At 26.6% G+C, this 63,289-nt stretch overlaps 3 protein-coding genes and 1 non-coding gene across 6 annotated transcripts; 1 reads left to right on the top strand and 3 right to left on the bottom strand.

The window, feature by feature from the left end:
* Positions 1 to 6,426: 6,426 nt before the first annotated feature.
* LOC135929792 (uncharacterized) lies at positions 6,427 to 19,316 on the bottom strand. 2 transcript variants are annotated; one of them, XM_065466509.1, is made up of 9 exons: positions 19,287 to 19,316; positions 14,143 to 14,217; positions 13,813 to 13,899; positions 13,044 to 13,099; positions 11,207 to 11,274; positions 10,945 to 11,072; positions 9,968 to 10,182; positions 6,698 to 6,865; positions 6,427 to 6,612 (listed from the first exon to the last, which is right to left on the bottom strand). In XM_065466509.1, exons 1-9 carry the CDS (start codon positions 19,311 to 19,313, stop codon positions 6,555 to 6,557), a joined length of 882 nt encoding a protein of 293 aa, XP_065322581.1. In that variant the 5' UTR covers positions 19,314 to 19,316; the 3' UTR covers positions 6,427 to 6,554. The 2 variants fall into 2 exon arrangements, with proteins under 2 accessions (XP_065322581.1, XP_065322582.1); XM_065466510.1 differs by lacking the exon at positions 19,287 to 19,316 and adding an exon at positions 19,048 to 19,200 and having other exon boundaries at positions 6,428 to 6,612.
* Trnar-ucu (transfer RNA arginine (anticodon UCU)) lies at positions 18,333 to 18,405 on the bottom strand. The gene has a single exon. It is a non-coding gene; the product is annotated as a tRNA-Arg (tRNA).
* Positions 19,317 to 27,116: 7,800 nt separating the features above from the next.
* Positions 27,117 to 39,770, bottom strand: LOC135930552 (alpha-L-fucosidase-like). 2 transcript variants are annotated; one of them, XM_065467367.1, is made up of 8 exons: positions 39,378 to 39,770; positions 39,233 to 39,339; positions 30,949 to 31,079; positions 30,758 to 30,888; positions 29,270 to 29,367; positions 28,786 to 28,918; positions 28,261 to 28,428; positions 27,117 to 27,793 (listed from the first exon to the last, which is right to left on the bottom strand). In XM_065467367.1, exons 1-8 carry the CDS (start codon positions 39,722 to 39,724, stop codon positions 27,412 to 27,414), a joined length of 1,497 nt encoding a protein of 498 aa, XP_065323439.1. In that variant the 5' UTR covers positions 39,725 to 39,770; the 3' UTR covers positions 27,117 to 27,411. The 2 variants fall into 2 exon arrangements, with proteins under 2 accessions (XP_065323439.1, XP_065323440.1); XM_065467368.1 differs by having other exon boundaries at positions 39,233 to 39,321.
* A 15,623-nt stretch (positions 39,771 to 55,393) lies between these two features.
* LOC135930137 (delta(3,5)-Delta(2,4)-dienoyl-CoA isomerase, mitochondrial-like) lies at positions 55,394 to 62,902 on the top strand. The gene is made up of 3 exons (XM_065466923.1): positions 55,394 to 55,618; positions 61,703 to 61,816; positions 62,471 to 62,902. The coding sequence occupies exons 1-3, from the start codon at positions 55,394 to 55,396 to the stop codon at positions 62,900 to 62,902; spliced, it is 771 nt and encodes a 256-aa protein (XP_065322995.1).
* Positions 62,903 to 63,289: the final 387 nt, after the last annotated feature.

Genomic DNA, 63,289 nt, shown 5'->3' with positions numbered 1-63,289 from the left:
GGCCAGGCCTGATGAAAATATTTTTTAAAAAAATCCGGGCCGGCCTAGAAAAATCTTTTTTTAAAAACGAGCCGATAAAAAATTTTTTAAAAAAATCCGGGCTGGGCGGTACAAATGGTACCTCTGTAGGCCTCTGATTTTTATGAATGGAAAATCTTTTCATGATAAATTTACAAAAAATAAGACCATCTTCCTATTGTCATTCGGGCTGTATACAAACTAGTGGCTTATAATTTTCTTAAAAATTTAGTTGAACTTTTTTAATTCAAAATAATCCCTGCCTAAAAATGTCTAATACATACCCCACCAAAGCCTGCCCTATCTACACAATTAATTTAATTTAATTTAGGGATATTAAATTACCATAAATATTGTCAATATTTTTATGCATAATAATATTGACTTTATTTTATCACTTATTATTGATATTTGGTCTGAGTAACATTTTATTTGTCAAAATGTAAAAGTTACTTTTGACGTGTTAAAATTTAAATTTGAATTTAAAATTTCTCATGTGCAATTTTTTGGGCATTTTTAGACCTATTTAAGCACTTTATTACAATACATTAAATTTCAAATCTCAACGTTTATTAGTTTTTAAATTATTTGAGAAGAAATTAGGAGCCCCGGGATAAAACTATCCTCGGTCTCCCCTAGTATTAATTAAATAAAGTATAGTCTCTCAAAATTAACATAGAATTTTAAAATTTACTCAATAATATTATTTCCTATCTTTAATAGATGCTCAAATTTTTTAAAAAAATTAAAATATAGTTTTATAAGTTATTTGTGTTTCAAATTAATCAATTTGTTATTTCGGAATAATTTTCGCTGTGTTTGGTAAATTATATAAAAGGGAAATTGAAAAAAGGATTTGTAAAAATATGATTTATTATATTCCAATTGATTAATTTATATTAACGAGTCGCTGGAACTGACAAATTGAAATTTTCAAAAATTTTCTGCTCAGCCTAAAATTATATTTGATTTGACCATAAAGCAAAAGGACATTTGGTATAAGCTTTCGAAAAAAAATTTTCGAGAATCCGGCCTAGCTGTATCAACTTTTATCTTTTAAGTTTATATGTATATATTTAAAAATCGACAAAGCCGTCTTGTTCAGTGTCGGTCTACAGAGTGCAGGCCTCTGATAACGATATATTAATTTTTAAACTTTTTTAAAAATCGATATATTTCTGTCCCTCTACTCGAGTAACAGCTAAGACGACTATTCCCAATCTAAGTGAATATCACGATTAATAAAATGAGTTTAAAAAACAAAGTTGAGTCGATTGACAAGAAATAACCAAATAAAAAGATATGTTATACCGGTGCATTTAGCAGGCCGGAGAATGGGATAAATAATGAAGGAGGAAGGCATCTAATAATTTTTTATAAATTTGCATCAATAATGCGATTATAATCAAAGTTTCTTATTTCTTTTTGATATTAGATATATCATTTGTGATTAATTTATATTATTATTTTTTACGAACCGAAATTTTAACTATTATATTTATCTGAACTAGAGATAGTGGGCGGCTTTTAACCCGAACGCCCACCTGCCCATTTTTAAAAACCCGCCCGCTCACCCGCCCAAGGTTTAAACTAGTTATGCTCACCCGCCCACTCCCGCCAGTAAAACGGAACCTAGACCGATATTTGCTACGGTTCAGATCCTGGATGTTTACTGAATTCGTTATTTAAAAATAATCGATAGCTTTGCTTACTTCCGCTACATTATAAATAGCGATTTTTGATTATTACGTTTTTTTTGCTTGTTATCATGACATATAAATTTTAAACAACGAATATAGAAAAAAAATTAACTAGAAGTGTTGAAAAATATGCATGTTATTTAAAATTGTGATTTATAAATTTGGATGAAATCGTACTTTTTCATGTTATAAATATAAAATCCTTTTTTATTCTTATGATGCTTTTGTAAACTAATTATTATTATAAATTTGATTTGATTTTTTTTTTGCTGATAAGCAAATAATCATATCTTACATTTGTATATTTATAAGAGAAATAAATATAAAAAATCATTAAGAAAAGCTAGAACCTGTGAAATTGTCAATTTGCTATTACTTTCTTATTTTATTTATTCGAACTCCTTTAATTTACATTTAAAATAAAATTTACATGTTTTTTTTATCAAAGAACTAGACCGAAAATATTATTAAAAGTTTCAAAAGTTCTCATATAGTAAGCCGCTTTCAAATAGTTCATGAAATAGGATACAGGTAATGTTTACCTAATATTATTAATTAATATGTAAGTTTTTTTAAAAATCTCTTCCCATTGTGATAACTACAAAAGCAAAACATAAAGGTAGTTAAACTGTTTACTTGTTATCTAACTTTTGACAGTGAGAATCAACATTAAAAAAGGATATTTTTTATCATTTAAATAAATAAAACGGCATTGTTTAAAGCATAAAATATTAGTCTGGATTCAACTTATTTACACTTTTTCGTTGTGAGATAAAAATAAAAAAGATTTAATATAATAAAAAAGAAATTTAATTTTTATAAAACCCAATAAGAATTCCTATAAATCAGCTGCCTCCCTCGGTTGGGCTAAATGATTTTACAAAACAATTATTTTGTATATAAAAAACGTGAAACTTTAATCAATTTATTTTCTTCGGTGTGGTGGGGCTAAATGAGCTCGTAGAAGAAAATTAAATTCTGTTATTTTTATTTTTCCAGCAATATGCTTTATATTTATTTATAATAAATTGCAGTAACGATCCGAACCGACCTGTCAAGAATTGAAAAAGGGTTTCAGCCGTACACATATAATTTTTGGCCCGACTTGGCCCGAAAAAATTTATCAATTAAGATTTTCAGGCAGCTCAGTCAAAGAATTTATTACGCACAAATTGCCCGACCCGAATAAAATTTTTGTGCTATTTTTTGAATCGGTCCAAAATTTTTTGGGCCCGAGCATATCTCTTATTGGTTTATTTTTGCACAACTAAATTTTTTATACATTAATATGTTTATTAGCGTATATAAGAGGGGCAGGGGGAAATTCCACCCCCCTTCAGAAATTTGTTTTTCCTCAAAAATATCATATTAAGTGAACAAAATCTACCCCCCCCCTCCTCTTAACACCTACCCCACTCTTCCCTGCCCCCAAAATATATATAATATACCACTACCAAACGATAATTTAAAGAAAAATAAATAACCGTTAATAATTTTTTAAATTTTTTAGATATAAAAGTTATAACGTGGATCTATCCACCTACAATAAAATTTATGGAGGAAACCCCAATCTAATAGTGCTCCCCGCCTTAGGAAAATCTTAGATACGACTATGAAAGGTTCTAAGTGCAACTAATAAGCGAAATAATTATTCAAGCAAGATTTTTGAAATATGCGATTATAATGAATTATTTTCTGGTAAAATTAATATTAATTTTAAAAAATACCAAAATCGTTACCCTATATTGCTTTCAAAAATAAATGTCTGGTTTAAAAACAATCATCGAATTTTAGTAGATTGATCCCTTCTTTCATCATAAATTTCCACAATGATGGACAAGATATTTAAAAAATAGTAAGATTCCCATCTGCAAAAACAAATTGAGGAACGAAGGTTTAGAATCTTTGGACAATATAATCAAAATCATTTTTCACTGATTTACGTAAAGTAGAAGATTTGTTAGGTTTTATGGAAGATATATTATCATCTGTGCTAGTGTAGCGTTTTAGAAAATTGATGGAAAAATTTAGAGGGACACAAAAATATTTGTACTTCGGACTTTAAAAATATTTTTTATAATTCCCTATATAATAATTTGGTGAAACCACAGAAATAACAATATATCATTTCACTTTCAGACTTATCTACCCGCTGCTTCCCTACTATACATAAAGAAAAAGAGATGGTTGATTAGTTTAACTAAATTATTTGTAAAATGTATAGAAAATAAAAAGGTCAAAAGTACAAGTATAAAAAAGACAAATATTATATGATAACGCAATTTAGCGAAAATCTAATCGTGAAATTATAATTGGAATTGATGGGTATAATTTGAAAGGCAATATGAGTTCAAAAATATTGAATTTGCACTATCAAATATATGGTAGTTTAAATAATTAAATAGAAGAAATGATAGGATTGATGGATAAAATGACAAGATACAGTTAAAAGATATAATAAACATATCAAATTGATAAGCTTGAAGAAACGCAAGTTTCATACTAAACTTTGACTATAAGGAATATAATAGTCTTTAGACAATAGAAGTAAATAAGGATAATAAGGTGGACACCAGTTACATATAAGAAATGAACGTATCCCGAAAAACGAGATAAATATTAAAATTTATATTAATACTTAATTGAGCAAGATAAGATATTGAAATGGTTGCTGAGCTGCTTATGGCATAAGAGATTCGACTATGCTCTAACTTATTTTAAAATATGGATAATAGTCTTTTTTAATCAGTGAGTTACATCTTATTCTACCACTAATAACTATAACTATTTTTGTTTGCTAGAAGGCTAAGCTTTGGCTTAATAGGCTAAACTTATAAGATTTTGCTAATAGATTTTCAAACCTTTTTTGCCATCTATGACTAAAATTTTAAGGCTTTCGTAATATTTCTCTGGAAAAAATATTGAAAAATCGGCTTAAATTGAGCCGTTTATCATAGGAAGTAAATTTTAGAGTATAATGGTAATTCTTTAATTTGGGGTCTTTTTTTCTCACATTCAAGGGAACCCTCTATTATTTTTGAAATCGCTGGTCATCAGAAATAAAATTATTTTACGTTTAACCTTGTTTTTTTTAAAGATTTTAAAATATCTAGCCCATAATCTCTAATATAGTAAGTTTTCATGTTGGCGGCAATCTCGTTGTAAATTATTTAACAATATTATTGAAAGCTTTAAATAAGTCAATATCCCAAGTTAAACCCTGGAATCTATGGATCTTTTTAATAGTAACTTCAATAGATCTACTATCACCCTTTCTGTTTAAATTATCTGCCTTGATTTTGTGACAAAATCAAACTCTGTCCTAAAAATCGCTAAAATATATAAGAAAAACAAATATGGTTTAGCTTAACCAATACATTTTCATACCTAGTTATTGCCATAGGAATGTTTGGAGGTGAAAAACATTCTTAGAAATAAGGAGGAATCAGGTACAGGAGGTATAATCGAAATTATTATTAATTGGAACAAAGAATTTCCTTTTAAATCTATAGTGCAATTTTTTTTTTAAGTTTACCCATCTTTGCTTTGCTTCCTTTTTTCCAAATATATATTATTATTATACACACGGCGCATTGAAATTTTTATATACACCTATTTTTGTAGTAGTTTTTTTTTCTTTGTGATTTCATACCATTTTAAAACAATATATATTCCTTTTTTCAATGCACTTAGAGTATGAGCAATTCAATATTTTAAAATTATTCTATGGGATCGTATTTGCCAATCAAATGTCATGACTGATATTTATGTCTAGTGCATTTTGGACATATCTTGTATTAGATAATGACACTGCTACTACTTATAATAGTAATAATATTACCCATTAGAAATTTGACTAATCAAGGTTTATAATTTTAAAAAATTTAAATAAATCTTTTCTATTAAGATTTTTGATATTTGAAATCTAAATTTATTTAAAAAAATTTGGGTAAAATAATTATATAAAAAAATTCTTTTTTAAAAAATTTCTGCTGAAATAAGGGAACATTTTTAATTTTTAATATAGAGAATATCGACTTAAACTAAATTTATAAACGGAGATCTGCCCTCAACAAGGGAGAACTGACATAATATAATTCGAGCCCAAATCATTTTATTTTTACGAAAGATATTACAATTTTAAATTTTAAGCCTTGTAAAATATTTTTAAAATTATTTAATATAACTAATTATATCATACTATATTTCGACTTATATTAATTCATAATAATATTATGTCAATTAAATTATCCATCTAAAAATATTATTTTTTAATTAATTTTCGTTTAACATTGTTTTGGTTCAAAAAAAAGTAATTTAAATAAGATAAAATTTAAATACTCAATATCTTTATTATCTCTTTTTTTATTGGAATATTTGTTTGGAATCCTGGATACAGAATGAATAAGGTTTATTTACGCTTAATTTGGTTTGAAAAGTTTATAAAATTCCATGTTCGGTTTTTCTTCCGAGACTGCCTGTTTTATTTGGCAGATAAATTTTGGTAAACTTCTTTTTTTAAAAAAAAAGAATGATTGTTTATTTTTACGGCATAGGCTACAAAAAAAAATTTATAAACTTAGCAGATAATGTATATTTTTTTTATTTATTCATCAACTATACTTTAAAAAAAATATTCATTTTCAAGCTTTTCCTATGTACTATATGGATTGGTCTACTTTATTATTATATTATTCAAAAAAAATAGGTGACTATAATTATTATATATATTTCTGAGATAATTTTACAAATAAATTTTGTAATAAAAAAACTATATAAAACAGGTAAAAATTTGGATTACAATTTTCTTCGTTATGAGTTGCAAAATGATGATATTTATATTTCTTTTAAGTGGTTAGGCTCTGATGTTTTTGAATTCGTCTTATTCAGATGGCTAAAAAAATGTATAGGTTTCAAAAATGTAAACAAATGATTGCGGCCAATTTTATATTTAGATAATATTACGCTAGTAAAGTTACCTTTGCGAAAGAAAGGTATTTGTAAAGGTTAGTTCGTAGTCTTCTTCTTCGGATGAAGTGCTAGATATTTCATGCAGCGAATCCTGATGTTCCATTTCATGCGACATTTTATGGTCATTCGACTCTCTGATTTCATCTCGTATTCGATTTTTAATGATTTTCCAACGTCTTATAATGTAAAAATATTCATAATAAACGAAAAAGGTAACAATTTATATTTTTAAAAATAAGAATTTTTTAAAAAACTATAAAAAATGTATTAATTTTTTGATATCGATAGGTAAAAAATATTTTTTTAAATTCCAAAAGTATGAATTGTCGATACAATATTATAATACTTAACCATTCTGCATGCTTCCCTAGCCATATCAAGTATTCGTCCATTTGGGTAATCAGTCACACCTGTCTAACCCTACCTTCCATCTTAAGTTATCTGTTCTTTTATATTCAATACTGATATTCTATTATACTGACTAAACATTAATTCTATACTGATAAAAATTGGAAGACAAAAATTACAATAATAAAAAATTTCTGAAAATCCTCAAGATATAAGAAGTTTAGATTATTCGTCATTATATATGGTTAATATGCAGTATAACAACGTATTTTATTATCCCTATTACTATTTTACAATTAAATTCTATCATATATTATAGAAATACTCCAGATAAACTCATCTAATAAGCTTTAAAAAAATTAATTTCGAAGAAATTTCGGATATGAAGGTCGAAGTAAGTGTGGCAAGATCATATAGGTTATCCCCGGGTTGTTAACCCAAATTAGGGTTCAAAATTTAAAATTGTTTGGTTAGACATCTTGAGACTTGAAACCGAAACCTATCGAACCCATTGTTAATAGGACCCGGGGCGGGTTCTGCCCTTTTTCAGCCTCTTTCAGAAAATTGGTTTTGAAGTTTTTCTTATCAAAATTTCCGCTAAATAGAGTTTATAATTCCTGAGCCCTAATTCGGGTTTCCATTATTGTGGAAAGGTTTACAAAACAAATAATTTTTTTAAGCAGTTTTAGATCCCGATAAAAATAAAGATTTCTGTAAAAAATTTATCCTTAAAAATCTACAGCACAAATTAGAGACCTTCATGGGCCGGGCCGGCCCATGGCCCAAGCCCGGCCCATATAAACTAGCGGGCCTGGGCCGGGCTTGGGTTCGTTGGAAATTTTTGTAATATGGCTTGGGCCGGGTGGGCCTAAATTTTTAAATTCAAATTTAGCTTATTTTAAGGATATTTAATAGGACAAATATAACAAAACATTCTGATTTTATTAGTGTTATTTATCAAATTTCCTATACACCTTGGGAGAGTATATATTTTTTTAAATCGGAAATTGGTATAATTTTACTTAACTTAACACAACGGCCTGGGCACGAAACAGCGAAAATCAGGGAATATTCCCAAAATGTTCCAAAGATGGCCAACATTTTCGATATGACATATATTTTCCCAAGTTAGCGTCAAATTCAAAGGAAAATCCCAACAGTAGCAGAAAATTTAAAAACAATTGTTAGACGTAGACAAATAGATATTCAAGTAAACTTTTTATAATATTTGAAAATAAAATTTTAATTAGAAAACTCAAAAAGGACATAATTTCATAAACTATAAAGGTTATGAATATATACAACATAAAATTTGAAAATATAAATTAAAATTTTGTTTATATCATTTATTAATATTATATATATATTATTACTAAATAAAATATTATATTTCTATTAGTATTACTTCAGCATAAGTTAAGTTTACATAAAATAATTTTATGGGCTTGGGCCGGCTTGGGAAATTTTTTAAATATTATAGCGGGCTTGGGCCGGGCTTGGGAATTTTTTAAATATTAAAAACGGGCCGGGCCTGGGCTTAAAATTTTTTTTACGATGGGCCTGGGCCGGGCTTGGTTCTAAAATCTAGGCCCATGAAGGTCTCTAGCACAAATAACGTGTTTTTTAAAAAAAATTATTATTGATCAACAAATATAATTTATAAATAGCAACTAAGCATTTACCAGAAACCTGGAGGCCCGAAATCTAGATTAACTGACTAAAATGGTGTATTTTGAAATCCTATGCCAGACTGGATTTAAAAATTTTTTAAATCAAGGTCAAGCCGATTTCTAAAAATAAATTAAAATTTTATCGCTAAGTTTGAAAATGAAAACGTTTACCGCTCATATTTTCCGTTAATTTAAAATTTTAAAAATTTCGGGTAAGGTAAGAAACAATCTGGGGTGGGCTTGAAAATGGAAATTTTTTTTCAAAAGGGAGGGGGCCTTAAATTTCGACTTTTACAGGTCTCTGTTATTTATCAACTATTGAGCCGTACAATTCAGCCGTTAATTTATTATCAATTAGGAGAAAGAATGTAAATTTTATTGAGTATACATAATACGATAACAAGCGCAGTTGGCATCATCAAATAGCAATATACAAAAAAGATATCTAAAAATGGCGACTATTATGCTTTTCTATCATATTTATTTATCATAATCTCTAAATAGCAGAAACCCGGAGTGACCGTAACGAACCGTTAAACCATTATAAACCGTTATAAATATATGAACCGTAACCGAACCGATATAATTATTTTTTGAAGGAGTAAAAAGAACCTTTATAAAAAAAGGTTAAACCGGTTTAAACCGGTTCAGTTTTTATATTTTAGAAATAAAAATAATTTGAATATCCAGAATTATATAAACTTGCTCTTTTAGTACTGGCGGTTCCCGCAACACAAATTTCTGTTGAAAGAGCCTTTTCGTGACTAAAATTTGTGTTATCTTATCGTCACAACGAACAAAAAGGAATTCATTTTTATTAGAAAATATATTACTTATTCGTTCAAATAATATATTTAAAAATAAGTTATTTTGAATCTTATATATTTTTTTTATATATAATTCATTAAAAATAAATTTAACCGTAATGAATTTTATAAACCATGATAATTAGCTGAACCGAACCTTTATAAATTTTTGCTTAAGAACCGTAACCAAAATGTAACCATTATAGTTTTTTACATACTGAACCGTAACCAAACTGAACCGTTATAAATAACAATAACGGTTCGGGTCTGCTAAATAGCTCTTATGTAACAAAATTCAAACCGGTTTACAAAACATTTTAGAGGTTTAATGACAAAATTTACGCTCAGGTTCGATAAATAATTACGGTTAATACCAGTTTTAAGATTCAGTTTGACACTTCATCTTTTGTACAATAAAGTTTAATCTTTAATTCAAAACATTCAACTTGGTTACTTGGTATGATCCATATTCATCGAACGATCTTTACTCGTTAGGTTAAGCTTAGAGCCCGTTGCGATGTCTTTACTAGTATTGAATTTCTTTGAGTCGTTATTTTGGTATACTGGGAGCATGAATGACAACGGAGGACACAATCTCGGTATGAAGGTGGATACATTGTAAACGTCATTTTCTTTGGGAATAAGCCTTTCGGCTTGTTGGAAGACAAGCTATAAATAATTTGTTTGACAGTCAAATATATATATTTAAATATTTAAAAGGGATCTCATTAGAAAAATAAACCCCCCCTCTCCCTTCCTAAATTGTAAATAGGAAGCTCAGTAATGTATAGAGTAACGATATATTATGTGGATATCTGCAAGGCTTGCCCTATTAAAAACTTAAGCACAAGCTTATATGCTGGGCATGTAATATTTTTTGCTCGGTTCCGGTCAGTTAAGATATAGAAAAATGAGGCCTTGCCCACTTAAATTTACTAAAAGTTATCCCAGCTAGTTAAATATTTTTGTACTTTCGGCCGTTACATTTTTTAATATCGATATCTAATTTTTTCCTTATATCAATGAAGACTCTTATATCTCATCTCTTTGGTTATCTATTTCTTTCTAGTTTCAAATTAATTGTTTGATATCTGCAATGTATGTTTGTATTTAAATAATATCCATAAATAACTTGTTTAATTTTTTTTTTACTTTAAATCTTATGGATTTAGTTTTTTAATTTAGATAGATTTTAAAATACAAAGAAATAAGCATATTGTAATTTATTTTCAAATAGTTATCAAAATATTAGTTTGCTATTCAAAAAATATCAAAGTTTTAATGCCAGGCCTGTTAAAATTATACGAAAAATCAGAGATTTGCGAGGTCCTGCTAATATTTTATATATTTCGGCCCTGCCCACAATTTTTAATATATGAATTGCCTAGCCCGTCGTTACAGATAAACTATTCAACCTAACAAATAACTTACGTTTCGAAGGGTCACAATTTCCTTCAACAATCGAGAGTTATGAGCGTGTAATTGTTTGTGGAACTTGATATAATTCAATTCGTTCCTTAATTTCAATGAAATTCCATTTTTTGCGGTAAAAAAGCCTCCTTCATATATAAAGAAAGGAAATAAGCATTATGTTATTCTTTATTTTTATAAATGAAATTAAAAGTTTCTTTAATTGTAGTTATATTTTTCGAAAATGGCTTATTTAAATTTTTTAAAAAGAATATTTTCTCACTTATCAATCTATCGTGAAATGTCTCCAATGGATTTTCGAAATCAAATTTTTGGCCATTCAATAGCATCCTGTGTTTTATTATAAGCATATGTTATAATATAAATAATACTTTCATATTTTGTTTAAAGGTGACTATGACAACCCCATGGGAGTCAGCAGCCGGACGCAGGGAAAAAAATTATAAATAAAATATTTTTTGGAAATTTAGGTTATAGAAAATTAATTAAAATGATTTTCATTTATTTAGGCAAATAATTTAAATAATTTTTCGCTATAATAAATATAAAGCTATTAGTTGAAGCGTAATCTTACATACAATTTTCTTTCGAGAAATTTTTCCTACTTACTCACTACTGTTGTTAAACGGCTCAATATTTTAAAAAGGCTAACCCTAATTTTCATCAAAAAAATATTATAAAGCCTAAAGATTCTGCTCGTAGGTGGCAAAAAGGTTTAGACATCTATTTATTAACGAAATATAAAGGCTTGCATGGTATTTTTAGGCTAAAATATTAGGTTAACCGTTTTTTAAAAATCGAGCCGTTTAACAACACTACTACTCACTTTGATTATTAATTCTTTGAAAAAAATCACTTATATATGATAATTCTGAAACTCAAATTGTGGGTAAGAAAATAAAACTTATATTTAAGAATTTAACTTTTATAATTAAAGAACCAACAACAGAATAAGAAATGTAACAAAATTGATCAAAAATAATTATCCTCAAACACAAATTCAGATTTTTTTTAAAAACATATATGATATTATAAATTTCTTTCTCTCAAAATTGTTCTTCATAAACTTTCTGAACAAGAAATAGTAAATCAAGCTAACAAAAAAAATGAATGAAATCAATAAACTTGATCTAATATATAAACAGGAAATAATATTGAAAAATGTCATATTATCTTAAAATTAGTATAAAAATTGTTTCAATTTTGATGAGTAACGCATATTTTGCAAACTTTGTATTTCATTTATAATTATATATTTTTTTTTAATATTTTATGGCGATAATTAATAAAAGGTAAAATTATATAGAGATTTGTATATAAATATATTGTTCTTTTCGATAATCAAATTAAAATGTGTGGAGACCCATTAATTATTGTGTGACAAAAAAAAGTAATGTGATTTGATTTAAATTTATACACTAACATAGATGAAATGATATTATCATATTTTTTTTTATAGCCATTTTCTTTATTAATTGACCAAAGTAGCAAATAATATAGTTTTAAAAAAAGTTATGAAAATAATATAAATGTTGATAAACATGAAGATTCCATATTTCAGCCTCCAAATACTTTTTTCTAAAAATGTCAATAAATATTTTAGTGACAATGAAATGTGTTAGCTGTAAATTTATCTTATTTTGGCTATAGTTATATTATCTTTTTCGAATGACAATGAATAAATTCTTATTACAATATTATTATTGATTAACGTGTATTAACAATATATTTATTACCCCACGATATAATTATAAATATAAAATAAAGCGTAAGAAATTTACAATATTTTTTTATATTTTAAAGATATATTTTTGTACCACCCTGGTGACAACCTCAAGCTCGTATTAATTTGTGTTCTTAATAGAGCATCCTACTGCAAAAAGCAGTTAGAAACTCTTTTGGGGAGTTTTTTTCTAGATGTAAATTTTGATATAAGAGGTGATACGATATCAAATAAAATAAGCTTAATAAAGGTGTACTTATTATTGATTTTTTTTATTAGCATAAAATCATATTTATATTCAGACAGCTAGCAGGAATTCTGAAAAAGAAAAAAAAATACGAACTAGGCGGCGGCATAAGTAGTAGTATAAATAAACCTGAGGGTCTTTTGTTTTTCGATATCATCGTTGTAAGGAAAATTCGGGAGCAATCGCTAAAGATGGAAAATAATATTATGATAATATAAGATATAAAGGGAGTGTAAAGAATAAGCATAGTAAGAGCGTTGGTCATTTATTTTTTATCACATTTGATCTCAAACTTGCTGCAAAATAATAATTTTAAAACAAAACTGTTACTTTTCATAGTTAAGAAAAAAAATTTTATCCAAAATTTATATTGGATAGCCCAATCTCAATTGTATATCCTCGCTTCTCAATTGACTCTTTAATCGCACTATTATGATTAAATGTGGATTGATAAATAAATATAGAGAATTTAAGAGGGAAAATAAATAAATTAAAAATTATTTAAAAAATGGGTTTTTTAAAATAAAAATAGATTTAAAAATTACATAAATTAAAGAGATCACAAAAGTTTGGCAAGAAAAAAGAAAGAAATTTAAATACAGAAAATTGGCATTTCAAAAATTAATTTTTTTAAAAATATGTGATATTAACGATTTTCCTTTTTTGATTGACACTTTTCCAAATTTGAATACCCTTTCTCTTTTTTTGATCGGAAGCCCTCCTAAGTTTTTAGTACTTTTCCTATTTTCTTATCAGATCTCTTCCCTTTTTTGAAATAGGGAAACCCCGTCTGTATATCGAAAGGATGGACTGTTTAAAAAAATATTAAATCTAAGAAGAAGAAAAGGGATATAATAAAAGGAATAATCGTAAACAAAATAATGCCAAAAATATAAACCATGAGCATCAATTTTTGCCAGGGTTGTAAAATATTATCCCATGTGTCTATTGATATTATTTGTTTCAAAGTGGATAGTTTGGATATCTGTTATTAAACAATTAAGATTCATATAGAAATATATTTCTTATATTTCACCACTCCTTAAAATTAGCTAAAATGAGTGATTCACTCAATGATGGGGAGGGGGGGGGTTAAAGGAACGTGGTGAAGGGGAACCTAAAAGATAATATTTTGTTAGTATACAAGTGAAATAGTTACGTTTATTATAATGTCAAAAATTTTAAAAGACACTAAAACTTAAAGATAATTTTTTAATATGAAACGCACATTATCGATATCCTGGTTAGGTAATGAGATCTTATCATTCTTGTATACGAGATCTTGATGGTCCATTCGGGAAAACTAAAATTAAATAAAAATATACTCATTTTTAAATTCATGGTGTAATTATTTATCCGAAAAAGTGATCGACAATCAGGGCCCAATAACATGGGGGTGGAAGCTTACGAAAAGTGCGTTATTAAAATCTCAGAGGATATTTCATGGGGTACCCTCCATTTCTTTCTTTTCAAATGTATCTAGATAAAGATAACTAGTCTACGAAATATCTAGATATATATATATATACATTTTTACGACATACTTAATATACATTTTACAAAAATCATGGAAGGTGTAAATGCCAAAATTGAATATCTAATGTTTAAAACCTGAATTTAAACCCGTATCTTTCCGATTTTTCTAAAATTTTTACTAGTGATTCCATATATTATTATGAAAAAAATAAAATTTTAGCCTCCGACTCTGAATACGGGCCTCATGGTCAAAAAAATAGGGCATTTTGAGCAAAGTGAATTCCCTTTAATTTTAGATATCTTTAAATATAATTAAGCTAGAAGCGTTATTTAAATTTCTTTATAATGGGTTAGCCTTTAAATTTATATAATGTTAAATATTTTAATTAAATGTCAAAAACAGGAAATGATTATAAAATTAAATTAGCATTCATTTCTCTCAATTTTTCCTCATGTATAGCTTATAGGATTAATATATAATGCAAAAAATCAAATTGGGTCGAACGTAAGGCTATAAGGAGATGTGGCATTTAATCATTAATCAATTGTAAAAATTCCTAATAATTATTTGATAAATCATTCATTAGGCTTAACGCTTTCAAATATTATATTATTTGTATTTAAATAAAAATTTAAAAAAAGGGAGAGGGGAGAAGCTATTTTATTTATGTAATATATTAACTTGGTTCCCAAAATTGGGAATTTTTTCTTTTTTTTAAACATTAGATTACAATTTATTCAATTTGAATAAACATATACGTTGTCAAGTTTAATAAATATACTTCCTTGGCTGATTCACCGAAATAAATAATTAATAATAATATTTGCCGTATCTGGCGTAAAAAATTAGATGCTTCAATCAGTATCACATTTCCTTTAACATCTAATATTGCCTTTGAGCAACTAAATTAGGACTGCACCGATTTTTTGCGATTTTCAAATGGCATGGTTACAAATGTGTATATAATTAGAAATTGGCAGAAAATTGAGAGATATTTTTTAATACATAACCATCTAGAAATATTAATAACACCAGCCTACGTTTTGGATCGACAAAGCCGATCCATTTTGATCAAATTTTAAATCGTTCGATTCTAAACGCTTCCTTAAAATAATTTTATTTTACAGCTATAATGTTATATCGATATTTCAAGATGTTTATGTATGCATAAGGATTAGCTACCAATTCTGAGATATACACATTAATTAGGCTTTATCATTATCGGCAAAAATAGACAGTTCTAAATCAATCAAAGCTTATAAAATTTCAATAAAAAGCTCAATGAAACGATAATTTTTTAAGACAAACTGTGGACGAAGTTTGCAGGGATTTGTCGTTTAATAACGTCATCTTTGTTGATCCAACCAACGAAAGCGTCTAATATCCTGTGAAAGCCCGAAAAAATATTTTAGCCCTCCCCAAATCCCGCAGAGGGGGATCTTGAGAAGGTTTATAGCCGTTTATGGGATGCAATAAAGACTGGTCCCGAAATTTAGTCCAACGCTTTGATCTTTGAAGTAGGTGATCGTATGGAAGCAACCATGATAGATGGATAGATAGCAAAGCCTTCGAACTGGTATCTTCCAATATAGCCAACTCGAAATCGCTAATGATAGAGACTTAGACTTATAGACACCACTGACTCTTTTACATATGATAGATTTAGAGAGAAAAAAAATGGAATGTGTCAGCCAAAAAATAGGAAAAGATATGCAATTATCGTTAATAATTTATTCTGGTTAATCGTCCAAATAAGTACAATTCTTAGGCCTTCACAACGTATATCCAAATTGTGCGAATATTAGGAAGGAAACATATAGAACCGGGGATACTATAGGCTGCTCCAACGATTTAGACTATCACGTTTTAAAGAAATGGAAAAAGCTTAGGAGAAGCATTCGACAAAATCAAAACAGGTTACGGTGTCGTTACTTCCCTAAGATCACCCTCTTCAAAGACCAAAGTTGCATCCCATAAACGGCTAAAAATCTCTTAAAGATTCTCCTCTGCAAGATTTGGTGATAATTTTCGGGCCATCACAGGATATTAGACCCCTCCACTTTATTAGGTTGGATCTGAATAAAACAACAGACTTATTAAAAGACAAGACCCCGCAAACTTCGTCCACAGCTTTGTCACAAATGGAGATAGTCCAAGACTCTATGAAGAGCGATTTAAAGTTGCCCATATTGGAAGGTACCAGAAGGCTTATCCTGGTCACGGTAACAATATTATAACTATGGCTCTTATTACTATTAGGAAAGGTATTTTTTTTTATAAGAGTCTTTTAATTTTTAAATACTATTCGTTTTTTAGGATATTTCTTTAGGAATATATCTTCTTAAAAACAAACACGAATTAAATGTATAATAACGATAAATTTTTTATAGAAAAAAAAATTGTAATAGGGAAGCTGAGGTTGTGTAAACCTCGGGGCTTGGCAAACCACTTATTCTCATTTTAAAATTAAATATACCAGAAGGTTAAAATTTTATCCCAATATAGTTATTATTAGTTTACATCTATAGACAAAAATCTTTTAAAATTAATTATTAAAAATTTTATTAATGAAATAAAATATTGATGAAATTTTCTAAAGATTTACAGAATTTTAATTTTTATTAAAATATATAATCATTTATATGTAAATAAATTTTATAGCAAAGTTTAAAACACTCTTTTATAATTTGGGAAAGTTTTATGAGTTTTTATTATATCTAGATATTATTTCAATATTTGTCAATTTAAAGTTAACGGGGCTTGCTAAACCATACACGTCAATTATGGCAGTTAATAATGAAAAAAATTTCAAAATCTTGAGAAAGCAATTTCATGGCTCTTTTATGATTGGTATCTAGAATTTATGCTACATGCCAGTTTGCCATACCAACACAAAATTAAAAAAAATCATAATAATAACAAAAATTTTACAAAGAAAGGGTCGATGATGATAAATACAGAAAAAAATATGGGAAAACCAATGTACAGAAAGAAGAAAGCAACTATGATAAATAAAAAGGATAAATTAGTAAGACATATGAACAGGCAAGCTGAACGAAATGAAGTACCAAATGACAATGCCACAGGATCCGCTCAAGTGATGGAGCAGGAGAATAACCCTAATGATTACATTTCTCCAATAGACCAGCAGATTCAGGCCTGGAAAAATCTGTAGAACAAGGAACATCAAGTGTAAAAAAATAAAGAAAATATTTTTTTATATTAAATTTTTATAAGGAATGTCATTGGCCCCCATAAAGGGGTGACAATATACAAACTCTTGTAAAAAAAATTTAGAAAAATCTGAAGAAGTCGGATTGAAAAGAGTGTTTTTTTTTGTTAATAATTCATCATATATTTTTAAAATATATTATTTCTTTACTTCTAATAAAATATTAACAAAATTTTCATCAGTGAGACTTTTTCATTTAAGCATATTTTTAGAAATATATAAAATGCTAATTTTTGATAAAAAAAACAAATTATTGCTCAAATAACACAAGTTTTAGAAATAAATAAGTAATAACTAATGGATTTATTACTGATAATAAATAAGCCTTCGGCAATATTTATTTTTATTTATATTAAAATCGGAATATTTTGGTATTAAGCATGTCATTGGGACGCACCAAGAAGAATGGACCATTTTTTAGGGTTGAAATTCAAGGATGATCTAAGACCGGGCTAAACCAATGTCTGGGCGGGCATTTCCAATCTAGCTAAAATTTTAAAGTTTACGTTTAAACAATATAAACATCTCCTTCCTTGGATTTTTTTAAAATTTTATATAAACAATTATTGTATATTTTTTTTTAAATATTGTATCTTTTAAATATTTCTAATATTTAAATTTATCATTGAAAATTATTTATATACTAAAAAAAAAAATTTGTTCAATTAAAACTAAAATAAAATAATTTAAAAAATAAAAAATTAAAACACACCCCAGACGGGACTCGAACCCGCAACCTCCGAATTAGAAGTCCGACGCGCTATCCATTGCGCCACTGGGGCTTATGTAAAGTTGAAGAATATATTTAATATCAATAAAGTATGAAATTAAATAAGCTATTAATAACTTAATCAATTTCATTTTCTAAAAATTAAAAAATTTGCCTCTACTTAAAAATAGTATATATAACAATATTTATTAACAGCTGAGTTAATAAATGAAATTTTCCTTATGTCTTTGGTAATCAGGCAAAGGACTCTTAACTTAAATAACAAGTTTATCTTCCATTGTTATAACACATTAAATTTTCAATAAATGAAATGAATTTGACATTATTTTTTTATGTTTTTTAATATTAAATTATTATGAATGTTACAAAAAATCTTAATAAATTTTATAGAAGCTAATATTTTATCATTTAAGATCTAAATGATTTTATAAATGCATAATACTTTCAAAATTAAACAGTTAATTAGTAAATTAGTATATTTTAATCTTTATAAATTTTATCTAACCTATAATTAACAACCTTACATAATAATCTCATAAAACAAGAGCCAATTATCAATTATATTATTGTTAATATCATAAAATTTTTAATCATTAAAAAGTTATAAAATCAACCAAAGAATAATAATTTCAAAATAAAATTTTATTATACATTAAAATGTAAAATAATTATACAATTATGACAGTAATATTACCAAATTAGTTGATATTTAATAGGTTTCTTCAATGTTATTGCATGAACGTTGATTTAATGCAGATATTTTTGCAATTAAAATTTTTTTTTTTAATATGGCATCATCCAATTTTTTAGAAAGTTTTACACTTTTGTCAGCTAATGCAATATTAAGCTAGTAATAAGTAGGATTACATATTCATTTTATTTATTTACATATATCATTTCTAACACTATTTTATTCATTATTTTATATTTTACTTCATAATTTTCCATTTCAGAAAACATATGTTTTATATGCATAAACAATTCCCTTTTCAAACAAAAATTATTTAAGAGGTAAAGCCAGGGATTCAAACCGAGCTTGAATCGTATCTTTAACCTTTTATTTTTTATCGAACCTGAACCGTTAAATGATTTTCTATCTGATCCTGAACCGATTAGCTAAAATCCTGTGAACCGGTATGTCCTTATGATTTTGTCAGGGATCCAAGCCGAACATGAACTGAACCGTTAACCGGTACCGGTTCTCTCATGATTTTTAAATCGGAATTGTTATAAAAATTATTATAAATCAATTTTGATTGATAAATATTAGTCACAAATTTTATAAACTTTAGTATATATTGCCATTTTATGCCTTTTTTTAAATATTTTTAAGCTAATATAATGACCAGAGTTGGGCAGTACGCGAATACTTGTATTCAAGATACAAATTTTTTGTATCTTGTATTCATATCTTTGTGACATTTTTAATAAGATATCGGTATCTAAGATCCTTTTTTCTGAAAAGAATCTTTTCATTTTCTTGAACATTGAACAGATACAGATACTTTTTAATATTAATGTTTATAATTTTACATATCACCACAGTATATATCTTATTTTCCTAAAGAATCTTGTATTAATTTCCTTATTTTTTCCGCCATATATAATGATTATATATCATTGAGTTATATATATATCATTGATATATTGACAACCAAAATTAGATGGAAAATTTACAACTCATATTAAGATAGATAGATAGATAAAAATAACAAAACCAAAACGAAATAAAGATTATATTTTATATATTAATGTAACTCGATAGAATATCATTACAAATTTTATGTATTATTTTTTTAATCTATAGAATGATTAATACTCATGGTAGTGAAGAAGAAGGTAGTGAAATTTAAATTATGGAGATAAGTTTCCCTAAATTAAAATTTTTGATATAAATTTTTTTTAAATAAAAGTTAAAAACGACAATGTGCAAGCTGAATTTAAAACCTTTATAAACAAAATATAATAAAGGGTTCAACACAAATTTTGTTAAACATGTTAAAGTATAATATATGTGGTTAAAGGGAACATAGGTTATCTTAAAAACAAGTTTAGTATATTGTCTACAAAGCTACCCAAAATGGTATGGGCAAAAGAAAGAAAATATTTTCTTTAGGCATCAATATCACATCCATATTTTAAGAACTTATGGATTGTGATAAAAAAAAATACTCTCAAAATATATTATTAAAAAAGCCCTAAATGTAGCACCAAAATATATAATAAAGCTCAAACTATAAATAACACAATATATTTAACATCTAATAAAGAAAATTATGATTCTTTTTATTTTGGTGAAAGAAATGCTGCTGTGAAAAGAAAGTCGAAATACATTATAAATGCTTAAATATCATCCTCCCGTTAAGAAAATATTTTTAAAATATAATTTCAAAGGTTATTTAGTTTCACAATGTTAAGTACGCTGAAATGGCAAAGGTTTAATGATAAATTATTTGAAAAATATGATAATCTTAGAAAATAATGAATCTATTACTCTTTTGTAAATTAATATTTCAACCCCATTAAAAATACTAGTCTCCCTTCCCCATCTATGTTAAGAATGGGCTAATACTAATATTAAAATACCTGATTATCATAATTAACTCATCATTAAATATTTTATTAATTATATAAATATTCATTCTTATAGTGTATGTTATGTTCTTCACGAATAAATAATTGTTATAGATGGCATTTTAATAAATTAAATTAAAATAATATATTAATTAAAATAAAATAAAATACAAAAATAAAAATAAAAAAAAAATGTATATAATAATTATTAAAATATAATTTAAAATTAATTTAAATAAATTATAATATTAAATATATTATAATATTAAATATATTATAATATTAAATATATTATAATATTAAATATATTATAATATTAATTAAAATAATTTATAACAATTATAATATTTGAATGACCTTATATAAATATCGCGAGTTCTAATTATGACCTTTTATAAAATATGCACTCTCTCTCTCTCTCTCTCTCTATATATATATATATATAGCTACTTCATGATACATTTTTTTTAGTTTAGTCGCCAGAGGGAGTTTCTCTTATAACCTTCGCGTACATTCAAAATAAATCTATAAAAATAGCAATAAATAAAGTAATTAATCCTGATATGTGCTATAAGGTAGAACTTGGGTACTATCCTAAATTTGATATTTAATTGCATATAATATCATGTCACACGCTTATCGAATATATTATGTCAATCATTATTCTTTTCTCAGTAGGGATAGATTTTGGAACTCCTTCATTATTAAATATATTGCGATTTAATCTTAATTATTATATAGTAATTAGAGTTTTTTCACATACAATATAAAATGCTAAAAAATAGAATAAGTCGAACAAGGAGGATGTACTTCGATGATACAAAAATGCCCAAAGATCCAATTGACCAAGTGACCAATAAAAAAAATTGCCCAACAGGCCGCAGAATTTCTTATCTGCACCTTGTTATCCCCAGCAATATTTGAAGAAATGAATCCCACAATAAATACATATACTCAAAATCAAGCCTGAATATTATAACAACACTATATTTAATTTGATAACCATAGAAGATGTGAAACATTAGTGTGGTCAGTTGTAGAGGGGGGGGTCTATAACTGGAATTTCCCATCTATACATCCCTTACGCCTTTCATGCCAAAAAATGTAAACATATGACTATAAACAAGAATTTGAAAGAAAAACATGTTAAAGTTAATTAATTTTAAAAATAACTGCTACTATTAAAATCCCCCCCCCCCCCCACTACTAATATCTTGGCTACGCCAGTGGGCAAAACCCTTATATTACATATACCTATTTACAATCATATCCTTGAACAACCTACATGTGGTAAAACTAGTGTTGTTAATTAGCTAAGTCGAGTCAATTTAGATAAAATCCTATTTAAGTTTTGAGTAGCAAAACACTTTATTGAGTCGCTCAATTTAAAGTCGTATTTTACGACTTTACGACTCTAAATTGAGTTTGTCGTAAAAACTCGACTTATCAACAATACTAGGCAAACCCACACTAAATTCAAATTATATTGTTAAAGTATTAAATTCATCTAAAGTCTTTGAGAAATACCCAAGAGCTCTTATTAAAACTATAGAAAATTAGTAAACAAATCGAAGCGAAATACTATTATGAGTGAGATTAGAGATGGGAGGGGTGGGTGATTTAATATCATCTTAAGCTGCCTCTCTCCCCATATAATTGCAATAATCATATCTAAGTCCATTATTTTCTTTAATATTTTCTATTAAGATGAAAAATGATGAGTCTTGAAAAAATAGTTTTTATTTCCAAGAAGGATGTAATGCCTGGAATAGTTTGCATTTTTGCAAATACTGAATCTTTATACAAAATCCTAAAAACTATCATTTCTTAATTGCTTTTTAAGATTTTAGACATTTTCCAGAATCTTACTAAGAATTGAAATATAATTTTTTCAAATTTTCTTTAAAACCTGAATATGCAAATTATTTAAATATTCATCGTAAATTATTTACAAACAATATGATATTATTTGCTAATTAAAAAGAATTGGCAATTTTTTTTATTTTCTTCGCAATGCACCATAAGCGTATAAATCCTCTTTGCATGTATCCCGTAAGTTATTTTGCAATCTATCTTATGATTGCAAACAGCGAATCCACAAATCCCGGCAAGACACTTAAGTTCTCTACAATTGTTAGTGTGTGATTGTACATTCTGGTGTGCATTGGCATCTTGGAACGACATTCTTGCGCATGCTTTCTCCTGATTTTGGGACAATTATGTGAAACAGGATTCTTTATGTACCTCATAAATACCTCAATAAATGGTTCCACTTTTATTACGTTCAATTTATAGAAATCCATGTGCTCATCCTTTGATATATCATTTTCTTTAAAAAATGTTGGTGTTGAATAGGTGAGCAATATTAATATTAGTAAATAATAACAGTGGACGAAATTAGGATTAATAGACCATTTTAAGCACTTTATCAACCGACAATTTATTTTAAATATTACACATATAAAGAGAAGAAGAAAAAAGAGTTGATTGATGATACTATTAACCCTTAAGGTATATGATTTTTATTTATAATAAAGTCACATAAAAAATCTTGTTAATCCAGCCCAATAATTTAATAATCAAGAGTTTATAGCTTTCAAATCATAATATGTGGCCCAGCATGAGACCAGTTAATACAAATATATTTTGTAAAAGACATCCAAAAGATCGACCCATAGGCATAAGCCAAATATCTTGCAGTCCGACACCCCCCCCCCTCCCCCAACAAAAGTTCTAATAAGCCCTTCTGCAATTTTTTATAGGCTCCAGCATCTGTAAAAATTTATCCCCCCCTTCTCCACTCACCTCTTTACTCGATGCACCCTAGGCCTACGTGCTCTTATGTGAGATAAGCGGAAATTGTTAAATTCTAATATTGTAAAAATAAGGGATCTGAACCGAAACGAATATCGGTTTAGTTTAGATAAAAATAATTGTTCAACGTTCAAGTTCAGTTCAAAAAAAATATAGGTTCGGTTCGAACCTATAAAAACGGGTTTGAACACTTTTGTATATAAACCTACATTCGATTTATATTTTTTATTTGTTGGATATTTTGTAAAATTTATGAGTTCTAGAGGGTAGTTTCTTTTTATGTGCTCTACCAATCAGTAATATTATATTTTGATGTGTTATTTATAATTCTAATGTAAATAATTTATATATTGGGTTCGATTTGTTTCTAAGCATAAACGTAGAAAAAATTTAAATTTAAAGAAAAAACAAAAAAAAATACGAAAAATAACAATGCCAATACTTAAAACAAATCAAAAATAGGGTGTTCCAGTTTAAAAGCTTTTTATCCTAGACTAAAAAGCAATTAAGTATAAAAATCGACCCAGGACAAGACCTAAGCTTAAAAATATTTAAATGTTGTAAAATAGTAAGGTTTTAAAAATTAAATTAGAATGTTATCAATATACTAATATACTAATAATCTTTCACATAATTTTATAAGCACAAAATCATGAATCTTGAACTGGTTTAAAAGAATATACAGGTTCCGTTAAGGTTCGGACAAATCATTTAACAGTTTAGGGTTCGGATTCGATAAAAATCCGGCTAGGTGTTCAGTTTCGGTTTAGATCCCTGGTAAAAACCTTAGGCCAAAAAAATATCGGATTCGATAAAAATCCGGCTAGGTGTTCAGTTTCGGTTTAGATCCCTGGTAAAAACCTTAGGCCAAAAAAATACCTAAAGCCTTAATCTTTCTCAAAAGAAGGGCCTTAACTTCCTGTCATTATTTGCCGAAATCTTAAGGGTAATATGTGTTTGGCTAGAAAAATCTGCTACGAGTTTCTAATCAATACTATATATTCTTAATAAAGTATATAAGAGAAAAATGCTTTCCTTTTAAATAAAATATATTTTATATATTACCTTTATTAACATAAACTTTGAATTAACATTATATTCAAATGATATCATTATTTAGAAATTCTTATTAAAAAACTTTTATAAAAATTGAAAATATGATTTATGAGAATTTCGTTTTAATTAAATAAATTTATTTTTACATTAGAATGTTACAATCCTTATGGACATCATTTATATTTATTTTATACTCTTTATTCTTATGAAAATAGCAAGTTTAAAAAAAAATATCTGCCTAGTTTGTTTTTTTAAATATCTAGCGTTATTTAATCACTCAACCACGTGATCACATTTTGGAATGCTATTAATTATTGGAAATGTTTACAGATTAAGCAAACTAATTATGGGGTTAAAATTTTCAGGTTTATTGCAAACTCTTGCTTTATTGTTACATGATGCAAATATCAGGGAATTTGTGCCGAATCCAGAAAGTGTGGCGTAAAAATTTAATTAAACAAAATTTTTAACTACCGCCCCAATAGATGATATATACAAAATAAGATTTAGTGTAAGTTAGGATAGGAGAAAGGATTATATATAAGTAAGAAATAATTTATTATAATATGGTGGCCCAAAAACTTCGCATTTTGAAATATTTATAACTATAAACCAATATAAAATATAATTTTCTCAAAATTATTTAGAATTTGATAGAATCGTTTTTTTTATAAAATTGTTAAGATCAAAAATGCTAAAATTTGACAAAAAATAACTCAAGACTCAACTACTTTTTTTACATGTTTTTATTTTGTTGAACTTCCGCCGGACGCACTTTCCCTAATTATAAATTATAGCACAAAACACAAATATATATATTTTTTTAATAAATTCAATTATAAAATATAATTAGGAAAATATATCGGTTTAAATTGTCCTCTCTCTTGTTTAATAACGAAAACATTCTCGTATTCCACTTAGAAGGCCAACTTGACTTATTTCTTTTTTTTCAAGTTTGTATAAAGATACATAAAATAAAGTCTATAATTACTCCAATACGTGATAATTCAGTAAATTTTAGAGTTGGGGGACCATTAAGCAGATTTTATATGGGTAATTAGTAGAAGAAGAATTTAGTGTAAAGGGAGAGTAGCCCAACCCAAAGATCAGAGGCTAATTAGCAGTGGCGTCGCTAGGAGGGCGCGCAGGGGCTCAAGCCTCCTAAAAAATTTGAATAGCCCCATGAAGCAAAAATTTTTTTAAAAAATTGCTCCTTAATATCCTCTAGAACTAAAAATAAATTTTTCTTTTATAATTCTATTGAGTAATATATAGATTTGATTTCATTATTTAAAAAATTAATAAAACTATCTAAATTTTTATTAAATGAATACTATTTTAATTATTAGTTTAGATTATACATATAAATTATATGTTCACTCTGTCAGCTTGCAATCAAATTCTGTGTTAAAAATATATCAATATCACTCAATAAATATTAATTTAGCATTAACAGTTGAAGCTTAATTGACTTTTATTATTTAACCTTAATTAAATAAATATAATCATTCATTAATTGAAAATTAACAAATTTAATATTGTAATTAGCCGAGTTCAAAATCACTAATCAACTACATTTTGATTTTTAAATTTAATTATCATGTTTCTTCCTAAAATTATTTTCAAGGTCCAAATACAAATGAGTATAAGATATTTATCAGAGACCTGCAGGCCCAGCCCTAAACCCGGATACCAGGGCCGGGCCGTATTTTAAATTTTTAAAATATACCTAAGCCGGGCCGGGCCAGAAAATTTTATTTTTAAAAAAACCCATGCCGGGCCGTATTTTTTTAAAAAATTTATACAACATGAATTATTATATTCGCCAATTAGATATGGTTATAATGATTATATATAGTTATGATTAATATAATCTTTGGTGAAAGTTAACACTAGCTAACACTCATAGTATCTATTACATAATAAAATTATAGTTTTCCTGCCATGGAATAAATACGCAAAGGATTAAATACATTATATAATATATGTTATATTTTTTATTAAAAATATCATTTTTTTTTATAAATACATAGTATATTCTCAAAATTTTATTTACACAAATTTTTTATAGTATTAATTTGTAATATACTAAATATCTGTTTAGAATTAAAAAAAAATAATGTTAAACGGCTCGTTTTGAGCCGATTTTTAAAAACGGCTAACTCAGGTTTCTAAATAATGACAAAGATTATAAATGGAAAGGATTCTTAAAATACACATGGCATTTTTTTTTTATTTCGAATAAAAATTTTATTGTATCGAAAAATAATTAAAAAATGGGATTTCTAAAACATTATTCCATTGAAATTGGTTTTCCTTTTTAATAAAGAATCGATTGGTAAAAGCTAATTAAATTATAATCGTGATTTCTTATAAAATCAAGGTTTTATTTAATATATTATTTTTTAAATTCCAATGAAAGGATTTTATCACATTTAAAAGAACCGAATATTTTGCCCAAATTTTTTGCCCAAGATGACCTATGATTAAATCCTTTTAACATAATTTCATAATCACACATTATCCTTATTATATAAAAAATTATTTTATATAAATAGCGCGCGCTTATAAATATACAAAATCGTATAAAAATGGAATAAAAAAACGTGTTTATTTATATCGAATTCGTTAATATAGGGTCATTCTCGTCCAATTGCTCATCGTTATCCGGTGATGGGTACAATAGGAACTTGAGGACCCAGGCGTGTTTGCAAGGTAATTTGACCAAGGGGACGTTAGAGAGATTGGCTATGAAAATAGATTCATTATCTTTGGTTTTGCGTCTCCATGGAATGTTTTTCTTGGGTCCTGCGTCGGAATAACCTAACAATTTCAGCTCCAACCTCATAGTAGTACCGGCATTATTGAAGGGAACATCCATCATTGTCAATTTCAATAGGTAACCGTCTTCCGGCCTGGGCCAATCCATAAAAATTGCATAAATAGAGTAATGATTAAGGGAAGACTCGCCAAAATTCATATCCTTTAAGGTATACCTTTTAAAATATTTAATAATTATTTATATGTTAAAAAAAACTCTTAAATTTTAATAAATTCTTTCATCAGGGTTCAAGAATTTTCTTTAAATTATAAAAAATTTGAAAAGTATTTTAAAAAATACCATGTAAAATATTTATATAATAAAAAATCATTTTTAAATATTCAAAAAATATTGTTTTTTTTATTTTCAGTTATTAAAAACATTTTTTGTGAAAATCATTTTTCGTTTTATTTTAGTATCCATTTTATGTAAATTTAAAATTTTTATAGACATCGAACCTTAACCCACTTGAACCCTGACCTGATTTAATGATTTTTCACTGCCACACCTTACCCTTTTTCAGAAGGATGTTCATAGATCTGGTTATAAGTAATATTTCCAATAAATAAATTAAACATACATATATACTTATTTAATTACATACTATATCGTTGGTATGGTATAATAAATGTTCATAAAAACCAAATTTTTTGGAACGGCTCCTTTTGAGACTTCCAAGGCTGAGTAGCATATATGGCCTCCCCGTTTACATCTAGCCATTTGCCCAATTGTAATAATCTTTCCTCGAATATGGGGACAATTATTCCTTCTGACGTGGGACCGACGTTGATTAATAAATTCCCGCCATAACTATGTAAATTCATTATTTATTTTTTAAATCTATTGTAAAATAAATTATACCTTAAGGAAAAATCATCATGCCGAATAAAAAAAAGGTAAAAAAATTATATATCTATATATAGAATTTGATTTAAAAATTAGTAAAATATTATAATAATTAAATATAAATTGATAAGTTTAGACAATTTTGGTTATCTCAACTCCCTAACCATCCGCTATGGTTTGCCTTAAATAATATAAATATTATATGACAGATATAATCTTTATAAATAAACAAAGGTGAACATTACGTGACCCCTAAAATAATGTAAAATTCATTTTATTAAGTATTATAATAAATTAGGTAAGATAATTTTAACCACTCACCTGATGGTTTCGGCCAAGATTTCCAACAATTCATTCATACTTAATACAGATTCGAGATCCATATTCCTGCGATGACCCCAAGAATGCCTATCCAGAGTCATGCAATTCTCCCACTTTCGTGGCATCAATTTACCTTTAAATGTTATTTATTTTTTAAATCAAATTTGCAAACATGATTATTATTTTTTTTAAAAAAGAGTGGTCATTCTTCCACACGGCGGAATCATTTAAATTTAATTGAACTGGGTTTTAAAAAAACTTATTCAAAAACGAATTAATATCAAAATACAAAGAAATGAGAGGATTGATTTAAATCTTGATTCCTATTTTTTAAATGATTTAAATCTTGATTCCTATTTTTAGAATGATTTAAATCTTGATTCCTATTTTTAAAATAATCGTCGATTTAAATCAATAACCATGCCCAACCCTATAAGATTGTGTCGTACCACATTTTTTTTATTTGTAATAAATGGCATTAAACCTGGTATATATCTGTCTTCGCATGTAAAATAGCCTCCGTGATGACATGGACAACCATAACCCCATCTATCGTTAGTAACCAAGGTAGATTTTACTGGACTTTTGATATTAAAAAAATAGGCTTATAATATAGATGTTTTAAAAACTAAAATAATCATTCCTAATGTGTGTAAAACAAACAAATCTCAATCATTATATGCAAATAGAGTAAGTTCATAGTTCAGTGCCTGTCATGATAAGATATTATTTTTCAATGTTCTAATTTTTGTCTTTTTTGAAATTTTTAATGTTAATTTTTTTTAAAATTATCATTCATTTTCAATATATTCCATGCTCTTTATGTACATCATTTTTTCAAAATAGTAATAAAGTTAAAAAATAAATATTATAATGATATTAAGTTTAAATATGTCAAAGTAACATTAATTCTGATTTTTTTCTTTCTCTAATTAATTCCTCTCCCAAAATCTTAGTTTAGGCGTCATTTTTATCATGCAAAGTAGATATATCAGGGGGGTTTTTATAACCCTCTCTCTCATACAGATAAAACCTTCCGTTGGTGATATTTATTCTAATACATACTCCCCATCCAACGTTGCTTTTATTCTATTCAATAGTAGGCAGAATCGCGAACAATTGTTTCTCAAGAATTTGCTAAAAAGTTCTAGAGATTAAAATTTTTTCAAAATAAAAAAATCTTCAGGGATTTTTAATCTCTCCTGAAGTTTTTTTTTAGAATGCTCAAAAAGATGTTTGATAAAGTTTTACCTAAAATTCCAAAATCTTTTGTGATCTTCGAATATTTTTTGGTGTAAAAATTTTTAACAAAAACAAATCTCCGAAAATTTTTTAATCGGGTTTCTGGGATCTAATGCCATCTACTTTCCTTTTTCGTTATAATAATAATCCTTCCATAGACCTGTCCAGTTCGGTTGGAAAATACGTTCTCCCGTAAACTCAATCGGACTGATTTAACAAAAAAATTATTCAACGGGTTTGGACAAAATTTTATCGGACCCGTAAAATATATAAAAATAATTTGTTTCTCATTGTTTTTATCACAGATGCACCGATATTAATTGAGAATCAAAAGAATTCAATAAAAAAAATTTTTTACAAAAAGTAGCAGGCCAAGAAATAAACTGCTAAGAATATTTTAGAAAGCTGAGTAACCTTGGAATGTGTCAAAGTTATCCATCAGGTTCAGCCACGGTCAGTGCATTTATTTTCTTCAGGTCAATTTCTGAAACAAATTGATAATAGAACCTGGATCCCCCCTCCCCCAGTGAGTGGCAAGGTTTTAAATAACTTGAGGCCAAGTTGCATAGTGAAGCCGATATATGAATCCGTAATTCCTTCTCCCCTTTTGATATCAAATTTGTTTTAATAATTAATTCACCTGACTTGCTAAAAAATATAATTTATTTTAGTATGGACTATGGACCTCTTCTGCCTTATTAAAACAATGTATGAAGGCTTAAACGTTTACCTTTTATTGTATAACCAGGCTAATATATCTAAGCTTTTCCAATATTCTGGAGGACCATTATCGCCATCGAGCCATAAAACTTCAGGATGATATTGGTTAACTATTTCCATAATTTGCGGATAGGAAATTTGCTTATATATGTATAGAACATTATAAGTATGGTTATTTATTTTATAAATTAAAATATTTACTTCAACATATTCCTGCGTGCTAAAATTTGTAGACCTATCTTTCAAGTAAAGTGGATGAAACCATTCAAACAACGAATAATATAATCCAAATTTTAATCCCGTCGTTTCTTTTATAGCTTTTGCAAATAATGCTAAATATATTTAATTTTTAAAAATAGATATAGATAAAAAAAATCGTGAATTCAATCCCGGTTAAACACGTTCGTTGGTTAACTTACCTTAAACTCGAACTCTTTTTATAATCGGTTTGAACCTAAACCCGAACATTAAAATCAGATAAAATGGGTTTGGTTATATTAGGGGTTCAATGATTTATTTGTGATTTTAATTTTATATAATTCATTTTAAATTTCTAATAATTAATCAATCGTTAATTCAAAATCCCTAAAGGAATATTTTAAAAAGGTTTACATCAAACGCTAAGTTATTTTTTATATATTCTTTTCTTGTAATTAATGGATGAATTGAAGCATAAATTTTTGATATCACTAGGAATTTGGTGCTTTATTACATCAGTTTGCTAAGATGAATAAAATTTATGATAATTTCTCTCATAACGAAATCTAAATTAGATTTATTAAGAGAAAAACAATAAATCCCTATACTTCTAAAACTCTAAAGAAGTTATAATTTATTAAAAAATAATCTTATATTGCCATAAGTGGCATTCTGCTTACATATTGGATGTTCTAAATTTTTATCTATATTTAAAAAAATTTGGATGAATTTAAACAATTGATAAATGGGAGTAAATCGATGATATAAGTGCTGAATATTAAAGATACCAACAAACGTTTTACAGGGTAAACAGTTAAATTGAGTAATTATTTTTGTGCTATCTGACTAAAATGTCTCTTAGAGAAATAAACTATCGATATGCATCTTGCCACAATATTAGCAATAGGGCTATGACAATCACACAAATGTTTCACCTATGCAATCTGATATTCATACAATCCGATATTCACATGGTTTTATTTACTTACTAATCTATATTTCAACCAACGCAATAAAAAATTAATATACTGCCCAAAAAAATCATTGGTAAACAAACAAACATGAAATCTTTTGTTCATGGCATAGGGGCTATATAGGGCCTTATCACGAATGATTAGTGTTATTACATGGTCGATTATTAAAAATGGTCAACTCAATATTTTAATCAGGAAAATTTTGCAAACCTAAAGATATAGCTCATATATAGCACATTGGGTATCCAGGCGCGTAGCCATGAATTTTCAGGGAGGAGGGATGGGGGGGGGGCAATAATTTTTTGGAACATTAAAAAATTATGAGAACTAATAAATATAAAATTTAATACATAGTAATTTTATTATATTTGAAAAAAAACTTGAAAATATATTTTAAAGTATTGCAATGCTTCCATAGCGTTTCTTGGAGAGTTGCCTACTATCTTTTATACCAAGATTTAAATTCTGAAATTAATGGCCTTCAGACACATTTATATTCTCTGAATAAAATTTAGCAAAATATTTTTTTTTTCAATATCAAGATTTAATATATTCTCAGAAAGATTTATAGGTAATCGTATTTGTTAATTGCATAGTCATTTGATGAATCCCAAACGTTCATTGATTTGAGTCAAAAATGTATCCAAAAGTGGAACAACAACAGTTATTTTATAAATATCCTCAATTGAATCCACGTTAACATTGAAGCCATTTGTTTATCTAAGTATAAGTCTAAGCTTGCGAATATCAAATTCTTATAATTTCGCTTTCGCTTCAACAATCACATAAATCTCTTGAAATGGTTGATATCTCATAATTTTATGCGGTCATCGTGATTCTCATAGCTTCAGTCAAATTTTGTGAAAAATATTAATTGTGGAGCAAAATAATTTATTAATATATTCTAATGCAAAAAAAATCGGCCATCATACTGAATCTAATAATGTATCTGCTTCAGATAAAAAATCTGATTCATATAAGATCCCTAAGGCATTCAAAATAGGCTCTTCTAGGATCCAAAAATGCGGTGATCGCTTGATATTGAATGCTCTATCTTGTCGGGCATACTTTTTGCAGTTTCTTTCTTCTTGTAGTAAATGAAGTCTCAGAAATAATTGAACTCAACAAATTCTGTCTCGGATATCTGGACATTAATAAACCCTAGAAATGTTGCCTAATCGTCGTTATTAATAGAGATGAATTTTTAAGGTTCAAAAAAATATAAGAAAATATGTTAAATCTTTATAGGATTAATACACAAAAAATAAATATTTAAATTCATTTAACTTTTTGGTAAAATTTTAAATAGAATATAATCCGTTTAGAATAAAGTACTTCGTAATTCATAATTCACGAAAACTTTTATTTTTACAAAAAAATTTGTTAAGGGGGGGGAGGTTCCTACGCGCCTATGGACATTTATCAGAGAAATCTTGAGGCTTAGCAATATTTTTGTCACTAAAATATCCGTCTTAAAAAATGGGCTCAAATCGAGCCGTTTAACACTACGAATAATTCAATTACTATTTGTTTTTTATTCATAAAAAGTTAATCAACTCATTATATAAAGAGATGTGAAGCCGTAACCCTGGTATTTTTGCTGAACCCAAACCCGGAGTGGAGAGTTCAAAGGTTCTAAGTGTTAAAAAAATATTAAAAATTTTGTTACTTTCTTAGCATCTTTCAAAATATTTTCATTTTAAACTTCCATTTTATATTTGAAAAAAAAAATGGTCTATATTTCTTTATGTCCTCCAAATCCTTTCAAAAAAAATTTCATTCCTGAACCTAGATCTTTTTTTTTGTCGAAGGGTTCACATAATGAATGAATGTTGTTCGTTGAAGTATTTTTTTTAATCCTATTTGTTACTCTAAATTAGAGCATGTCGAAGGTCGAACAGCTCCAAAAACCGAATAATTTTTTTAATGTTTTCGGCTTATGGAGTGGTCTGAGCCCCGACTAGCTAGACCTTCATTATTTTAAATAATATAATATCACATTTTTAGCTCCTCTTAAAAAATCGGTTGTCAAAGTATCTAGGTACGAAAATGTGGCACGCACTTTTGCCTGTATATCGATATACCCTTATCTAACAAGAATCCTATCTAGATACTATTTTAGAGATATCTGCTTAAATATATTTGGATATAATTTATTTTACATTTTTTTACATTGAAAACGGGCATGGGAACCCTTCGACAAAAAAAGGGTCTGAATTCAGGAATAAAATTTTTAAAAAGGGTTCGCGTCCAGGTTTAAGGTTTTAAAACATAAAGAAATATTGACTCAAAATGATACATTTTTTTATATTTATTTCTTTCTTATAATACAAGATTTAGAAGTAAAAAATTTAAAAAATAATATCTCTTCTTTCGTATAATACACGATTTAGAAGTAAAAAATTTTAAAATAATATTTCTAACTAGATACGTTAATAGACGATGTAGCATTTACATACATTTTAGAGCTATATCTGTATCTAGATGCATTTGAAAAGTATCTTTTAACAACTCTGGAAAAAATCATGCAAAATTTTTTTAATATTTACACATATAAGAAATAATCAAGATTTTGATTTCTTGTTAAGCATATTTAACTGAGAATTGCCTTTAGGTATTATTATTGTCATTGGGGTTATTCCTAAAAATAATTTTCATTAAAAAAATAACAATACTTTTAATTCTTTCATTTATTCTTTCTTTTTTTTCATCATAATTCATTCTTTCTTTATTCAATAATAGAACTTTTTCAATTAAACATTTAATTTAAATTTTTTTTATTGAATAAATATTTATTGATATTAAAAACTTTACAAAAATTAAAACATGAACATTTATAATACATACACAATTGAATTAAAAATATATATTAAAAAACTTGATTTCTGCCTTTAATACAATAAAACATCAACACTTCGTTCTTCTTTTGCAACAAATATCCTGAATATTCTTCATACATTCTCCAGTTATTCAAGCTCTAACTTTCTAAATTAATAACATAATCAAATCTCAGGAGGGAATTTAACAGGGAGATCCCCTAGGCCCTGTCTTCTTTGCATTTGGATCCACAAAATAATCTAGGAAATTCAATCTAAATCTATCCTTACCTTAAATTCCTGGTATCTCGGTGATGACATTGTCTCGGGCAACCTTTCCACAATCCTGTCCATCTCTCACATCATTGAGAATCTCTCAAATATTACAGGACTATTACTCAATCTCCTCAGATTTGTTTCCGAAATCTTACATTCATTCATTTAGACACCACATACCACGTGATCAACAGAGATGAGATGACATATCTTGGATCACAGATAGGAGGTGAAAAGGCCATGAAATTTTTTTAAACATATCCCTTAACAATTTGTCCAAATTAAACACATTATTTAATTTGAGTACAATCCCAATAACATAGTATTATATGCAAACTCAGGTTATCACTCCTTTAGATCCTGACCTTTCCCAGACCCTCCTTTTGGGACAGTAATTGCTTATCCACCCTCTGCCGTCCTGCCTCCAGCATTGAAAAAAATTTGGATGCTGATCGGCCGTTCTGTTGAATATCTAATTTCTACAATCCCTTTGAGGACAATCTCAATAACATAGTATTATAGTATGAATGATTCAAAGCCATCCCTAGTTCCAATCTTGGCCTCCTCATGACTGGCGAACAGCTACGTATATCCATAGCCCTTCGTGATGCTGGAGTTCCCTCCATTTGCATCGATTGTGGCCAGCCCATTGAATCAAAAGCTCACCATCCCTTGCACTGCTAGTTCTCCTGTGGACGACAACCTCATCATAAATCTTACAACTACATTTTAAAAAAGTTAATGTTCCATCCACCCTCGAACCAGTGGGCCACTCACGAAAGCGTTATACGCCTCGATGGTATATCCTTCATTCCCTGGACTAATGGTCTCCCACTTATTAAGGACTATACCTGTCTTGATTTTGAAGCAAAGTACAACCTCTCATTTTCTGCCATCGAAAGGGTGAAATTTAAAAAAAACAAATACTCTGACCTCATCAACAGTGTTCATACCAATCGTTACCAATACCTTAAATATGTTTGAAAATGAGGCCCTCAAGTTTTAAAATCATAGGAAAAAAATGAAACCTGGATCTCAGGGGACCCCGATGAAGGATTTTGCTATCATCTTCAGATTTTAATATATCCTTATTTGTTTTTTAATATATATTTTTAATTCTATTATATACGTATTTTTTTTTATATTTAATTTATAATATATCATTATTTGTTTTTTAATATATATTTTTAATTCAATAATGTATATATATATAAAGGTTCATGTCTTAATTTTTGTAAAAAGTTCTTAATATCAATAAATATTTGTTTTATTTAATTATTAAAAAAAATTATTTAAGAGGGATGCTATATTTACATTTTAATTTTCATCTCTTAAATTAAAAACTAAATTAATTTTAATTATATATTTGGTATTTATGAACTAAGCGATTGATAATTAAGGGGGGAGGGGAAATAGAAATAAATGTGTATATCCTTATCTTAATCTTATGTCCAGTATAAAGTTTAAGACTAAATTCTCATAAAGATTAGGACTTCCAATTTTTTCCCCTCTGTTTTTTAACTGATTGCCTATTATATCCTTGAATAATTTGCACAGCAAAAAAATATAAAGGTAAATAATGTCTAAAAATCAAAGATGGTGCTACAATTACTTTACATTAATTTACTAATTATTTAATTACCGAAAATAGTTAAAATGGCGTTTTGCACCTTTAACTAGTGTTGTTAATGCTAGTAAAAAAAAAGAAAAGTGTAAAATCCAAAAGTACTGTCTAAAAGTCTAAGTGCTAAAAAATCAAGTGTTCAATCTATAAAAAAAATCTAATCCTATAAAAGTTAAAAAACCCGATTTTGGTCGTTTTTTAAAAACGGCTCTAAGATGTTAGCCAAAATAATATTTTGTAAGTCTGGAGATTTTGCTCATAGATGACAGATAGGTTTGGACCTCTATTTCCCAAATCTCAAGGATTACATAATATTACCTTGGTTTGAATCTTAAATGGGTCGTTCTTTAAAATTGACCCAAATCGGCCTTTTTAACAACACTACTATAGCCCTTAATATCTCGGTAATATAAAAGCTATCGAGTTCAAATTTCGTTACTGATCTAAAACTAGCATATATAATGTTCACACAAATTTTTCGGAGTTGAAAGGGTGGGCCAAAATTTTTAATAATTGAAATTGTTTTTTTGAGAAAAAAATGGCTCACGGTATTTATTTTAATAAGTAAGAATTTATAACGTATTCATTTTATTTTTAACTTATTCCTTTACGCTTTTTATGTTCATTCAATTTAAAAAAATTTAATTATAAAAAGTTAACATTTACATTTTTTTACTCAGTTATTTCCTTCAAATATTTATTTTCAGCAGGATTTCCTTTCTAACTAGTGTCTATTTGATTTAAATCTGATATATCTGATAGTTTGGACTCAGTATATCTTAGCTTAGCCACAGCTTAATTAAAAATAAATATTTTTATTTTAATTTCTTAATATAAAATATTAAAATAAATTGTATAAAATGGATCATGGAACTAATGGCCTTCACATTTTTGATTTTAGAAGGTGAGGATAACATGCATTTGAGCTTTTTTGCTGTTTACAAGAATGATAATATTCCATGAAAAAAATTATTTTTTGTTAACAACTGGGCTTGATAAAAATTAACTTCATTATAAAATCAATTATACTTATATTTTATAGACAATATAATCTTATGTAAGCCTGGAGATTTTACTCATAGATGGCAGAAATGGTTGAACCTCTATTTGTCAAATCTTGAGGCTTATATAATATTATTTTTGCTAAATATTAATTGGACCATTTTTAAAAATAGCAAAGTTGTGATTTCACTAACTAAAACCTAACTAATTTGGGAACTGTTGGGACCACGATTTTCGCTTAGATAGGTACTCAATTTATAAAGACTTTATACTTTCTAATAGCAATTAATAGGAATTTGATTGGGACTCAAAATATAAGTCAAGTTTGAGAGTAGCCTAAATTATATAAATTTTACTGTATGTATGTCAGGGACCTGCAGGTCTGGTCCTATGCCCAGGCACATGGGCTGGCCATATTTTAAATCGCCATTATTATATATATATATAAATTAAAAATAAATATATTTTTTAAAAACCAGGGCCAGACTTGAAAATAAAAAAAATCAGCCAGGACTGAAAATATAAAATCTGGGCCAGGTTGGGCCAAAAAAAATTCAAGCTGGGCCAAAAAAAATTAATTTGGGATGGGCCATCCAAAAGGTACCTCTGTAGGCCCCTAATATATATGAAGATCTGTATATTATTTCCTCCAATACATCTGTTATTTAAACTCAAATAGCCTTGGTGGACACTGGATTTTACAGAATAAAATAATTAAAAATAATATTTTAAAGAAACTCATAGAAAATCAAAAATGGTAGAAGCTCTAAGAATAATGTTTATTTTTCTCTGTTTCTTGAGGGAGAATTTATGGAAAATTGGAAGAATTGGTGGAAAATTTGGATAATTATCTATCTGAATTTTTTTAAACAAAAGATAAAACATTAAATATTTTTAATATATTTTCAAAAATAATTTATCAAATATAACACTGTAATACTGTCCTCAGCTCTGGTGCAACATGTTTCAGCATAACAAATTCAGAGTACTATAAAATGTTCTTGCTTATAGATAAAATTTTGAAAAACATTATTTAAATGTTAGAATATTATATCATTGTTTTATATTTTTACACATTATATTCTATTTCAAAATAAAAATATTAAATCTAACAGCTAACATAGTGTTTCATATCATGCATTTATTTATCTAATATTAAATATATTTTTTTAAATAAATTTCTTAATTTTGAAGGTAAATATATTCAATTTTATTTGCCAAAATATAAAGAATGCAAATTGTTTTTTTTTCATAATATTTAGAGTTTTTTTTATTGATTTGATATGGAAATACTCATTAGAAATGAAGTTCCAGCCTAACATTTTCAAACTTTCTAGTCTTAGAAATTATAATTTAAATTCCTGCTCTCAAATAATTTATTTTAAAATATATACTTCTATAATTTCATATTTTTGTCTAAAGTAATTTTTAAAAAAAAATTGAACCAAATATTAAACCTGACTTCAAACATTATCTTTTTAAAAAAATAAGGTTTTTATATCCTTTTTAAAAACAATATCCAACATTAAAATACTTGAATTATCCATAATATTTTAAGTTGCAAAAAATAAAAATAGTAATTTAATCATTATAACCTACAATATCCTTTTTTGGGCCAATATCAAGACTATTCCAATTCCAAGAAAACTTTGATGGCCACATTGTATATCCTTCATGATGCTTACTGGTTAAAACAACATATCTTTTTTGAATAGAAAATCAAATTCATATATTATTTACTTTGCTCCAGACTTATTGAACAAATCTGCCCATTTGTAAGGATCAAAAAACTGAGCTTTAAAATCTACAGCAAATTCAGGATATTTAAAATGAGGTGGATAGTTATTTTTCATGTAATCTTTCACGTCATTAGGCGATTTATCACCTAACCAATTCCACCAAAACCATTCACTATGCATTCCAGGTACCGAGAATACACCCCAATGTATAAATATACCAATTTTGGCTTCATCATACCACTTAGGAAGAGGTCTCGAGTCTATAGAACTCCAATTCGCAATGTACTCGCCATGGAAAATATTGATAAAATTAGCAACAAAAACATAAGAAATTATTATTTTCGCCATGAACGAAAATAAGAAGAGAAAAAAAATCGGTGTAACTAAACTGAAAATTGCCAGGTAAACTGAGAATGGACAGGTAAATCAAGAATTGACAGGTAAAATTATTTTTATTTAATAACCTATCAATTTTATTTTAAAAATATAAAAAAAATGTTTATTATGTAAAACAAATTTATCCATTATTAATTTTATCTAAATAAATAAAATAGAATAAAGAAGAATTGTAATCCATAAATTTAAAATATGTATAAGAGATATGTTACATAGAAAATATAACATAAATAATAAATTTTAAATATCATAAATATCATAAATATATTTCCGTTAGATGGCGTAATATATAAAAAATTTAGTTTTTAATTAAAAAAAAATATGAATTATAAGAGCATAATTCTTTACTTTGGATTAATTTATTTGTACAAACTATATAATCATAAAATGAAAAAAAAATTAAGTTTCCATCATTATTTTTTGAGTTATGATGTCAATTCTCAGTATAGTCAATTTTTTTAAGATTTTTGAGATTTTGAAATATTTTATTTTTTTGTCTCATTTTGTGTAAACCTACTCATATAAGCATAAAATGAAAAAAAATGTAAGTTTACGTCATTATTTTTTAAGTTATGATGTCAATTCTCAGTTTAGTTAATTTTTTTTAGATTTTTGGGATTTTTAAAATATTTTATTTTTTTGACTCATTTTGTGTAAACCTACTCATATAAACATAAAATGAAAAAAAATTTAAGTTTCCTTCATTATTTGAGTTATGATGTCAATTCTCAGTTTAGTCAATTTTTTTTAGATTTTTGGGATTTTAAAAATATTTTATTTTTTGACTCATTTTGTGTAAACCTACTCATATAAACATAAAATGAAAAAAAATTTAAGTTTCCATCATTATATTTTGAGTTATGATGTCAATTCTCAGTTTAGTCAATTTTTTTTAGATTTTTGGGATTTTAAAAATATTTTATTTTTTTGACTCATTTTGTGTAAACTTACTCATATAAACATAAAATGAAAAAAAAATTTAGTTTCCGTCATTGTTTTTTGAGTTATGATGTGAATTCTCAGTTTAGTCAATTTTTTTAGATTTTTGGGATTTTAAAAATATTTTATTTTTTGACTCATTTTATGATTATATAGCTTGTACCAAATAAATTAATCCAAAATAAAAAATTATACTCTCATAATTCATATTTTTTTAATTAAAAACTAAATTTTTTAAGTCTATTACGCCATCTAACGGAAATATATTTATGATTTTTTATATTTATTATGGGTGTTATAATTTTGTAACATATCTATTCTATATATATTTTTAATATATGAACTACTCTTTCTTCCATATTCTATTTTTTTTAGATGATTTTAATTTTGAAAATAAATTTGATTCACTTAATACAAATAAATTATCTATATTTTTAAAATATAATTGATAGGCCATAAATAAATTTATACCTGTCTATTCTCAGTTTACCTGTCTATTCGCATTTTACCTGTCAATTCTCATTTTAGTTACACACAAGAAAATTACTTTATTATTGGGCTAAATGATTACCGTTCTAAAAAATAGTGTTTAAAAGCCCGATTGGTCGATTTTTCAAAACGGCCCGATTAAGATTTTAGCTAAAATCATATTATGGTCGAGATATGGCGAATAGATGTCCAAACATTTTTGCCAGCTAGGAGCAAAATCTTAAGGCTTGCATAATATTATTTTGGTCATAATCTTAATCGAGCCATTTTTTTTATATCGATCCGAATCGGGCTTTTAACAACACTACTAAAATATAGAATATTTATTTGATTAATATAAAACACGGTCAGTAGTAAAAAATCCATGGAAGCAAAATTCAATAAAATTAATTTTATTTTTTAAATTAAAAAATTTATTATATTATAAATTAATACTTAATTAAAAAATTTATCATATTATAAATTAATACTATTTGTATTTAAAAGTTTAAAGAATTAAATTTAATGAAATATTGACTTGATAAAAGAACGATATTCAAAATAAAATATATACATGCAATAAAAGGATCAACGTTCTGTAAACCAACTATTTAAATGCCTTTAATTTTATAAATGCCTTAAAATACTCCATTATAATCAATGTTGCCATTTATTCAAACAAAATGCTGGAGAATTCAACCATAATTAAAAAAAATAAAATTTCATAACAAAGAATATTAATTTTTTCTCCGGTGATTAATTTTTTATTTAAAAGAATATCTAAATGCAACATTGAAATAATGGAAGATGGTATATTATTTTTTTTTAATGTAATATATTATAATTATTAATAATAGATCCATAAAATTACTAAATAATATAATATATCAAATATAATTTTTTATAAAGTGAGTAATTTTAATTTATTTATCTTAATAAAAGTAAAATATTATAAAACTATTGATAAAATTAAATTATAAATTAAATAAAAAAATTAAAGGTAAATACAAACAGTGGAATATTATATGTCGAAAATCTAATTTTATCAATCATCATATGACAATCAAGTATTTTTATCAATATAACGAATTATATATTTTACAGAAAACTATAAAATATAGATAAGGACATCAGAAAATATCTTTTAAAGACATTACGAGATAAATAATATGAAAATTATATTTTATTTAAAATAAATAGATGGCGTTAAATAATTGAATGCAATTTGTTGCTATATTTATTATCAAGAGCATTGATTAATAAAATTTGTTAAAATATTAATTGCAATATATTCTCTAACTGTCAAATGTGTCTGTAAAAATGGAATTTTACCTAGTATTTTGTAACTAATTCTATATAATAGAGGAATATCAACTATATGCCTACTTACTTTTTCTAAATAAATTTCTTATACTTGTTTGGAATAAATTATTACCATGCTTTTATATTAATGCATATACAAGTAATTTATTATATTTTATATAAACTAATAAAAATATATTTCATATTTTATATAAACTAATAAAAATATATTTCATATTTGTTCCAGGCTTATTGGCTTATTTTTTTTATTAAAATTAACCTCCTATCTTGTAAAAATATTTTATGACTATATATAGCACTAAGGTAACACGGCCGAAGCCCGGACAAAAGCGAGCCGAAGACCCGCCCAAAAGGGGTTATGGGGGCGAAGCCCCCAGTAATTTTTTAATCCCACCTCCCTACGCCTATGGATTTCCCCATTTGTTATTTGTAAATTCATATTTTTCTTAATACGAAATAATTGTTTTAATGTATTTATTAGCTTCATTGTGAAATGAAGTACTTTTAAAGATTTGTCTTACAATCTAACCATAAAAGTTATTAATAACTTGAGCTTTTAAAGTTGCAACTAATTCATTCGTTAGAAAACATCTCCACTACAATTGAATTTTTGTATTGCAATTTTTTAAGCAAGTTGTTTAAGATCGCCCCTATATTATTAATGAATTATTTTGACAATTTATAATTTTTTCTTAAAAACAGTTACTTTGTTTGTATATCTGCTTAATTCGATATAACATTTCATTAATTCTATGTCTATTGATAATGAAGGATCTTCCTGCATTGTGAATTATATAGCATAAGCAACCAATGGGAATATTTTCATTCAAAACTAATAATTCCGATATTACACTTTCCCATTTTCCGAAATTCACACTTGCGCTATTTGCACAAAGAACTGCATTTTCAAGACTCTGCACATGCATAGACGCAATATCCTTCGATTTCTCCAAATCCGATGAAAAATTTTAGATTTACTTGAAACACCTCTTTCTTTATTACAATAGCGCCGTATTTGGGAATTTTTAGTATTTCTATTATTTGATGCATCAGTATAGAGAAATGAGTGATTTCTCTTCAAATACTCTAAGATTTCTTAGTTTCAGGGCCTAGAATATTTATCACTATTTTTATTATTTTATTTATTTTTTTTGGTGGGGGGGGGGGGGGGATTTGTTCTTCTACATTTTATGCTCTTCGCCTCTTTTAAATCAAAAGAGTTTAGGCAATAAGTTTGTAGCACAATCTGTAAATAAATAACTAAGAGAATGCTTTTGATATAGATGAATTATCATAATATAAATTAATAGTTTCTGAAGTAGAGTTCGATATTATTTGATGATTCCTTATTTTTTAAATTTGAAATATGTTTTTTCACATCATGGACTCCACTGTGGCTGACAGTGGCGTCACTAGAGGGGGCGCAGGGTTCGAGCCCCCTAAAAAATTTGAATAGCCTCCTGAAGCAAAAAAAATTTTTTTAATGGAATCTTAACCGCTTGAACTAAAATAAATTTTTTTGATTGCCCCCTGAACGATTTCTTTTATAATTCTATTAAGTAATATATAGATTTAATTTTCTTATTTAAAAATTTATAAGTCTATTTAAATATTTATTAAATGAATACTATTTTAGATATTAGATTAGATTAATACATATAAATTATATTTTTACTATGTCAGCTTGCAATCGAATTTTGTGTTAAAAATAGAATATCAATATAACTCACTAAATATTAATTTAACATTAACAGTTAAAGCTTAATTGACTATTATTATTTAAATTATTATATAACACTAATTAAATAAATGTAATCATTTATTAATTGAAAACTAAATAATTTAATACTGTAATTAGCCGAGTTCAAAATAATTAATCAACTGTATATTTATTTTTAAATTTTTTATCATACCTATCCTAAAAAAAATTTCAAGGTCCAAATAAGTTTAAGAGATTTATTTATAAAAAGTAATTACACATATAGTTTATAATCCTCTACTATATACAGTGTTTATAAAATATTAGATAAAATGCCACTTTTATAGACGTATTTGACAGTTATATAATATATTACAGTTAATATTATCATAAATGTAGTAACAATTTGCATTAACGTCATCTATTTAGTCATAAATAATTTTAAAAATAAAACATTTTATTATTCATCCTACAATAGATGTAATAATTTTGATATCTTTTCTTCTCTTATGAAAGCTACTTTTTTCTTTTTCGAAAAATAGTTTTAAGTTAAAATTTTAATACAAGTATATTTTTGATATTATTACAAACTATTATTTTAAGATATATTATACTAACTAGAGGTGGTGCGACAATATATAAAATCTTAATTGTTTCATTATATCATTCTGGCCCTTATTTTATAGTTAGAAAATATTTTATTTCTAATATGGCATCCTTTCCGTGTAAATAACTCTAGGCTTCAATATATTTGCATAATTATATCTTCCAAAGATCTTTAATGATTTTTTTAATCAATTTATCAATTTATCCAACATAATAAATTCTGATGTTAGTTTACATCGTGAGTGTCATAGCTATTACTGCAAATTAACCAGCATCTATTATTTGTTTTGCTTTGTAATTTAAGATTATTACTACGACTGCTGAGAGCATATGATAGCATATTTTAGATAAACAATAATGATCAATGTGTATTCGTTTATATATCATTTAAAATGGAAGATAATCTTTTAGAAATTTTATATCTCACAATAATTTTATCGATTACTAATCTAGCTTCCATCATGTCATCTAAAAGGAAGCTCTAACCACAATATAGTTTTATGATTTGGATTGGTCGTTTATACTCTCTCAAGAATTGTTGATTAGGCCTATAAATTTTTCCTTATTATTCCATTCTATAAAACATTGTCTAAAATAATAACAGATAGTTATTCAATGTAATTTGCAAAGAATTATATTATTGCATTATGTGGTTTTTAAAAACTATTATCAATTGACAGAAAGGAGGAAAGAAAGAAAAAGAAAGAAAGAAAGAAAGAAAGAAAGAAAGAAAGAAAGAAAGAAAGAAAGAAAGAAAGAAAGAAAGAAAGAAAGAAAGAAAGAAAGAAAGAAAGAAAGAAAGAAAGAAAGAAAGAAAGAAAGAAAGAAAGAAAGAAAGAAAGAAAGAAAGAAAATCTTTTTTATCACTTGTAATTCTTTAGACGTAAATTTTTTTTATATCAGCAATCGAAAATATTTTATATTGTAATAAATAGATTTGTATTAAAAAATATTATTTTTAGAAATGTCTTGTATTGTTTTAATTATTTATATGCCAATTTATTTTATATGCATAATATAATAAATGACAAAATATGAAATTCAGAATAATTGTTCAGAGTTAACAAATTTTAATATGTATAATATATTAATATAAAACCCGGTCGAATTCCGGACAAAAGCAGGCCGAGGGCCCGCAAATTAAGGAAAATGGAGGCAAAGCCCCCCCCCCCATAAAATATTTTTTAGTTGAGCCCCCTGATATATTTTGTATTGCATACAAATTACATTTAAGCAACATTCTTTATCTTCTCTGACCCATTAATAAATGGAATTCCAGTTATTTTTAAATGGCGATTTGCATTTTTTTGGAAGTTAAAATTGTCTTCAAACTGAAATTTATATAATTTAAATTAATGGAATAAAATTAAAAAGAAATGATCCTGAGTAAATTTTATTTATTTAATCATCTTATTATTAGGCTATAGAAAACTGTTAATATTTTAAATTATAAACAAAAACTAGATGCTTATTAAATGTATAATTGAATTAAAGTAAATAATAATAACATAAATTTCTTATAAACTATTTTTAATTATTTTATATTTTTAAAAAATTATAAAAAATCGGGAAAATTTTTGTTAGGAAAATCAAGAAAAAGCGTAAAAATAAAGAGAAAGAGTAGGCGGATATAAGCGTAAGCTAAATTAAAAAATCGGAAAATCCCGCCAAAAGCATGAGATCTGTCAACCCTGATTATAATCGATTTGTTTATATGGTTTTAAATAAATCGTAGCTTAATTAGACTCCGAATTGTCGCTGCACCGAATTGTTGCTCCAAATTTAAATTTTCTTGTAAATTTTATTTTACCATATGTTCCACAGGATTAGCCAAGATTTTCTAAGTGGGAAAGTGATCACGTATAGGTTAATTTTTTACCAATAAATTATTGGAGGTCATTAAGTCCACATATTAATTTTACTATGTTAAATTTAAAAAAAAATAATTTTTTCCCATTTTTTTTCTATAAAAATTAGGGCTTCAACCTATCCCAGCTTTCGACTGGGGTGGGATAATAAATAGCGATGAATCCCAAATCGTGGGGAATCAGAGTTTTTAAAAAAAAGAAAATATATAATATAGATTTGGATTCAGGACGTAAATAATATTTTTCAGATTATGTATCTGATAATGAATGTATTATAGGCGTAGCCGGTGGGGGTGGGGGAAATGGTAACCCCCCTTCAGAAATTCTTTTGTGAATATAATTTCTAATAAAAAAATAACCTCCTTAGTTCTCTACCCACTCGCTGTCCAACAAAAATATAAAAATATATCTTAAACAATAATTTGAAAGAAAGAATGTAAAAGTTAATATTTTTTTTAGTTAAAACTATTCATTATAATTCATACTTTTTTTGGAAAAATATATATATTATATTATTTAGTAATTTAATGGATCTATTAATAGTAATTATAATACAATTCACTTTTCTCTTAGGACTTATCTTTGGCTTATATTTCATTTCTTAAAACATTTTTGGTTTCACTTTTTTTATAATAGATCCACAAAATTACTAAATAATATAATATATCAAATATAATTATTTATAAAGTGAGTAGCTTTTAATTTATTTATCTTAATAAAAGTAAAATATAATTATAAAATTATTGATGAAATTGAATTATAAATTTAATAAATAAAAAATAATGCACAATACAAACAGTGGAATATTATGTTTGTCGTAGATTTAGAGTATATCTAATTTATTTTATTATCGTGTGACTATACCAATAGTTAATTATATATTTTACAGAAGACTATAAAATATTGTTAAGTACATCGGAAAATTTCATTTAAAGAATGCAAATGAAAAAAATAATTATATATTTCAGCAGCGTCAATATCTAATAAGGCATATCCATTGCGGGATGAATAATATAAAGATTAATTTTTAATATCATTTTTTATTTAAAATAAATAGATGGGGTTAAATAATTGATGGCAAATTATTGCTTACATTTATTATTAAAGACATTGATTAGTAAAGTTTATTAAAATATTAACTGTAATATATACTATAACTGTCAAATATGTCTGTAAAAGTGGAATTTTACCTAGTATTTTTTAACTAATTCTATATAATAGAGGAATATCAACTATATGTCTACTTACTTTTTATAAAGAAATTTCTTATACTTGTTTGGAATAAATTATTACTTGGCCTTTGTATTAATATATATATATATAAGTAATTTATTATATTTTAAACTAATAAAAATATATTTCTTATTTGTTCCAGGCTTATTTTTTGATATAATCTCTTAGCCAATTTCTTATATTTTAAATAAAGATATATTTTTTTTATTAAAATTAATCTCCTATCTTGGAAAATATTTTATGACTATATATATAGACTAAGAAAACCCGAACGAAATTCGGGCAAAAGCGGGCTGAAGGTCCACCCTAAATTGAGATTTTTTATATTCCTCCCCCCTTATGAAAATCCAGGCTACGCCTATGGAATGTATTTTCAATAGCTAATTTCATTAGGAGAAACAAAGCATGAAAATATGAGAAATAAATTATTATTTATATTTTGTACTAACATCTACAAGATTATAGGCGTAGCCAGGATTTTGCTAAAATTTTTATTGGCTTAATAAGAGAACAGACAAATTTTTGATTGAAGAATCCCCCCTCCCCCCGATTACTCGCCTGCGCTAAATAATAAATATATAACAAATAAAGGCTAATATTGTTCAGGGGACAAATGATTCAAGCTTTATATAAGGGGCCATTCTTGGGTATATAGAATCAAAACTAAATAGATTATTACGTCAATTTGTCAATTATGGAAATCGGAAGTTACGAGTGAATAGGGGGAAATATTGTTCGGAAAAACCATTTGGTTGGCTTCAGAATACGATCCTTAAGAATATATAGAATATTATTTAAATAACCAATATGTCTCGTTCCTTCGCTCTTCAGTTATGGGGAGATGATAGTCGTACGATATAAGCCTATAGGCAAGGGAAAAATTTTATTTTACATTCTTGCTCATATGCCATAAAGAATCGATGTATTCTTACGAAGATATTAAAACGAGCAAATATTTGGGTAATGACCCGCCCAAATATTTTAAACAATTACTTTCAAAGAAAGAAAATGAAGTCAGGTAATTATTCTTTATATTTTTCACATATAAACTAAATTTTTAGCAATTATCATCAGATAAGAACAATTGGTAATCTTCAGACATAATAAGCAAGGCAATGATTTTATAAATTTTTTAACAAATGTTTAGCTTTTATCATCAGATATATTTAAACAGCTGGTAATCTTCAGGCTAAATTCAATTTCTAACTAGGCTTTAATTTTAGAAATAAAATTAGACCTATTTTATTTCTTTAAAAATTTATATTTGTATTACTATATAAAACCTAATTCAATCAAGCAATAAACTCATAATTTTTATATCTTTTAGGAAAGGGTGATGTTTTCAGCCATCATCATGCGAATGGAAAAAATATTCTGAAATTTTAGGCTTGATTGTGACAAAAATATTTTACAAGTAGCAGCCAAACATGTAGATTCTAACCTGCAGACAAAAATTTATTATTTTGTAATATCACTAACCCTCCCCCCCCCCAATATTTGTAAAAATAATTATAGTAATATTTTATCTTATAAAATAATTGATGCTGATTTCTAGCCCTATTTAATATATCTATGATATAATTAATTTATTCAAATTTTTATTAATAAAAAAAATGATTCCTATACTTGATATACTATGACGAATTAGAAAATTACTTATTCCATTGGTTTATCAATTTAATGGGAATTTTATCGGTCATTAGTTTATATTTATCTGTTAAGAAACAAAAAATGTTATTTATTTAATTTATAAAAATGCAACTTGAAATTAGTAAAACTTAATTGCTATTTTTTATATATTTTCAAATAAATTTGTTATTTATCAATCCTTATAAATTTAGGCTAATTAAAAAAATGATTAGCCTTAATTATTATTTTTCTACCATGACTATTGGTTTACCATCATGTGAGCCGAGCCACAACATAATTTCAAGTTGTAAAATAATATTTATACCCATCTGTCGAAATATTTATGCTTAAAAATTTAAAAATACATAAAATAAAATGAGAAAATAAATATTATAAAATAAAATGAGAAAATAAATATTATAAAATTAATCAAAATATTAAGACAACAATTATATATAAACATAAAAATTATTCTATTGATAAATTTTCATATTTTTGCTAGACATTTCCCTAAAGGGGAAAGAAATGAGGGGAGGAGGTGGGAATATTTTGAGAAGGTTGCCACCATAGATATTCATCCAATGAGATATGATAAATTGGATCAAAATTGAATCCATTTTAGGCCTAACACATTTATTAGTCAATATCTGAAAGAGGTGTTTTTGTTAGAGAAGTGGACTGACTATCCGTAGCCTGACCCAACCCGGTCCAATATTACTCGAGCCTCGGGCTGGGTAGGGTTCGGACATTTAAAAATATATTTGAGGCTCGGATCGGATTGTAAGCGCTATCCGATCCGAAAAATAAATATAATTATAAATATCCTAAATAATCATTATTATTCATAATGTCACTTATAAAACCAGTTCATTTTTTATTTATCACATTTTATCTTTAAAATGTCAATCAGATTAACATGTCATTTTTAATTATTATTTATAATTTACATAACAACCATATACCAAACTATTTTATATGATTAATTTTTAGTGCATTGCATAGTTAACGATATTATTACATATTTATAGGCGTAGCTGGGGGGAGGCAAGGGGAAATTCCCTCCCCTCAAAAATAATCACTTTTTGTGAATATCATTTTAAGCTAATAAAAAATAACCCCTAAGTCCTCCTCCCACATCCTGTACCCCCCCCCCCCCCAAAAAAAAATGTATGCATATATCTTAAACAATAATTTTAAAGAAAGAATGTAAAAGTTGATATTTTTTAAACTAAAACTCATAGGCGTAGCCAGAGTTTTCCTAGGGGGGGAGTTAAAAAAGTATAGGGGGCTTCGCCCCAGACTGCATTTTATGAGGGTCTTCGGTAAGCTTTTGACCGGCCTTCGGCCGGGTTACCTTATTCTATATTTAGTCAGAAAATATTTTTATAAGATAGGAGGTTAATTTTAATAAAAAAAATAAGTCTGGAACAAATATGAAATATATTTTTATTAGTTTATATAAAATATAATAAATTACTTGTATATACATTCATGGTAATAATTTATTCCAAACAAGTATAAGAAATTTATTTATAAAAAGTAAGTAGACATATAGTTGATATTCCTCTATTATATATAATTAGTTACAAAATACTAGGTAAAATTCCACTTTTGCAGATATATTTGACAGTTAGGGAATATATCACAGTTAATATTTTAACAAATTTTACTAATCAATGCTTTGATAATAAATATAGCAACAATTTACATTCAATTATTTAATGCCATATTATTTTAAATAAAAAATGATATTAAAATTAATCTTCATATTATTCATCCCACAATGTCTTTAAAAGATATTTTCTGATGTCCTTTCAATATTTTATAGTTTTCTGTAAAATATATAATTCGTTATATTGGTAAAAATTACTTGATTGTCATATGATAATTGATAAAATTAGATATACTGTAAATCAACGACTTATAATATTCCACTGTTTGTATTGTGCTTAAATTCTTTTATTTAATTTATGATTTAATTTTATCAATAGTTTTATAATTATATTTTACTTTTATTAATATAAATCAATTAATATTACTCACTTTATAAAAAATTATATTTGATATATTATATTATTTAGTAATTTTATGGATCTACTATTAATAATTATAATATATTTCACTTTTGTCTTAAGACTTATCTTTGGCATATATTTCATTTCTTAAAAAGCATTTTTAATTCACTTTTTTTATATATAAATGCTTTTTTCCAAAAATGTATAAATTATGATGAATAGTTTTATAAAAAAATATTAACTTTTACATTAATTTCTTTCAAATTATTGTTTAAGATATATGTATACATTTTCGGGGTCAGGAAGTGGAAGGAAGACTAAGGGGGATATTTTTTAATAGCTTAAGATGATATTCACAAAAAGTGATAAATTTCTGAAGGGGGGATTTCCACTTCCCCCCCCCCCCCGGCTACGCCTATGTATACATATATAGTTATTATAATATTTTTGAAATACATGATTGAATATATATCATTATATTATTTGTATATTATGAATTAGTATATTAGTTAATTAGACATATTTCATAATGATTATATATATAGTATTTATGATTGATATAATATTAGGTGAAGATTAACTACATAACACTCATGAAATCTATCCAAATGTAATATCCGGATTATTTTCTATTTATTATATTAATAATTCGATATGAAATTCTTATTAAGATAATGATAATTCAAAAATCTTCTTTTTCCTTATGATTGTCTATATTTCCGTTTTAAAAAATTATAAATATAAATCAAATACCGGACATTAAGTAATACATGTTGTTCAAAAAGATTTAACTTTATAAAATCGGTACTACTTGCATGAAACAAATTTTATAAATGGGCTCTACTACATAAATTTGATAAAATTTAACAAAAATATGTGTACATTTTGATTCCACCCACTCACTCCCTCCCCTTCCCCAAATAATTTTTTTAGACAGCTATTTATATATTATACTATACTAACCTTTCTCAAACCAAATAAAATAGCTTTATAATTTTAAAAAAAATGATTAACAAATTATACAATCTTAAAATAATTATTGCATATAAAATATAGAATTCAATTAACATTTTCAGAAACAGAATATGTTTATAAAAGTCAGATTGTATATATATCTAAAATATGACTTAAAATACTTCAGAAAACTGTATAAATGATTAATATATTTGTTTAATTGAATGCGAATTATTTAAAAATTTCTCGCGAATATTTTAAAAAAATAGGGTACTAATCCATTTTTCAAAATTGATGCCAATTTTAAAAAGGTGTACTATAATAGCACAGCACCTTCATTTATTCATATCCATGATAAATATCAACTTTAGAAATCAAATATAAATATACCCTGTAATCCTTCTAGAACAACATCATCTGATATCTGAGTTCGTTCCACTCTGTAGGTCAATGTTCGGTAGGAAACTTTAATAACTATAGCACTGGTTGGTGAGAATATCTTAATTGGGTTAAGGGGTTGTAGAAGTTATGCTTAAGGCTGATATCTAAAATATTGTGTTCAACAGTGGCGTTAGGGGGGGGCGCAGGGGCTCGAGCCCCCTGAAAAATTTGAATAGCCCCCTGAAGCAAAAAAATTTTTTTTTTAATGGCTCCTTAATATTTTTTTGAGCTAAAAATAAATTTTTTATTGCCCTTAGAATAATTTCTTTTATAATTCTATTGAGCAATATATAGATTTAGTTTTATTAAAAAATTAATAAGACTATCTTAATTTTTATTAAATGAATACTATTTTAATTATTAGATTAGATTATTACATATAAATTATATTATGTCTTGCAATCAAATTCTATGTTAAAAATATAACAGTATCACTCACTAAATATTAATTTAGCTTTAATAGTTGAAGCTTAATTGACTTTTATTATTTAAATTATTATATAGCCCTGATAAATATAATCCTTTATTAATTGAAAATTAATAATTTAATATTTTAGCCGAGATTAAATACACTAATCAACTACATTATTGATTTTTAAATTTAATTATCATGTCTCTTCCTAAAATTATTTTCAAGGTCCAAATCCAAATAAGCATAAGAGATTTATTTATAAAAATTAAGTAGACATATAGTTTATAATCCTCTATTATATATAATTTTTTATAAAATATTAGGTAAAATACCACTTTTACAGACGTATCTGAGTTATATAATATTACAGTTAATATTTTTTAAATTTTACTAATAAATAATTTTGATAATAAATATAAATAACAATTTGCTTACAAATATTTAACGCCATATATTAAAATTAAACGTATTAATATTCATCCCACAATAGATGTAATAAATTAGATATCCTTTCTTCTCTTTTTACGTGTTTTTGGAAAAGCTATATTTTTCTTCTTTAAAAAATAGATTTGAGTTAAATCTTAAATACAAATATATTTTTAATATTATTACAAACTACTATTATTTTAAGATATAATATACCAACTAGAGATGGTGCGACAATAATATATAAAATCTTAATTGCTTTAATGATATCACTCTGGTTCTTATTTTTTAGTTACAAAATGTTTCATTTCTAATATGGCATCCTTGCCGTGTAAATAACTCAAGGCTTCAATATATTTGCTGTTTTATCAATTTATCTAACAGAATAAATTATGATGGGTTACCATCGTGAGTGTCATGAATAGGACTGCAAATTAAGCAGCATCTATTATTTGTGTGGCTATGTAATTTAAGATTATTACTACAGCTGCTGAGAGCATATGATCGCATATTTTAGATAAGCAATAGGTCAACTGTGTAGTCGTTTATATAACATTGAAAATGGAAGATGATCTTTTAGAAATTTAATATCATGTCTAGCTTCCATCATGTCATCTAAGAGGAAGCTCTAACCATCATATAGTTTTATGATTTGGATTGGTCGTTTATATTCTCTTCTTCAAGAATTATAGATTTGGTAAGGTCTATAAATTTTTTCTTATTAGTCCATTCTATAAAAACATTGTCTAAAATGATAATGGGGAGTTATATTAGTTTCATGACCATTTGTCAATGTAAGTTGGTAAGAATTATATTATATTATGTAGCTTTCAAAAACTATTATCAATTTAGGCATATATGAATTAATTAACCTTTTTTATCATTTATTATTCTTTAGACGCAAAATCATCTTATATCAACAATCGAAAATATTTTATACTGTAATAAATAGATTTTCTATTAAAAAATATTATTTTTAGAAATGTGATGTATTATTTTTATATGACTTTCAGAATAATTATTTAGAGTTAGTAAATTATAAAAAAGTATAATATATTGATATAAAACCCGGCCGAAGGCCCGCAAATTGGAGAATATGGGGGCGAAGCCCCCATATAAAATTTTTAGTTGAGCCCCCTGAGATTGTAAAGGCTAGCGACGCCCCTGGTGTTCAAATAAGAAATGTAACAATGATTGTTTAATTAAAATCTTTAGAAATCTTTTGTTTTAAAATATTTTGATAGGGACAAAGATGTTTTATATTTTTAAAATATTTGTTAATATTTCACTCTTCAAATATTATAACGTCTGACAGGTATATGAGTGATGGTATTTCTATCGTTTTTAAGAACCCTAGTAAAATGAATATACCTATGAAAATAATGAACATGTGTTTTTTTAAAAGAACATTAACTGATGGAAATTTTACAAATTTGTTAATTTCCAATCCTCATAAAAATATCTATCACCTTAAATTGAATCGTCCAGATAAAAGAAATGCTTTTAGTAAAACAAGCTTTCAGTTAATTTTTAATGTGAATTTAAATATAATAATTTTTAATATAGTGAGATTAAAAAATGTTTTCAAAATTTAGACAAAGATAATAAATGTCATGTCATAGTATTATCAGGAGAGGGGAAAATTTTTTCATCAGGCATGCTTCTACTAATTATAAAATTGAATATATTTTACCCATAGGAATTGACGTTGATGAACTAAAAAATATTGTAGAAAAATTTAGTGTAGAAAACTACCCTAATTATGATAATAATCACTTATCACTAAGAGATTATATACTAGACTATCAATCAATATTTACAACTATTGAAAAAGTAAAAAAAAACTAAATTTCAAGCATAATTATGAACAAAGAATAAATTTTTTTTGCATTGCCAAATTTAATTAGAAAATAAGAATTATATAATTTGAAGGAAAAGCTCAAGATAAATTTGAACTTACAAAAGCAACAGATCCACTGCTTTAGATTATATCAAATATATTATCAATAAGGTTTACCTACATAGCCTTAGACTAGAGCCATGCGAGTCAGTCCAAAGCTGGGACCCTAATTTAAAAAAATGACTTAGCTAAATAAAACAATGATTAGACATTTTCTGGGATTTTAGTATTTAATTTAACTTTAGAAAAAAGGGTTTGAATATTTTTCACTTAAAAATTTTGAACTAGGTTTAGGCCTAAAATAAAAATATGAGCTTGGACCTTAAAATATCTTCCAATACTACTCTATCAAAAGTAATATACTGCTGCATTTGTCATCAGAATAATAGAAATAATTTATTAAAAAGCAAATAAATATTATTAAATCATTTTTAATATTAAATTAATCCTATCCCCAGTAGGATAAAAATCTTTATCAACATTAGACCCTTTCTATTTCCAAGTGTATAAGTGTAATTTATTTGCTAAAAAAATGCTCAACCCAGTGTTAAAAGTCTCCATTTTTCAAAACAGCCCTATTAAGATTAAAACCAAAATGGTATTATGTAAGTATGGAGATTTTACTCTTTGACTACTGAAAAGTTAGATCATCTATTTGCTATATCTTAAGGCTTGCATGATATTATTCTGGCATAATGAGCCATTTTTAAAAATTGACCTGAATCAGGCTTTTTAATAATATTAGCGCAACCCTACCTATTGAGGATTAAAAATTAACTATTGTGATTGGTTTCACTGTAACCAATTCATATTATTTAATTTTTTTTTCAATTCTTTACTATAATTACTTTTAAGGCTTCTATATTTTTCCTTCTATCATAAATCTTATCTTGTTATTAATTTTGGAAAATTGCTTATTTAACTGATAACTTATTTGTACTTTCTACCAAATGGATCAAAACTAGAAGTGGGCGCGGGCCTAATTTTTCATTCACAGCCCGCCTGCTCACGGTGGCAATAAAAAAATTCACGTCCATTCACGCTTACCACTAAAAAATTTTTGACCCGACCCGCCCGCTCACGACAAGCAATATTTTGATTCACGCCCGTCACGCCAGAAAATTAACGGTGTTTTTAAATTTTTCAAAACTATTGCTATAATTTTACACTTTTTTGAATTCATTCTATTTATTTCTCTAATTTCATAATCCATATTAATAACAAAAAATAAATACAATCTATAAATCGAAATTATTAAGAAAAAGAAGAATTCATCTTTTTTTATTTCAATTGTGTCCGTCTTTCCTCTAATAAGAGATTGGCTACAGGAAATAACCTTTTACTAGAAGCCGAACTTGCAGCGGACAAAATTTTACTCGATATAGTTTGCTATAGATTGTTTGAAATATTGTACTATTTTATTTACACCATTTATATTTATGACTATTTCAGTTAAACAATTGTCAAAAATACAATGCATAATATTTAGTATATGGCATATACATGCTAGCGTTTCGTCATCTTTGAATGCACTTATAAGATTTGCTCCGTTATCACTCACAACTATACATCTATTTAAGTAATTTTCTACTTCTGTTTATTCTCCTAAAATTAAATTGACTACACTTTTAATTTTGACGTTTTTTTCATCCATTACCCCTGTGGCCAAAACAAATGTTTTTAATTTAAAATCCTTAATGATAATATGTCCTGTAATGGTTAAAAAACTTAGATTTTTATAGTCTTCCGTCAAATATCAGTGATTATGGACAAATAATTATTATTGATCATGCTTTTAATCTTAAGCTTTATTTTATGGTACATTTTTTGACCTATAGTATTCATGAGAGTTTTCCGGTTCACAACTTTTAAATTTTGTTATCCATAGTAACACCAACATTTATCTTTTAGCCTAGCTTTAAAATCATTCACTTTCTGTTGCATTTAAAGATTGAAGATCTTTACAAATAAAATATAACTGACTTTTCTGTAAAAAATTTAAGCAAAATTTAGCATAAAGTCTCGCGATAAAAAACACCTAAACATAAAACAAAATAGAACTAACGAAATGTTACCGGATGTTATTTATAAAATGCGGAAGATTTTTAGTTTTCATAAATTATTCTTTTTTAAAAAAGAACTAAATTAAATAAGAAAATATATAATATAATTATAAAATTGCAAATTTATATTTATAAAAAAACAAATATAAAAATTAAAATTTCCGTGATTCACGGGAAATTTATGTTCACGCCCGATCACACCCGGGGAAAATTTTTGGAAGGCCCGTCACGCCCAGTCACGCCTTGGTATTTAAAATTTATTCCACCACGCCGTGACACGATGGGTCACGCGTAATTTCACGGCCCGCGCCCACCTCTAATCAAAGCACTTAGTTTGAGCTTTATAATTAGCGCATTCAAAATCTTGAAAAACTTCATACTCTTATCGCTGCATCTTATGAGATTCAGTAGAAATTTTTAAAAAATATAACTCGATTCAAGATATAATGAGATTTTAACTATTTTCTTTTTATATGTATTATCAGGGTTACCAGGTCTTCCCGTATCAGCAGGAGACTCCTGTAATATATCAGTTTACCTGAGGACATCTCCATCCCACAATTGTAAATCTCCTGTAATTTCAAAATCTCTCCCGCATAATTTTTTTTAGCATTTTAACGTTTTTAATTTATAAATAACAATTTTGGTGAAACAGTAATTGATTATTTTAAAATAAAATAATTTTTTTTTCAAAAAATTGTCAATTTCTTTCTTTCTAATATGTTATACCATAACACAATATCAATAACCATGTGTTTATGTTAATAAATTTTAGGAATTAGGATAGGAACATTATCTGGACTGAACTATATTTCCTTGAGACACTTTAACATATGGTATCTGGATGATAGCACTGCTAACTTTCTAAAAATATTTTAGCAACGATAGAAAATATAGAACAGAATTCTCTAAACATAGGTCTTAATCTAAATAAAGCTAAATCTGAAATATGCTATTTTTCAATTTAATGGCCCTCGAAGTAGTGTTGTTAGCTCGTTTTGAGCCGATTTTTTAAAACGGCTAACTCGATATTTTAGTCAGAAAAATATTGCCTGAGCCTCGAGATTTCGATAATATATGTCTAGAACTGTCTGATTTGCCGTAGCCTCGATGAAATGATTTAGAATCATTTCATGATTTTTTTTTATTCCAGTGAATTGCTGTTTTTCAACGAAATACAGTTCTGCAATCAAGCAAAAGAAGATATCACTATCTTTGCGAAAGCTTGGTGATTTTAACTTTCTAAAATAGCCTTAAATAGCCATTAATGCAATATCTAAAAGCATTTCGAATCGCATAGAATCAACTTCTAAAATTGTCTATAATTGTAGGTATAGTATTTTATTCCGTGCCATTAGAGCATGATAGATTTTACTTCATATGCGAAAATTTCCGTTCTAGCAATATGTATTGCAAACATAGAAAACAAGTATATCTTCCCAAAGCCTAAATACCTAGCATCATAATTACCAGTAACTTCAAAGTCATCTTCGTTCCTGAATTTTATTCCAAATCCTCATGCGATTGTCTGATAGAAAGAACTGAACCAGATAACCTGAACTTTTCCCAAGCTTCAGCTGTATTTTGAGCAGCATGGAGATATTCTAGTTTACTGTAAGAAGTAAATAATTTGGAAAGCTTATCAATAATATCTAAACCTATATTACAAGCAGCCAATCTATCAGTGATGTAGCCAGAATTTAAGAGAGGGAGATTGTAAAAATGAGAGGAAGGTTGTAGCCCCACCCCAACCTTTTGATTAACCTTTATTCGCTTATACTTTTCTATGTGCGAAAATGTTTATAATCAAATTTTCGCATAACAAACTTTTACAGAGAACTTCATTGATAGATCTTATAATTAAAATCCTTTAGTATAAATAATATTCTTTTATTTAACTATAATAGCATTGCCTATCTGTAGAATATACAATAAATAATTTTAAAAAAAATATATTTTATTTACAACTTGTAATATAAGATAAATTTGATTGTAAATAACAATTTTTTTCTAAAAAATTTTTGGCCATATATTTTGAGCTTTAGTTGAAGCGCTAGCTTTATATTTGCTTGATGAATTAATCAGCAAACATGTAAGCGGCTACAAAGTTTCTTGTTTTCTTTCTCTGTGCGCATCTTTGTAGAATTTTCAGAATTATTTCCCCATGCATTTGTTTTTGATACTTTTCAAGATCTCGGGTTTTTAACCCTTCCAAATATCAGTAACACATATGCCTATCAATCCTTTATCAATTCCAGATAAATCGCTATTCATATTTTCGTTATACACAATTAGATAGTTGCACAAATATTCAAGGGAAAACGCCTGTAAATCTTTTTCTTTTAAATCAGCCAACATCTTCCTCACTTAAAATACCAGTTTTCTCTTTTATATCCATTAAGTTGAAAATCGCATGGGTAATTTGATGAGTATACATAAAGGTTTAAAAAACTCGAGCCGTTATAGTGTACATAATATAAACGAAGAAGAAAAAATAATATCATTAACATATAAGAAATATGTACTTATCACTTGTTATACTTTTGACATTTGAGATTCATATGTGGCAATATTATATTCTCCCCCCCCCTCCCCCCTTAACATAACGAGCATACCATGTAAATCAGAGAACTTATTGGGATGCGGAGCAATTGCACATTACTCTCAGAAGTAGTATACTAGGATCTTTATAATCGTACCCTTTAATGACTTTAGAAAATGAAGTTCTATGAGATAATTTGGCAGGTTTTACTATATCTGATGCTTCTACGTCATAAGAAGTGTCAAAAGCAATTGGATCTACAGTATTTTGATTATTCAGCGAGTTTATTACACATCTATATATATTAAGAGGAGCATTAGGCGTAGTATGTAAAGGATATATGGTTTATCCTTGTCTTGCAAATGCTCAACTGCTTGAGAGAGCAACATTCCAAGGTTCTTTTACTTAGTTCCTTTTCTAAAGTTGACAATGTGATATATATAAAATTTAAATAAGTACAAATAACTGTCTAGTTTTTGAAATATTAAATTGATTTCAACAATAAGTAAGCTTTACACACTTGAATTTACATATTTTATTTTGTTCATAATTCTTGAGTTCGCTCTATATCTTTTTTTTTACCAATGAGAAATTGTTTCTTTTCATTGATTTTAGCAAACTTGAATTTGTATTCTTTATTCCTTAATTAGAGCCTTTCGGATTCGCTTTTTATCTACTTTAACTGAAACACCCGTTCCTTGACTGACGAAAGATTATTCATAGTACATTATTATTCTTTTCCCCACTTCGTTCCTCGTTTCTATAACGGCATCAGCTTGGGTTTCAGAATTTAGTTCCCCTTTCATTATTTTTAAAGCCTTTTTTAAAAAAAACAGAATTTTATTATTATCTAACGCGGAAACACCGGAATTCTTACGTTTTCGCTTCCTCGTCTTATTTTTTTTCTTCGGTTTCTAACAATTTCCAGATATCTGCAATAAGCTTATAAATGAGCCATACTTTACTTATTATTATATTGACTGCAAATACATAATTCAATTCAATTCATAATATAAATATTCATATATCAACCACATTAAATTATAGGTGTCAACCTCCATCACCTGATTCACCCCAAGATCTCGAATCCTCTTACGAATAATGATCAGCTTCATCAAGGGTTTGGCACTTAATCATAACAATAGCCATATTTTTTTTTAGAGTGTCTCAATTTTCTTTCTTTCCGTCCTTTCTCTCCTCAGCCAACAACATGAGTAGTAGTGTCTCTTGCTCATTTTCTTCCCTTTGCATTTTTCTGCATTATATTTTATTATTTAAATCCTATTGATCCAATATAATTATGAGAATCTGTAGATTTAATTTTAAAACAATATTTGATAATGTTATTTAAATAATATATACCTTGATCAAAATTTTAAGGAAATTTAATATTTAAAATTAAATCATGATAGTGCAAAAAGCCCGTTATAGCTGCCATTCATGGAGCATGCATTGGAGCCGCGATGGCATTAGCCGCTGTTGTAGATGTCAGATATTGTACACCTCAAACGAAATTTCAAATTAAGGTAATAATTGGAGGCCTCTATAAAGTGATGACAAATAATAGAGGATTTACTTCATGAAAAACTTTATATAGGGTGACCTGAAACAAGTTGTTTATATAAATTCTTTTAGATTGGTTTGAGATTAATTTAATCTTTTAGAATAATTATATAATTTTGAGATGAACCTATATTTATAGCTTTTACTGTTTCATTGTATGTTCAAAAATTGTATACAAATGAATAGGATAATTCTTACGATATATTGATTGAATTAAAATTGGATACCTTAGAAAAGGTTGTTAGTTAAAACTATTTTTTAAATTAAGGAATTGTGAAAGTCGAACTATATTAGATTGCTTTTAGAGGTGTTATAATCTCAATTTTTTTAAATTTTAGTTTCCATGTTTTTGTAAAGAAAGATGAATATCCCATAAACGTGTAATTTATTAATAATTGAGTATGAGAAATAATATTTCAAGTTTTTTTACGTCTTGTTTTCTTAAATAGCGCTTACTCTCACCTTAAATGACAAAAAAATTGAGTATGTGTAAATTATATTCATCCTTATTATAATTTATAAAGACATGATTGAAGATAAATCAATAAAATCGAATGTATTTTAATTTTTAACACGATTAAATTAAAAGCACTTAAAAAAAATATTTCAAATTCCAGGAAATTCAACTAGGTTTCCCGGCAGATTTAGGGGTTCTACAAAGGCTGCCACATCTGATGGGGCACGATTCGTTCTTACGAGAAATAGCTTTGACGGGCAGAGTATTTAGCGGGATCGAGGCTGTGAGGAGCGGTTTCTGTCAATTTATACCCTCGTTTGAAAATATGACGGGAAAAGATGATAAAACCCCGACGATAGAAGAAACACTGCATAAAGCTACGGTAGAACACTGTTTAGCACTGGCTAAACAAATTGCCGAAATGAATCCCCTGGCCGTCCAAGGAACCAAACTTAATCTCAATTTTGTTAGACCCAAAATGATTGACTCTGGTCTTAATTTAGCCTCTACATTTAATATGATCGCTTTGAAAAACCCTCTTCTCGCTGATACGGTTAAAAGCGCTTTATCATTGCTCGATAAACAGAAATAAATTATTATATTTTGATAAATATATTTTTCCTTCGTCATAAATGTTTAAATGACATATTTTATTTACCATAAAATAAATTAATGCTGCTAGTTTTATGATTAAATGATTTACAATTTATTTCAAATTTTTTTTTCTTATATATTCAACATTAATTGGGTTTTACAAAAACTCTCAATATAATTGTATAATAGATTCTTTTAGAATATAAGCTTTTCTTACCCTAAATGACATTACTGCTTAAAATATGGAAACTATCTTAATTTTCGTTAAATATATTAAGATGAAAAAATCTTTAAATAAATTCCATTGCTGATTTTTACCTAGGTAACATAGACAAGCCTAGCAAACACATTATCAACATGTTTTACCCATTTTCTAACATTTTCA

This window comes from Gordionus sp. m RMFG-2023, chromosome 5 (genome assembly GCF_954871325.1).
Source record: "Gordionus sp. m RMFG-2023 chromosome 5, tfGorSpeb1-WG-v2, whole genome shotgun sequence".
In the NCBI taxonomy this organism is placed as follows: domain Eukaryota; kingdom Metazoa; phylum Nematomorpha; class Gordioida; order Chordodea; family Parachordodidae; genus Gordionus; species Gordionus sp. m RMFG-2023.
Note: the sequence above shows the minus strand (reverse complement) of the source record. Positions and strands in the feature narration are given on the sequence as shown.

Bases quoted from the DNA above. Each gene is read 5' to 3' on its own strand.
- LOC135929792 (XM_065466509.1), bottom strand. From the start codon at position 19,313: ATGTTTTCTGAAATGGAAAATTATGAA. The intron at 13,900-14,142 runs GTGCGTTTCATA...GTTTAATAACAG, and splicing joins CTAACCAGGATATCGATAAT to ATATCCAAACTATCCACTTT. The intron at 11,275-13,043 runs GTTTATTTATAC...AATAAAACACAG, and splicing joins GAAAAACAAAAGACCCTCAG to GATGCTATTGAATGGCCAAA.
- LOC135930137 (XM_065466923.1), top strand. From the start codon at position 55,394: ATGTCATGTCATAGTATTATCAGGAGAGGGGAAAATTTTTTCATCAGG. The intron at 55,619-61,702 runs GTAAAAAAAAAC...AAATCATGATAG, and splicing joins TATTTACAACTATTGAAAAA to TGCAAAAAGCCCGTTATAGC. The intron at 61,817-62,470 runs GTAATAATTGGA...TTCAAATTCCAG, and splicing joins AAACGAAATTTCAAATTAAG to GAAATTCAACTAGGTTTCCC.
- LOC135930552 (XM_065467367.1), bottom strand. From the start codon at position 39,724: ATGGCGAAAATAATAATTTCTTATGTTTTTGTTGCTAATTTTATCAAT. The intron at 30,889-30,948 runs GTAAATATTTTA...TACATATATAAG, and splicing joins GCACGCAGGAATATGTTGAA to CAAATTTCCTATCCGCAAAT. The intron at 29,368-30,757 runs GTAAACGTTTAA...TAATATCAAAAG, and splicing joins GCCTGGTTATACAATAAAAG to TCCAGTAAAATCTACCTTGG.